Source organism: Hyaena hyaena, unplaced genomic scaffold, assembly GCF_003009895.1.
Source record: "Hyaena hyaena isolate Hyena2069 unplaced genomic scaffold, ASM300989v1 scaffold_871, whole genome shotgun sequence".
Lineage (NCBI taxonomy): Eukaryota > Metazoa > Chordata > Mammalia > Carnivora > Hyaenidae > Hyaena > Hyaena hyaena.
Window position 1 is genome coordinate 272379 of NW_024081500.1, and position 57633 is coordinate 330011.

The 57633-nt window shown below is 47.0% G+C and overlaps 2 protein-coding genes across 2 annotated transcripts; both read right to left on the reverse strand.

Moving 5' to 3' along the window:
* Positions 1–5327: 5327 nt before the first annotated feature.
* Positions 5328–41806, reverse strand: PPP2R1A (protein phosphatase 2 scaffold subunit Aalpha). The gene is made up of 15 exons (XM_039220165.1): positions 41645–41806; positions 28958–29048; positions 26247–26347; positions 21780–22012; positions 20264–20411; positions 20003–20158; positions 17672–17786; positions 17493–17563; positions 17110–17244; positions 10725–10898; positions 10392–10452; positions 9601–9755; positions 8483–8625; positions 5949–6040; positions 5328–5793 (listed from the first exon to the last, which is right to left on the reverse strand). The coding sequence occupies exons 1-15, from the start codon at positions 41720–41722 to the stop codon at positions 5777–5779; spliced, it is 1770 nt and encodes a 589-aa protein (XP_039076096.1). The 5' UTR covers positions 41723–41806; the 3' UTR covers positions 5328–5776.
* An 8199-nt stretch (positions 41807–50005) lies between these two features.
* Positions 50006–51735, reverse strand: LOC120222350 (vomeronasal type-1 receptor 4-like). Its single transcript, XM_039220151.1, has 3 exons — positions 51625–51735; positions 51115–51121; positions 50006–50913 (listed from the first exon to the last, which is right to left on the reverse strand). The coding sequence occupies exons 1-3, from the start codon at positions 51733–51735 to the stop codon at positions 50006–50008; spliced, it is 1026 nt and encodes a 341-aa protein (XP_039076082.1).
* Positions 51736–57633: the final 5898 nt, after the last annotated feature.

The window sequence follows — 57633 nt, forward strand, 5'->3', positions numbered from 1 at the left end:
CTATTCAATATAGTACTGGAAGTCCTAACCAGAATAAATCTGCAAGAAAAAGAAGGCATCCAAATTGGAAAGGACAAAGTGAAATTATCTCTGTTTGCAGATGATATGATCTTCTATGTAGAAAAGCCTAAAATTTCCAGAATAAAACTGGTAGAACAAATGAATTCAGCAAAGTAGCAAAATAAAAAGTCAACAGAAAAATCCAATGAATTTCTGTATATAACAATAAACAATCTGAAAAGGAAATTACAAAAACAGTTTCATTTATAATAGCATAAAAAAGACTAAAATAAGGAATTAACCAGAGGTAAAAGATTTCTACAATGAAAACTATTAAACATTTTGAAAGAAAGACCTAAACAAATGGAAATGCATCCCATGTTCATGGATTGGAAGACTTAACTATTGTTAAAATATCACTATGACCCAAAGCAATCTACAGATTCAATGAAATCCCTCTCAAAACCCCACTGATTTTTTTTTTTTTTTTTTTGCAGAAATAGAAAAACCCATCCTAAACTTCATATAGAATCTCAAGGGACTCCTAATAACCAAAACAATCTTGAAAAAAAACAAAGTTAGGACTCACTTTCTTGATTTGAAAATGTTACTGTAATCAAAATACTGTGATGCTGGCATTTATGGTTAAATGATTTTTGAAAGAGTGCCAAGACCATTCAACAAACGTATTAAGAAAACTGAATACCCACAGGCAAAAAAAAAAAAAAAAGTTGGATCCCTAGTTAACACCATATACAAAAATTAACTCAACATGAAACAAATGCGTAAATGTAAAAGCTAAAACTGTAAAACTGTTAGAAGAGAACATAGGTCATAGGTCAAAACCTTCATATTAGATTTGGCAGTGATTTATTAGATATGACACAAAAGCTACAAGTAAAACAATCCTACAATATGCAGCCTTTTGTGTCTGGCTGCTTTCACATGACATGTTTCCAAAATTCATCCATGTTATAGCATGTATCAATACTTCATTGATACATGGCTGAGTCATATCCATTATACGGACACACTACATTTGTCATCAGTTGATGGACATTTGGGTGGTTTCCACATTTGGGCTATTGTCAAGAAAGCTGTCATCAATATTAGTGTACAAGTTCTTATAGGGACATACATTTTCAATTCTCTTGGGTATATACCTAGGAGTGGAATGGGTGGGCAAAATGATAACTCAGTGGGACTGACACATGGTTTTCCAAAGTGACTGTATGATTTTACATTCTCATCAGCAGTATATGAGGATTCCAGTATCTCATCCTTACCAACACCAATCTGCCAACACATAGATATACGAGCTGTTTTGTATATCTAGCTTGCATCCTGCAATCTTACTGAGCTTGCTTATTGAACCTTTTTTTAGTGGATTCCTTAGGATTTCCTATACAAAGGCATGTCATCTGCAAATACAGTCCTACTTCTTCCTTCCCAATCTGCATGCCTTTTAAAATTTTTCTTGCCTAATTATCCTGAGCTGTTATCACAATGTTAAAAAGAAGTGGCAAGAGCGGATATTTTTGTCTTGTTCATCTTATGTGGTAAGATGAACCCAGTCTTTCACCATTACATTAGTTGTGGTTTTTGTAGATACCTTTTGTCAGGTTAAGGAAGTTTCCTTCAATTTCGTTTGCGGAGTGTTTTTATTATGAAAGCATCTTGCTTTTTCAGCATCGATGGAGATGATCACGTGGTTTTTGCCTTTTATTGATTTTTCTGATGCTAAACTAACCTTGCATGCCTGGGATAAACTTCATTTGGTCATGGTGCATAATTCTGTGTATTGCTGGATTTGGGTTGCTAGTATTTAGCTGAGATTTTTTGCATCTATGTTCATGAGAGATATTGGTCTGTAGTTTTCTTCTGGTGTCTTTGTCTGATTTTAGTATCAAGGTAATGCTGGCCACAGAATGGGTTGGGAAGTATTCTCTCCTACTTTTGGGAAGTTTGTGAAAAATTGGTATTAACGTTTTAAATGTTTTGGTAGAATTTTACTGAAGCCATCTGGGCCTGGACTTTTGTGGGCACTCTTTTGATTACTAATCAAATGCATTCCATATAAACATAGATATTTCTGCTGTGATGTATATTCCACATAAGAGGAATAAAAACTCTAAAATTAGGTTTTCCTACTATAGTAGTTCAAGTGAGATCAGGTTTTGCCCCCAGTGTCTAATTAAAAAGCCTACCATGGATTTCTATATTTTGCATCATGGTTAAGAGACCAGGACCCATATTTCCTACAGTGCCAGCCATGTTCTGCTTCCTCTCATCTAGCTTGTAGGGCCAGCTTCCCTCCTTCGGGGCTAGGTCCTGAAAGGATCTTAAGGTACTAGAGGAAATTAAGGCACTTTTTCTTCTGAGAGATATTTGTGGAGTTCTGATCTGTAAAGTCCATCAGAGCCTACATCAGAGACTCAAAACACTTGGTTTGTTTCATCATCTGAAAACCACTGCTGCACAGTGAAGGACTAAAGGCAGTGGATGGAGTAGGGATTTCCTGGAGACAGGAGGGCCAATGACGAGCCACGTGTTGAGGCTTTATGTTTTGATTAGATATGAGGACAGGATGGGACAGGGCCTTCCTTCCAGTTGCATCTTGTGTAACTTCCTGTGGGTTTGAAAAGCAGAAGTGGCCTCAAGTCTACCTCCTCAATCTGCCTGCTCTCGTCAGCCCCAGCCCCAGCTGAGGCCCTGCCCTTGCCCCCTAGGACCATCATCTGAGCCTCCTCTCTGGCCCCCTGGCCTGTTTGACCCCAAAAGGATTGCCCCTAAGTCTTACTGGATCTTGTCCCTCAGGGTCACAATCAATCCCTTCACTCTTTAAGATATGCTCCCACATACTTTCCATGCTCACCTATGCCACTCCCCACTTCTTTTCCTTCTCTCCATACTAAATTACTTCTGTTTCCTGAGGAATGAGGAGGGAAAGCTTTCCAGGTAGAGGTTCATGTTAGCAAAAGGTTGGCAATGTTGAAGCACGTGTGGGTTTGCAGGAACCAAGGTGGTTTCCCAGGGAGGAGCAGGTGGTCTCAGAAGGCTTGAATCCTGGTTGCCAAGATGACTGCATCCTTCCCTTTACTCTCTGATCCAAGTGTCACCCAGTTCCAATCTGTCCCCTTGGGAAGCTTTGTTTCCCTTTTTACCTATAACCTCCCCAACTGCATGGTACCTGCTCCAGCTCAAAACTCTTCTCTTGCTTAGATCATATCCTCCCAGGTCTCCCCCTTCAATTCTAATGCTGTCAGTCCTTTACCAAAACCCCTGTGGCTGCTTTCAGCCTCCAGGATAGTTTAAATCTTCAGCTTGCTCCAAATGCTCTATACACTCTGTAATCAGCCTCATCTTATGCTGCTGACCCCTCCACCTGCCTGTAGCAGCACTAAGATGGAACTCAAAGTTTCTCTCTGGACCATGTGTCAAAGACTATTACACTGGCAGCCCCTAGTGAACCACAGCCTCCAGGGTCCCTCCCACATGGACTCTAGGCTTCGTGTATGACTTGTGTTGGTTCATGATGCAAGCAGAGGTTTGAAAGAAAGTAAACTAGGACTTTTTCTCTTGGAAACTGTTTTGGAACCAGAAGCCATCAGATAAAGATGTCCAGCCACCCTGGAGAGGTCATGGTAAGAGATGCTGTACCAGGCTTCGAATGAGGTGGTGCTCCCACACATGGGAGTGACAAACTCATCTTGAACATTCCAACCCCAGCAGATACCGTATGGAGGAAGCTTCCAAATGACCTGAGCCCAGACTGCAGAATTATGAGGAATACATTTTCTTTGTTTTAAATCACTAAGTTTTTGGGGTGGATTGTTATGCAGTAAAATATAAATGAAACACCATGCAGCATCCATCTCAATGTTCTTACAATTAGTGGTAGACTGCCTACTGAGCTTGAACGTTCATCATGCTGAAAGTGACTGCACTGCCCCACCTCCCACCTCATCAATTCTTTACTTAGTCCTTCAAATATTTATACCCTAGGAAACGTACATTTCTTTTGGGTGCAGGGTGGGGCCCAAATTTAAACCTCTGCCCCTTCCCTTATGAAACTAATGTTAAGTCAAAAACGGGAGGAACAGGGTTTCCTCCACCCTTATCCCCCAGGACTCAGCTGGGCCTAACAGTAGGGACTCAATAACAGAGGTAAGCTGGTGAAATCACTTTGCCACCCAATGCCAATTTCCCGTCCACCCTGCTGAGCAAAATTTCCCTAAGTATCACATCCTCTGTGAAACCTTACACGTACCACCATCCACTAAGTCTCCTGCTCCTCTCTCCAGGGCTCTTTGGCCCCTGCATCAGTTAGAATTCGGGTGACCTGTAAGTGATGAAACCCCAAATGAACAGTCACTCCAAAAGTTTAACTCCCCCAGGTAACCAATACTGGTGTGGGTTTTCACAGCTTCAGGGACCCAGGCTCCTCTTATCTTGTTCTGCTACCTTGCTGGGCTGACGCTCCTAAGGTCACTTCCTGGCCCGAGATGGCTGCTCCCACGCCAGCCATCTGGTCTATGGTCTAGAGTGCAGGAAGGAGGAAAAGCAGTGGGAGCAGATCTCCTTCTGGGAACACTTGTTAGAAGCTGCACACACCACTTCTGTTCACGTTACTGGCCAGAATTTAGTCACAATGCCACACCGAATGTCAAGAGACCTGGGAAAATGCCTTGAATCCAGGCAGACATGTGCCCAGCTACAAATCAGTGTCTCTACTGGTGAAGAAATGGGGAGCTGTGGGACAACGGGCTCCGTCCTGACAGTCTCCCTCCCATTCTGTTACAACTCTGGGACTTCCTCAGGGGCAGGGCCTAGCCCACAGGGGCTCTCAGCTAGTATATAGCTTCTCACGTGCCATGTGTGGTTACCTACTTTACATGTATGAACTTATTTAGTCTTCACACCCACTTTACACATATGAACTTATTTAGTCTTCACACTGCAATCTAGATTCTACCGTTATCCCCATTTTACAAAGTACGAAACTGAGCTTGGAGAAACTGGGTAACCTACTCAAGGTCACACGGCCATTTCTAAAAGAACCAGGATCTGGACCCAGGCAGTCTGGCTCCAAGGCACCTGCTGTGAACCACCACATACTTGGCTGATGTCTGAAACTAAGCTGGACCCAGACCTCTGCTGGCCAGAGGCACCTCATGGACCCTCTCTACCCTGCAGGCCAGCTAAACTCCTGGTGGCTCCTCAGAAATCCTAAGCCCAATAATTAGGTCTTCCCCAGAGAGAGCAGTAGAGACCATGGCCTTGGTGTGGTGCCCCCTCCTCCATGCTAGTGACTAAAACCAGAGGACCAGCTATTTCTAGACCTTTATTTCTCTGTGAAAAGGGAAAAAAGGAATAAAATAAAAACGGCACAGTTGACACAAAAAAAACCCCACTGGGGGAGATGGGGAGAAGGGGAGAGGAAGGGAGAAAGGTGGAGAAGATGGGGTAGGGGGTCCCCATTACAGCAGCAGGAGCCAGTGACCTGGGATGCTCACATCTCTGCGGGTGGAAGTGGCCCCTTCCTCCCAGGGTCACTGCCCTGTCCCACCTTGTGCTCCCCAAGCCTCTTGGGAGGTGGACAGCGAGAGAAGTCGGATTCCCAGGCTGGGGAGAGGAAGAACCGTGCTGAGGGAAGGGGCCTGGGGTCAGACCATGCACAGGGAGTGACAGCCAAAGGCCCCCCACTGTCTACCCGAGGGAGGGACTTTGGGGGGAGGGTGGACACCAGAGGCCGGCGTTGGCTCCTCTTCCAGCATCAGGCGAGAGATAGAACTGGGGGAACAGGAACAGGTGGGAGTCAGAACCACAGCTAGCCCTCTGCCCACAACTCCTCCTGCATCGCCCCCTCCCAGGAGCTGCTGTTCTCAAGTCTAGGCCCGTCCTTGTAACACCACCCTCCTGCTGGGGTCTCCGAGTTCACGCCTTACCAGTCAGAGCCTCCTGGGCGAAGTACTTGACATCCACATCCTGGTCCTGGGTCAGCTTTTCTAGGATGGGCTTGACTTCACTCTGCAGTGTGCTGAAAGGAGAAAGGGTAAGGCGAGGGATGGGGTGAGCCAACTAGGCTGGGGGCACGAGGCAGGCAAAGGGTTCTGGGCAACAAGGGGTTGCAGATACAGAGATTGCACCTGTGGCCAGAGATGAAATGACTTTGCAGGCTGGAAGTCTAACAAACTAGGACAGAGGTCTTGGGGGTCCAGAATAGGCAAAGGGAGGTCAGTCTGGGAAAGGAGGGCAGAGAATCAAAGAACCCACAGGTCTCGGAAGCTCAGCATACGGATGTCTTTATTTAACGTATTTACTGAGGCCTACTATGCATTAGGTGAGCAGAGTGGTAAATCCAACACCTGATCCCTGCCCATGCAGAGCTTGGGCAAAGAGAAAGACACAGACCAAACTGACAATAATTAACAGAGACAAGTCAAGTGCTGAAGGAAAAGTACCTGGTCAAGGGGGGAGGTATCTACTCTCCAGTAAGGGCCCCTGGGAAACCTACCTGCACTGAAAGTCAAGTGTTTGGGGAAATGAAGACATGTCCCCTTCCAGTTAACAGACTCTTCCTTTGACCCATACAACTACCATTCTCTATTTTCTAGATCTGTTTTGCCTGGTTTTGAACTTGACAGAAGTTGAATCACAAACTGTTTCCCTGGGTCTGGCTTCTCACTCAACAGGGTGTTGGTGAGAATCATGTGTGTTAAGTAAACCATGAGTCTTCATTGCTGAATACAGTCTCACATAGTATGAACAAACCACAATTTATCCACTGTACTGCTGATGGACATTTGGGGTGTTTCCATCCCATGGCTAATATGAATAAAGCTACCATAAACGTTCTTTTGCTACAAATAAGCTCTTATTTCTCCAGGACTGAACATGCTGTGTCAGCTCACAGTGTACATACACTCAGCTTCCCTAGATTCTACCAGTTTTCAGAGTGACTGTTCCCACATGCCACTCAAAACCTCACGTGCTGTGTATGAGAGTTCTAGCCATTCCAAACATCGAATGGCCCCGAATTTTTTTCAGGTTAAGCCATTCTGTGGTGTATTTTCATTTGCAATTTCCTGATGGCTGATGATGTTGAGCATCCTGTCATCAATTATTGGCTACATGGAGATCTTCTTTCAGAAGTGGCTGTTCCAGTTGGTTTTTGCCCCTATCTTTCTTGGGGTTTGTCTTACTGATTAGTAGGAAAGCTAATGGATGAGTCCATCTTTAGTCAGAAGTAGGTATTACTCCCAATCCTCCCAATCAGTGGCTTGCCATTTTACTCTCATAATGTGTTTTGTTTTTTTTCATGAGAGAGAGAGAGAGGGTGCATGCAGTGGGGGAGGGATAAAGGGAGGAGGAGAGACTTTCAGGTAGGTTCCACATCCAGTGCAGAGCCCGACATGGGGCTCAATCTCACGACCCTGAGATGATGACCTGAGCCAAAATCAACAGTCGGACGCTTAACCAACTGAGCCATCTAGGCACCCCTCATAACGTTCTCTTTTGATAAAGTTCTTTTCACTCAAGGTGAACTCATCAACCTTTTCCCCTGGTGAGCTATTTAACAAATCTGAGCAATTTAATAAATCTATGTTGAGTCTTAAAGATGTTATGTGTTTTCTTCTAAAATCTTTTTTTGATTTTTCTGATTATGGTCTATATTATCTCTAATTCGCTTACACACCGAAATGGGAATCCCCCTCCCCCCACGCATATCCAACTGACTGGGCTGTTGATGAAAATACCTACATTTCAGTCCTGAACTGCAGTAGCACCTACTGTTATATACACACAGGTGTGTTTCTGTGCCCTCAATTCTGGATCACTGGGCTATATTATTGTGCCAACACCTCACTTTTTAATTACTATGGCACCATAAATCTTGGTATCTGCTATCAGAAGTCTTCCAACTTTTCCTTTTTTAGGACCACTTTTGCTACTCCAGATCTTTTCGTTTCTGTTAATTACAGAATCAACTTGTCAATTTTTCGATAAAGAACATGCTAAGATTGACTGAGATTATATTGAACCTATATATCAATTTGGGGAACCATCTCATCCATGAATATTAAGTGAATCTTTTTCAAAGAAATGTTTTATAGTTTTCACTAAAGATGTTTTACATCTTTCATTAAATTTATTCCATATTTGACGGGTTTGATGCAATAATATAATACACATACACACACATTCAAAAATAACTAAAATTTGCTAATTTCATTTTCTCCTGTGTTGCTACCAGTATATACAGAACTGCCACCCTATCGCCCCCCTCCTACTATGAGGCAGGCCATGGGAATTCTCATTCCACAATTGAGGAAACTAAGACCTTGGGAAGATGAAGAGACTGGCCAGGCTCACACAGCAAGAGTCAAGCTGGTCTCAACCCCGGCTCCATCTTCAAAGGTCAAAGATTAAGATGCCTAGAATCAGCTCACCAGTGTGTGAAGGAAGGTCCAGGCCTCACCTGTTGTCCAGGATAGGGCCTATCTTCTGTAGGGACTTGGCCACATTGAAGCGGACGTTGGCGACAGGATCCCCAGCCATACGCAGAACTGTAGGCAGCATGTGCTTGGTGGTGATGTCCTGCCCACAGACCTCAGACAGTACCTGGGGGCAGTGAATGACAAAGAGAAGATTATACAAAGTTCATGGCTAACTCCCATTTCCTCCTTCCTCTGACCAGGCCACCTCTGTGGTCATCAGGCCTGAGGGTGATGCTGAGCAGTGTGGGGGACTCTGGGTCCAGGCTCACTCACCCTAGGGACAGCTTCTTCTCCTGAGGCTGCCATCTCTACTAACGCCCTCCTAACACCTTAATACCACTGTCTCCCTATCTTGGAAACCCCCAGCTCAGACTGTCCTGGTCCCACCTCCCCATCCTCAGACTTCCCTTTATCTTCTGGGGATGGGCCTTGATTTCCTCATCCCGGGATGCCTTTCTTAGTGTGGTTTCCAAAGTGAGATGTGGGAAGAAATCATCAGAACACTCAGTTATATTTAAATGTTGTTAAATTCTGCCTTTTAATTTCTAGTTATGTGTATGGTTTACTTAAATGAATAGAAAGGAGCCTTTGGTCGCTATAACACAACTGGTCTAAGCTCTGTGCGTGTATGGCCAGATTAATCTTTACAACCTCCTGAGTAAGGTACTGTGATTACCAGGATGAGTGCTTTATTGGTAAGAAAACTAGAACACTGAGCAGTTAGGAAATGTCCCAAGGCCTATGACTAATCTATGGCAGAACTAGAATTAAAGAGTAGGTCTAACTCTAGAGCCTGCACACATAACCAATGTATCATATGTAAATATACACATATACTTTAGGGAGAACAAATATGCTCAGAAAAGTTTGGCAGTCACTGTTCAGCAGGCTGAACCTCCCTAGTCCCGGGTTTCCCACCACGCAGGTCCCCACCTCTGGCCTGTAGTTCCCTAGGGACCCATCCCTGTCCCCCTACCCAAACTCCACCACGTCCCTACTCTCGAGCCAGATGTCTTCCTAAGGACCTCAGCCACCCCTCCTCTCCCAGGTACTCTCAGTTCCCTGGGGGACAGGCCAGCGGGCAGCTGGGGGTGCTCACATTGATGCAGAAGAGCGTAGTCATGCGGTGCAGGTAGTTGGGGTCCCCAGACATGGCTAAGACCTTGGGGATGATGGTGGCATGGGCCCACTCCTTCCCAAACTTCTCCACCAGCTTCTTCAGGTTGCTGGTGGCCGCCTCACGGATGGCATAGACTGCAAAAGGGTAGGGATTCAGAAGGTGAAGGGCTGAGCAGGCAGGGAGTAGTCTCTCGCTACTGCTGACTGGCCAGCCCTAGGTACCAGGCTACAGGTGAAGCCAAGTCTGTGCTACTTCCTAAAGGCAGGGCTTCTTTCCGTGCAGTATTTTGTCAACAGCTCCAAGACAGAGCTTCCACTACTGGCCTCCTTTTACAGATGGGCAAGCTGATTTGCCTAAGCAAATGATTTAGTCACTACTACTTGGAATGGCACTGAAACAAACAAATGCTGATTTTAATTTTTCACCTCAGTGCAAACAATGAGCAGTTCTCACAATGGCCCTGAACGACTGAGAAGCCACCTATTTCACAGAGGAGTGTGCTTGAGCTTCCACAGTCAGGGGCAGGATTCCAGCCCTGGTCACCTGGCCGGCAGCCCTGGCTCTCTCTCCACTGTACCAGGTCAGGCCGCCCCTGCGTGATCTGTTTCCCCTCCCACCCTGAACTTCTTCAGGATTCTAAAAAGGGAGCTGGTCCACATAAGCGGCCGATGGCCGGGGGCAGTGACTCCACACCCCTGCAAGCCCCAGTCAATGCCTGTCCATCCTTCCTGGAGCGCCAGCACCCTCCCTGGCCTGCCGGAGGGACTCACCATGATCCACAAGCCACGCCATGCACAAGGAGTTAAGCTTCTCATCAAAAAACTCTACCCCCTGCAGGAGAAAAAGAGAGAAGGAATCGAAGGAGATTGGGGAGTTTCCAGTGACACACAGGGATACACACCCACCCAAACACATCGGATACTCCTCAGCCTCCCCCGGAGGGCTCTCTTCCCTTCTCTTTTCTAACTGAAGTCCATTCACCTTTACAGCCCCGTTTCCCGTGCCCTTCCTCCTACTCCTCAGAGCAGGGGCCCTTGGTGACACTGTGATAGCCCTGGACATGCAGGACACGACAAGGCCTGACCCTAGGCCACCTCACTCACCAGCTGTCCGGCCAGCAGGGGCATATACTCGATGATGGCCAGCCGCACCCGCCACTTGGCATCTTCAGCCAGCTCCACGATGGCGGGCAGCAGGGACTGGGACAGCTGCCGGATGCCGATGACCTCGTTCACGCAGTCCAGGTTGGAGATGATGTTCAGCCTCACCTCCGGGCACTGAGGGGGAGGGCAGGGGTCTAAGAGGATGCACCTGGCCCAGAAGAGGGCTCAGAGAGCTGCACCGCGTCAACTCCCTAGAAGCCACACCACCTCCTGAGGGCCTGCTACTGCCCTGCCCCACTCCTCCTGAGCAAGCATATTATGCGAGCAGCTTTTTACATCTCACCAGAGAGCACAAGACATGTTTAGCTGTTCTGAAGAACTGGCAGGAACTGCAAAAATATGGTGCTCTGGAAAGAACATCCACAGTAACACTCCCATTCTGCTGCGTGCCAGCTGCGAGCCTGGCAACAAGGGACAGGGCCTCTCTGGATAGTAATCTGTGACAAGGAAACATACATCTAGCCTCGAGGGTGGTTGAGGCCATTAAAGTGCCTGCTGGTGTCTGATCCACAAGAAGCTTGATGTGTGGGAGCTCATTAGTATCACTTCTATGACTTCCATTCTCCCCGCCTGTCTCTGAGCTCTGAAAGGAGTGTGTCTCATTCTCCCTTATGTCTCCAGGACCTGGCAGAGTCTCTGGCCCATAGCAGGTTCTCAATATACTTCTGCTGACAGAACGTACAAAGGAATAAGGAAATATTTTCAACTGCCAGTTGACTGCCAATATTATAAGCACTGACCTACTGTATGTGCACACACATATTAGGAGATATGATGAGTCTGCACATACATAGTAAGGCAGTGCTCATAATACACACACACATAAACCCAAACACATGTACTCCACCTGTGTCCATAAAGCATGAGAACAACTTAAAAGAAAAGGGACATAAACACAGTTCTTTTTAATCAGAACAGAAGCAAAAATGAACTACTGAGACTTCATCAAGATAAAAGCCTGCACAACAAAGGAAACAATCAACAAAACTAAAAGGCTGTCTGTGGAATGAGAGAAGATATTTGCAAATGATATATCAGATAAAGGGTTAGGATCCAAAATCTATTAAGAACCTATCAAGCCGGGGGCATCTGGGTGGCTCAGTCAGTTAAGCATCTTGAGCCTCGCGTCGGGCTCTGTGCTTACAGCTCTGAGCCTAGAGCCTGCTTTGGATTCTATGTGTCTCTCTCTCTGTCCCTTCCCTGCTCACTCGCTCTCTCTCTCTCTCTCAAAAATAAACATTAAAAAAAAAAAAAAAGAACTTATCAAGCCCAAAACCAAAGAATAAATATTTCAGTGAAGAAATGGGCAGAAGACATGAAGAGACATCCAGATGAGTAATAGACACATGAACAAATGCTCAACATCACTCATCAGCAGGGAAATACAAATTAAAACCATGATGAGCTACCACCTCACACCTGTCGGAATGACTAAAATTAACAACATAAGAAACAAGAGGTGTTGGCAAGGATGCAGAGAAAGGGGAACCCTCTTGCATTGTTGGTGGGAATGCAAACTGGTGCAGCCACTGTGGAGAACAGTACGGAGGTTCCTGAAAAAGTTACAAACAGAACTACCCTAGATGCAGCGATTGCACTACTAGGTATTTATCCAAAGTACACAAAAATACAGATTCAAAGGGGTGTATGCACCCCGATGTTTATAGCAGCATTGTCAACAATAGCTAAGGTATGGAAAGAGCCTAAATGTCCATTGCCTGATGAAAGGATAAAAAAGATGTGGTATATAAAATATAAAATGGAATACTGCCCATGAAAAGAATGAAGTCTGGCCATTTGCAATGATGTGGATGGAGCTAGAGTGTATTATGCTAAGTGAAATCTGTCAGTCAAGAGAAAGACGAATACCATACAATTTCACTTATATGTGGAATTTAAGAAACAAAACAGATGAACATATGGGAAGGGAAAAAAAGAGAGAGGGAAGCAAACCACGAAAGACTCAAACCCCAAGGGTTGATGGAGGGAGGTCGGTGGGGGGATGGGCTACATGGGTGATGGGTACTAAGGAGGGTACTGTGATGAGCACCAGATGTTGCACGTAATGAATCATGGCATTCTACTCCTGAAACCAATATCGCGCTATACGTTTATATAAAAATTTGAAAAGGAAAAAATGTTTTCAAATTTAAAAACAAAAAACAAAAAACAGAAGCCCTACTAGAACCTTGTCCCAAATCACATGTTCCCAGATGGCAGACATCACAAGTAGTTCTCTGTAACCAGGACCAAGTAAGAAACGAATCAATGAACCAAGTAAACAAGTATGCAATGCAATAATGGGTTAACCTAGCAGATCCAGGTTGATCCAGATCAAATTAGGCACGTTCCCAACAAAGGTTGGGTCTCTGACCAAAGGTTGGGCCAGCTCTTGGGAGAAGACCTCTAAGTCCCTGGAATATCCTGCCCGATGACAGCATCTTTGTGGTCACCTGTCTGGGCCATGCCAGACAGAGGAGGCTAACATGATTGTCAGGGAGGGCCATGGGCCATGAGGTACCAACTTGACCTCTAGAGGGGCTGGAGACAGTAACTGAGGTCAGCCATGTAGGCGGCTCCATTCCATGGCTATGTGACCAATCCCTCAGTAAAATCACTGGAAACCAAGGCTCAGGGAGCTTCCTTGGCTGGCAATACACAGTGGGCGCGGTCACACATCACTTGTGGGAGATTTAAAAGCCATCTGTAAGACAGCACGGGAGAGGATGCCTGGGGTCCTGTGCACCTGTTCCCTAGCTGACTTCAATCGATCCACTCACTGTGATCAACAGCAACCACAAGTGTGACAGCTCTTCTGGGCGGAGGGCTGTTCTAGCACATCACTGACCCTGAGCACAGAGGTGGAGGTGGAGACGCAGATGCAGCGAAGGGGAGTATGGCCACTACGGTGCGGACACGGCTTGGCCGGCACCTCCCAAGTAGAATCCCCACAGGCCCCGCCTCTGAAGACATCTTTTCTTTATCAAACACCGTAAGGTGTCATTTAGGAACAGAAGACAGCCAGTTTCCGGCTGGCTAGTCCAATGGCTAAAGAACTCTCAGAACCAACACCATTTCTCTCCCTACACAATATTAATTCACTTCTTTCCAGAGCCAAGGATGCTGAAGAAGGGAAGAACTAGCCCAGTGCTGACCACCCTGATGGTGTCCTTTTCCTGTGACAGCTATTTAAAAGCCTGAACTGCCATAGAGACTGTACCTGTTCTTTCTTTTCCTAAGAAAGCTTCCTGGAGTGGGAGCTGCCCTGTCTGCCATCCTAGCCCCAGTCTAGGAAAGCAAGTTAGTGTAGACGTGCATATGTCTACACTAGGAAAGTAATGAAGTAATGAAGATGACTGAGTTGAATAGGCGGACCAAGATGTAGTCAGAGTCAGGGCTGGGAAGGGTCGGGGAAAGGAGAGGAGAGAGCCTGTGTACTTCCGTACTTGGTATGAAGGAATCTGTAACACCCAACAGAGAGGGAAATTTCTTCTTTGAATAAATTGAAAATTAACTGGATTGAGGGCTCATGTGAATAAAAGACATTTGAAATGCATAGAAAACCACCGTGATGGCCTTCCTGTACTGTGTGGAGACCCATGAGAGGAGTCTGGCCTCAGTTCTCAAATACTGAAAATACTGAAAAATTAGGGGAGTTAGCACTTATCCAGGGACGTGAACGGGAATGTCCAGACAGAGACTGGGCCTCCTTCCTTTCCCCAGAGGTTAGACGTACACAGTTCTACAGATGGAAAATATGGTGTGCGCCCACTTGGGAGTCTCACCTCTAGAGACAGGAAGGAATGAGCACCCAACACAGCACACCATCTGACTGGATATGGGTTCTGCAGCAGCAAAGGAGCCAAACTAAGCCTCCTCCGTCAACGGGCTTACGTCTCCTGGCTGTCACGGCCTCCCTGGTGTGGAGCACCTGCCATCTCAGAAAACCCAGAGGAAGAACTCTGGATCACAGCTCAGGAGCAACCCTCGCTGGGGCCTTTCACAGAGAAGGCTCTCCCACAGACCACCCACACACCATCCTCGAGGATGGCAGAAAACTATTTCCTTCTTAAGACTATCTTGGTCATAAAAACACACAAAAAACAAACAAATAAGGCATATAAATGAACCAAAAAACCAAGAGAGTGTGTGCAGTGGAGGGTTAATAACTCAGCAGGCCTGGACTGTCCAAACCCTGCACTTTCCAGCTCGTAGGAGGTCACCTCTGAGCCCCTGCTACATAAGCCACAGTGTCCTGAACACAAAAGAGAAGAGAAGATATAAATACAATGGCTTAAGCCATTTAAAAGACTTCTACTTAGGCACAGCCAGAAAAGGCCCTTTTTATTTAGATAAGTTTATAAATCTTATTAAATATGAAAAGTAAAGTTTATAAATCTAAAATTGAAATTCCAAATTCCAGATACAAGCCAGATGAATATCGCACACCAAGAAAACCATGATGGGTTGGGGCACCTGGGTGCTTAAGTCAGTTAAGCGTCTGACTCTGTCTCAGCTCAGGCCACAATCCCAGTTTGTGGGTTTGAGGCCCATGTCGGTTTCTGTGCTAACAGTGCAGAGTCTGCTTGGGATTTTCATTCATTCTACCTCTATCTCTCTCTACCTCTACCTCTCTCTCTCTCTCTCAAAAATAAATAAATATTAAAAAAAAAAAAAAAAAAAGAAAGAAAAAGAAAAGAAAAAAACCACAATGGGTCTTGTCTTCTTTGCAAGAGAAGCCGCCCTGGGGCACACCGCTGCTGCAGGAGCATGACCACCAGCAGCACTTGCTGACAGGGAAGCCGGCACAGAAATGGGCCCTCGCTGTGGCACGGCCGTGGAACATTCCTCAAGCCGAATGTGGAGCTCCCTTTATACCAGAAAACAAAATGCTCAAGATCCTGGTGAGGTGTTAAAAGGACACAGAGCCAACTCGAGGGACTCTCGCCAGCCAAGCTGTCCCCATTTGAGAATCAGAAGCGAATACAAATTATATTTGTAACAAGCTACACCTACAAAAAGCTTATGAAAGAAAAAATGTGTGTGTAGCACTTCACTTAGGTCATAACATTTAGTTCATTATAAAATGAATTCTGGTTTGAACTGTAACAAATGACACAAGTAAACAATCAAAAGTAAGATGACTAAGCTTTTCTTTAGCGGGTGTACAGTCTTCAACAGAAGATTTGCTGAATTTGTAATTTGTACAAATTTGATTTGTAATTCTGCAACTGAGAGATTATCCCATCATAGCAGAATTTCATAATTTGATATCCTAGGGGAGTGGCAGGGGACTGTGTGCAGGGGCGGGGGGGAGGGGGAGAGGGCAGGGAGGGTGGGAAGAGAGGGAGACGGAGGCCTTTGGCAGCGTGGAAATCACGAAGCAGTAAGGGTCTCACCATCTCCCTGGTCACCAGCATGACAGGAACCAGGAGCCTGCAAACCACCCCTGCTCCTCACGGAAGTTCCCCATCTCTGCAGCCACACCTCCTCTCTTACCAGTCTGGTCTCCCTGCACTCTTCTGGCTTCCACGCTGAGATCTTTCTCTGACAGGAGCCGTCGGGTTCCTTTCTGACACCCACATTTGTTGCTGCCCATAGTTCAAGTCCAAACTCCTTCCCTGAATATCACCCCACGACCTGTCCAAGCCCCGCCTGGCACTCTCATCCTCTGGCCTCCAGGCCAAATGAATGGGAAGTCACAGTCACAGTCACATGACTGGCTCTGGCCAATGGGGAGTGTGGGGCGTGGAACAGACTGGTGGGTGCCCTCTTACAAGGACACTTCTTGTCTAACACCTTCTGCCTTCATGCTGGCTGGGGATGGTGAAAATCGGAGCAGCTGCCTCAGACCCAGAGAGTGTGGAGGTCAGCAGGGCTAACCCCCTGTGTAGGCCCCACCTAACTCTGAACTGTTGTAAGAAAATTATCTTACGAAAGCCACTGCATTTTGGGGTCTTAATGCATCTTTGCCTAAATCCTAAAAGACATGAACTTATCAATAGCACCTATGTGATCATGGGATCAAGGGATTGCCAACCTGTCTCTCTCCACTGTCAGTGGTCTCTGAAAGTCTCTGAAGAATCTTAGTCTCTTTTGGTGTCCTTGATCCCCAGAGAAAGAACTAGCACAGAGCAAGGGCATGCAAAACATTGCTTAGTAAGTGAATGAGTGAACACACACTCCATCGTGCCCACCAATATCCAACTCATTCGGGATCTGGGTGTCTGCTGAGATTCTAGGAGATTCCTGGCCAATCTGGGAAAGCAGCTGAACCGCCTGTCACCTCTGCCAACAGAGCCCAGAGCCTCCCCAGCACCCATACCTCATCCTTTAGCTGCGCCAGGAAGAGGGGCAAGAGGTGCTCAATGGTGTTATCTTTGCCCAGGATGGGGGAGAGGCCCATGATGACGGAGGCCAAAGCTGACTTCACGTGTTGGTTGGCATCTGACACCAGCTCCTGGAGAGGGGGGACACAGAAAGGGGAGCCACAGGATCAGGACAACCCCTGCAGCATCAAGTGGCCAAGCAGACTCCCACCTCCTAAGAGTCCTGAGCCATGGCTTGCTTTTGCCCTTCTCCCTCACGGAGCAGGGACAGTTCAGGGCATAAAGGTACCAACAAGGCAGTTTCTTACCTGTCCCGCCTGCTTAGAGTTCCATGTTCCCAGCCCCCCACCCAATCCCAAGGCTCTTGGGACTTCATTACCTTGATGCAGGGCAGTATCTGTGTCATGATCACATTCTCCCGACAGTCGGCTGAGAGATTTTCACAGAATTCTGTGGGAAGGGAAGGGAGGCAGAAGAAGGTGAAACCTGATGTCCTGGTTCTGCCTCAAAGCCCTCAGACACCCACCCTCTTGCTGTGTTCTGGTCGCCAGCACCAACCTTTGACCTTGTGGGAGGCTGCGGCCCTCACCTCGGCCTCACAGTCTTTCATCAGGTTCTGGAAGGCGGGGACCAGGTCTGTCTTGGTGATCTCAGGCCCCACTGCTTTCTGGAGCTGCAGACAGAAAGCAGGGGCTGTGAGATGACTGGGCAGGTACTCTGGGCAACTAAGACCAGAATCAAAGTTCAAAGACACCAGAACTGATGGTAAGAGTGAGGCCCTTAGAGAGGCGCCTGGGTGGCTTAGTCGGTTAAGCGTCCGACTTTCGCTTAGGTCATGATCTCGCGGTTCGTGGGTTCGAGCCCCGCGTAGGGCTCTGTGCTGACAGCCAGCTCAGAGCCTGGAGCCTGTTTCAGTCTGTGACTTCCTCTCTCTCTGACCCTCCCCTGCTCACGCTGTCTCTCTCTCTCTCCTAGAAATAAAATAAAAAATATTAAAAAAAAAAAAAATCTTATAGTTTAAAAAAAAAAAAAAAAAGTGAGGCCCTTAGAATCACTGCTGAGATCTAATCCCAGCACCACAGGGTGACCCTGGACAAGTCTCCAAGCCTCTCTGAGCCCATTTCCTTAAAAGCAAAATGAGGACCATGAGACTACCTACCACGTAGTATTGTGGTCTGCATTAAGAATGACAACACAGGGCGCCTGAGGGCTCAGTTAGTTAAGCATCCAACTTCGGCTCAGGTCATGATCTCAGTGTTCGTGGGTTCAAGCCCCGCTTCAGGCTTTGTGCTGACAGCTCAGACCTGGGGCCTGCTTTAGATTCTCTCTCCCCCTCTCTCCCTCTCTCAAAAATAAATAAACATTAAAAAGAATTTTTTTAATAAAAAAAATTAAAAAAGAGTGACAACACGTCTCTGCTCCTCAAGCTGTTGGGGAGGGATTTTCTTATCCAAAAACATTCTAGTCATGTAATGGCTCTTACTTTTTAATTTATATTCATCTGTATTTTTCAAATTAGTTACCAGAACATGAATTATTTTTCTAATGAAAATAAATGCATATGGATTGAGGGGGAAGAGGCCTGCTAGGCCCTGCCTGTCCCCTGGCTCTTGAAGCCCTAGTAGGAAGCAGGACAGCTCATGACCAAGACAGGGACAAGCACAAACTCTGAAGGGCCTAATGCTACCTGGGACCACTGCTGCCTCTTCTCCACATATCAGGTATTTGCTGAGGGTCTCCTCTGCGCCAAGCACTGCGCCAACAGCCTGAAATCCCTGCCTTCGCTGAGAAACCCAGTGTGATCCAGTTCATGCTGTCCACAAGCCAAGGACAGGACACCTATCTTTATCGATGGTGCTGAGCCTCCAGGTGCAGCCACGTTGTGTTAACATTTTCACAGGGAACATGCTGGAACACAGTTCCTATCCCAGCTCCCACCCACCCATCTTCTAGAACCAGCTGCAGCACCACTTTCTCTTTTCAGTGCCCCATGTGTGTCTGTTGGCCTTGGCACCGACCACTTCCCTCTACTGCAGTGGACCTTCCCCTTTACACTGCCTGGCCTGTGGAGGCCGGGTACATACTGAATTCACCGGATCCCCAGCATCCAGAAAAGAGCTGGTGCCCAACAAACATGATGGTAGGAAAAGCAAACTTGGTTCTCCATGGAAAGAACACTGTCAGAGTCAGAGACATCGGATCTTGTCCCTGTTCTGCCTGCCTAGTGGTGTCATTCTGACCAAAGGTTTGAGCCATGCTACAGGATGAACTGTCCTAACCCCTCATTATCTCAAGAAGTTGACTGCATTTAAGACAAGGTGGTCCTAATCCAAAATGACCGGAATCCTTATAAGTGGAGGTTGTTAGGACACAGGCATGCACGGCGAGGAGACCATGCGAAGACACACAAAAGGACCATCTACAAGCCAAGGAAAGGAGTCTTGGAAGAACCACCCCAGCAGACACCTTGGTTTCAAACTTCCAATCCCCAGGACCAGTGAGGAAATAAGATACCACCCAGTCTGTGGTCCTTTGTTATGGCAGCCCCCAAAACAAATATAGGCTATGCCTTCTCTTTTGTAAAAGGAGGGAATTTGATTAGGTCAAGAGCACACAGGTACTACCTTCTCTGCTCCTGTGGCTCTCCACAGAACCTGAACTTGGCTCCAGAATCCTTCCCAACACAGCACTTCACGTTGCCAATATTACTCAACCCAGGTTGACCATGTGAAGGGAGACCCAGCCGGATAATCAGAGATCTTAACTGCTCAAATACCCGATGACTCCACTGGATTTAACTAAAACCCCAGCTCCTATATGTGGCCCTGCTTCTTCCCCTCTGAGGGTCTCAGTTTCCCCATCTGTGAGACATCAACAGTCTTCACCCACCTCTGTGAACTTGTCAGCCACCATGTACCGGACACGCCAGGACTTGTCCTCGGCAGCCTGGCGCAGGGTGGGCATCACCAGGGCCTCCAGATCCTCCTGGGGCAGGAGCTGGGCAATGTTCACACACGCCTCCACTGCCAGCAGCCGCACCGAGTCCTGGGAAGAGGATCGCAACAGGGAGAGGGCAGCAGAGGCCCGTCAGCTCTGGGATTCCCTTGTAGACACAGGGTCCGGAGAGGGAGGAGGCTGGGGAGCACCCACCTGCTCGTCAGAGGCCAGGTTGGAGAACATGGGGATGATTTCACTCTTGACGTTGTCCAGCTCCAGCACCTTGGCGAACTCCCCCAGCTTGGAGGCTGCGGCCCGCCGCACCATGGGGGTGTCATCTGAGCATAGGTTCCGGAAGTATCTGGGGGTTGGAAATGGGGTTCAGGAGTAGGAATCCCTAGGATCCCACAGCAGCATACAGCGAAAGCAGCAACTGGCTTTGCCTGTATGGCCCTGGGCAAGTAAGGACCCCTCTCTCTTTGGGGCACCTGGGTGGCTCAGTTGGTTAAATGCCTGGCTTCGGCTCAGGTCATGATCTGGCAGTTTGTGGGTTCAGGCCCCGCGTTGGGTTCTGTGCTGACAGCTGGCCTGGAGCCTGTTTCAGATTCTGTGTCTCCCTCTCTCTCTGACCCTCCCCTATTCATGCTGTCTTGTCTATCTCTCTCTCTCTCAGAAATAAATAAAACATAAAAAAATTTTTAAAAAAGTGAGGAGGCCCTCTCCAAATGTTCCAGGCCTATCAAATGGAGCTGATGGCGATACCTCCCACCACAAAGGGTCATCATGAGGTTTAAATGAGATAATATCTGTGAAAGTAGAGCAGCCAGTCTGCACATAGTAAGTTCTAGTGAATGGAAGGTGATTATATCATTATGACCACATAAAGTTGTTGAGCTAAGAAGCTGGTCGGGGGCCCCTCAAAAGTTTACTTTTCAGGAGTGAATGTTCCAATCAGGGATGTGGGGGAAGCACATGCATGCATGCACACCCACACACACTTCTAAGCACTTGTGGGGCGTTGTAAATCAGTATGCTGTCATATGAGACTCAGGGACTGGGCTTGCTCAAGGAAAGAAACACATACTAATGGGAAATTTTAATCCAATTAGAAATATTTTCATTCATGGGGCATCTGGATGGCTCAGTTGGTTAAGCGTCCGACTTCAGCTCAGATCATGATCACATGGTTCGTGGGTTTGAGCCCCGCGTCAGGTTCTGTACCGACAGCTCAGAGCCTGAAGTCTGCTTCGGTTCTGTGTCTCCCTCTCTCTCTGATCCTCTCCTGCTCAAGCTGTGTACCTCTCTCAAAAATAAAACATTAAAAAAATATATATATTTTCATTCACTGTTCTGGGAGAAGAGTCTTACGTACAAGGAATTCTCTGGGGTATCAAGACTAAGGGAGTAGGGCGGAGGAGGTGGCCAAACTGAGCCAGCATGTATGTGAGGGCTCTGGACCCGGGGCAGGCAAAGATGGCATCACACAGCATGGGTGGAGTGCTTTTATGAGCCAGATTCCATTCTAAGCACTTTGTACACGGTAATTCTTGTAAATCCTCACACACCCAATGGGAGGAAGGAGCTCTCGTTTCTCCATTTCCTTAATGAGCACAGGGCTGTGTCTGGACCAGGCCTGGGGACACCAAGGGTGTCCTGCTCTCAGGGGTGGAGGGGAAGCGGGGGCTGAGCTGACAGAAGGGGTCCATGCTGAGGGGAGGCTGGGACTCACTGTCGAAGTTCTGCCTTGACAGCGCTGGACACACGGGGGTAGCAGACAGAGAAGAGGCCACAAGCTGAGGTGCGGGAGGTGAACCAGTCGCCGCCCGCCAGCCGCTTCACCAGCGGCACAAAGTGGGCCTCGAGGTCAGAGGGCGAGTGTTCGTGTGAGATGGCCCGCAAGGACTCCACTGCCTTGTCCCGCACCACCGTCTCCTCCACCGTGGCCAGCGACTCCAGGGGCGGCTGTGGCACAGAGCACAAGGTCACCGCAGGGTCCCTCCCCACCGCCCCAGACTCATGCCCCACCCCATGTGGCTAGGTCATCTCCAAGAAACCTTCCATGACTGGGGCACCTGGGTGGTTCAGTCCGTTTAGCGTCTGACTTTGGCTCAGGTCACTACCTCGCAGTTTGTGGGTTTGAGCCCCTCATCAGGCTCTGTGCTGACAGCTCAGAGCTGTCTCTCTCTCTCTCAATAATAAATAAATGTTTAAAAAAAAAAAAAAAAGATGTAGAAACCTTCCATGACCTCTCCATCCAGGCCTTCACCCAGCAGACCTTCCTGAAAAGGCTCTTGAGGCGCTTTGGCGAAGGCCACGAACCTCACATTTATACCCCTAACTTTCTGAACAGATGGCTGTACTTGTTATTAGCTCCTCAAAGTGCATGAATAATCACAGATGTGGACTGGAACATCTACGTGCTGCATTTCCTAAGCAGGGCCACTGTGTAGCACAACTTAGGGTGGGGGGAGGGGACAATGATGGCCCTAACTCACTGAATCCTATGAAGCAGGTCCCATGACTGTCTTCATTTTACAGAAGAGGAAAGTGAGGCAGACATGTTAAATGACTTGCCCATGCTAGTGCTAGCCACAAGTCAGGACCCAAACCAGGCCACCAGGCTCCTGACCTTGCAAAGACAGAAAGCAGAAGGCACGGCTGTGGTTTCTGACAGGTGAGTGCCCCACGAGTTCCCTCATTGGGGAACCGGGGTCTCAGGATCGTGAGGCCTGGAAGGGTCGCGGTTCTTTAGGGACATCTGACTGGCTCATTGCTATGTCCCCAGAGGCCCACAGAAGTCCTCAGATAGGGCAGAAACTCGGCAATTACTGACCAGATGAAGGGAGACTTAAGTGACTCTAGTCTGTGCAAATAAAGGTGAGGAGAGTCTGCAGTTTGGAGTCCAGCGTGGCCAGACATGTGTAGAAGGAAGGAAGAAATCATAAAAAGAAATGTCTCCGGGGCCCAGGCAGGCAACAGAATGAAACAAGGAGCAAAGGTGATGGGTAGTGGCAGGGAAGCGCGAGAGCACACGCAGCCTGGGGACAGCGGTGGCTTCCCTGCTCCATCGACTGGCTCCACAGGAAAACACAGCTAGTAAAACCAAGCCTACTGTTCTCCAAAAGCAGCTGGAAGGGCCAGGCGTTTATATGTTAAACATCTCATTTAACACATGCTACACTATGGGTGAGTCTTGAAGACCTTCTGCCGAGCGAAACAGGGCAGTCAGAAAGGACCAGGATTCCTTTACATGCAGACCCTCGAGTCACCAGATCCAGAGAGACAGAAAGTAGGAAGGTGGGTCTCAGGGACAGGGGGAGAAGGGACATGGGGAGGTGCTAGTTAATGGGGACAATTTAGGTTTCGGAAGAGGACGGATGGTGGTGATGGCTACACCACAAGGTGAGTATACTTCATGCCACAAAACTGTACACTTAAAAATGTCTAAATTTGTAAATTTCATGTATATTCTACCACAAAAACAAAGATTTAAAAATCTCATTTACAAAGTTATGCAATGATTCAGAAGAAAAATGTAATGCTGCACTAGCCCAAGGGTGCCGGTATGTGGCCTGTCATAAAGCCATGCTATCACAGGGTTTCTGGTTTTAGACCGGCTCACGGAGTGAGGCTGGAGGTGGGGTCACTGGGCTGCTGCAGGGGCTGGGCTCCTCTTATCCGGCTTTTCCTGCTCCCCCAGCTGGCACCTGGGAGGTCCTCAATCGGTATTTGCTGGGTGACTCTGAGTAGAACCTACCTGTTCCACTCAGAGAAAAACCTGTCACTAAGGCCAAGTGGTTCTTATGTCAGGGAAGGGTCTCTGCCCCAGTGGGTTGCCCAAGTGGTTGTCACAGTGAGGTCAGGACCACCCACAACAGGATCACCCAGGAGGCCTTGCCCAGCCCAGACCATAAGAATATCAGACCCTTGGGGTATCAGACCCAGGAAGGTGCAGGGTTAGGAAACTCAAGCGATGCTTTCCCATGATGAGCTGTACCGTGGGGCCTCTCTACGAAGCAGAGGTGGAGTTCTCAAATCCAGAGAACATGCAGGGGAGGGGAGAGGTGTGAATCTCCTAAAATCACTGTACTTTTATTAGAGGGTCTAGACTTTTCATCAGATTTTCAAAGAGATCCATGAATCCAAAAGGGCTAAGAGTTGATGATACAGAGTCAATCCTCGTGCTGTAGCTAGATGGGTCCCGATGAAACTAATTCCATTTCACCTCTGCAGAGAACAAGGGCTGGGATTGGCTCGGACACACTTCTGGGGTGGGAGTCCCCAGGGCCCATAGTAGGTACTCATGTTTATGGAATGAACAAATTGCACAACAGCCATTTTCCATTGCTCTTTAATTGTCAAAATCCAGACTCACTGCCACCTCCTCTGGGAGGACTTCCTGTACAGCTCCCCCATCCCATCTAAACAGGTTAGGTGCCTCCTTTGGCTCCAAGCTCCCCCAGCTTCCCTCTGGTGCAGCTCCAATCAGCCTGTGGAGCAACTGAGAGACGTTGGAGGGTAGGAGAGAGGAGTGGCAGTGGTGAAGAGGCAGGGACCTAGGTTCAAATCCTGACTGTGTCTTCCCAGCTCAGGCAATCTACCTAACCAGACCTGGCACCTCTCAGTGTCCTCATCTGCGAACCGGGGCTAGCACTGGCGTGCATCTCCTAGGATCTCTAGGGGACACGACGAGTGACTGTGCAGAAGGCACCTGCAGGCACCGAGCAGCACTCGGGGGTTCTGAGCGCTCCCCAGCCCAGGGCCCTGAGGACAGGTCTACCACACATGTGAACACCAGGAACATCAGTCCCAGAGGACAGGTGACTCTCCCCCAAAAGAAGTACAGAATTACCCTGACCCCCAGGATTCTAGCCCTATCCCCACGTGAGAGTCCCACGGCATCTGAAGGCCCTGGGCCCCTTGCTGAAGCTATGGGGGGTGTGCTTTCTGCTCCGGAGTCCTTGGACATGCTGCTGAAGGCTAGACATTCTCTCCTCAGAAAAACAGCCAGGGTTTGCAGAAAGTTCCATGGAATTCAATGGACTCCTTTTAGGCTGGTCCCCAGACCTCCTCATGCTCCTCGTGTTAAGCAACCCTAATCTATGTAAAATGTATGAAAGTATCTCATTTCATACACAATTTACTGTGTGTGTGTACACATAAATTATACATGGACACACAGAAGAAAGCTAACAGACGAGAGTTTAAGGAACTTTATCAAATTTTTTCAGTCGTACCGCTGCTCTGAAGAAAAACTACTGCAACTGCTCAAACCCCAAACCCCCCAGTTTTAAGAAGTGCCATTATTGCATACACCACTAAAAGGAAAGAAAGGCTAATGAAAAACTTAAGACATCGTTAAGCGCAGATGCCCAATTGTGAAACTGTGTCTTTACAAACCATGACAAACAGAACTAGTGAGGGTGGAGTGGAGGTGGGGGCAGCAGTGGCCCAGAGCTCTGAGGGGCGGTGGGAACCAAAGGACTGGAAACCCCCCGAGGCTCCTCCCTCCCAGGTCGCAGGACCAGAGTCCTCCCTTCTCTTCTCACAACAGCAGTTACTATCAGTATCTAACCCCCCCGTGTCCCCAGCCATCACCAAGCATGGGGGTGCTCAGGCAGGCGCCTGGAATCCCAGCTCTGCCACTTAGCACCTGTGAGGCCTTGGCCAAGATGCTTAACCTCTCGGCACGCCATGGCTCACCTACAAAAAGGGTACTTTCCCTACCCCAAAGGAAGGACGTGGGTTCAGGACATACCTCATAACGACACTGACACCTGATGGTACTTACATATGCCAAGAGCTTAAATCAATTATAAAGACAAGTTTTAGTGACTCCCATTTGATGGATAAAGAAAGTATAACACAAAGAGGTTAACTCACTCTTACAAGTCACACAGCAAATAAGTGATAGGACTCAGATGGTCTCCAAGCCCCTCTACGTATAGGGCCACGCAGGGCCTGGCACTGGTTAGGCAAGGGCCCAGCTAACAGAAAGGAAAACAAGTGCATTTTGGGTACTTCTGATTTAAATGCCATTACTGACTTACTGCATTCAATAGAATGTGCAAGCCCTGCCTGTTCCTAAAAGGTGACCCGCAGCCTCTCCTGCACCCTTCCCACCCTGCTGCTGCCAGGGCCACGGGTCTGATCCCCAAGGGGAGGGCAAGGGGACCTCCCTGCTTCCCAGACTCACCAGCAGGCAGTGCACATACTCGGGGCCTCCCACCAGAGTGGTGAAGGTGCCCAGCTGTTCCGCCAGGGCCAAGAGGACCTCATCCTCATCGTAGATGGTGTCTGTGGAACAAAGACAGACTCCATTACGGTCCCACCCCAAGTCTGACCCCAGCGCCTCAGTGACCCAAGCTGGGAAGAAACTGGCTTCGTTCTGCTTCCTCAACAGCACTCAGTTTCCCTGCCCACTGTCTGGGCTGGTACGGAGACTGGGGTGCAGGAATGGGTCAGAGGACAGAGCACCAAAGTCCCGCTTCTGGCCTTCACGAGGTGAGGGACACTGGGGAAGCGAGACCACTCTGCCAGCCCATTACTGCACCTGTAAGATGGGGCTAGTCCACCTCTCAGCATGAATCACTGAGGAGCAAACAAGACCAGGCAAGCAGAGCACAGAACCCAATACCTGGGGGCTTCTTGCTTCCGTCCAGCTTGTACCTCAGCACTGCCCTCTCTGCCAAGAACTCATCTTTCCCCTGAGCCTGAGAAATTCTTCTCCATCCTTCGAGACTCAGTTCAGCTACAATTTCTTGGAAAGTTTCCTGACCAGACCCGGCACGTCCCTTATCCACACTCCCCCTAACCCCAAGCCACCTTTATCAGAGCCCTCATCCTAGCGGTCTAGGACTGGCTCCTCTCTGTACCCCAGTTCCTAACAGAGACAAGCACCGCAGGGGCTTAGCCCAGCTTTGCCGGAAGGACAGATGATCGTGTGAAGACAGAGCTGCTGTGTCTTCATGCTCAACCCAAAGACCTTTCTCCTCAACTGCTGACCTCTGTGGCAGAAGCGGTCTCTGGCAAGAGCTGCTCACCTCTGTGACAGAAGACGCTAACGTCCCTGGCATCTATGCTGGCATTTCAACTTCCTCAGATTAAGCCAAGCTTACAGCAACCCAGCCAGACATCTTGAGGCCCCCTTGCGGCTGACATGTCAAGTGACCGTGCTCGGGCCAACGGGGCGTGAGACAAGTGGTCGGTTCCACTCCGGGTCACTTCCTCACCAACCCCCCACTCCCCCCACCTCCCCCACCCCCCCGCTGTTGCCACCATCCTCCTCTTGTACTGGCTTCTCTGCTCTACCACTGGCTGCTGGTGGGGTGGGGGTGTTAATTCACCTCACCTCTGAGCCTGTCTTCTCAGCCCCACACCCCAGCAGAGCTGTTTGAGACCCAAGTGAAGGGGTGCTTTCTGTGAGGAGCTCAGCATGGGGCCTGGCTGGAGTTAGGACTTCTGTAAACACAGGTCAGCATGGCTCCAGGCCCACCAGGCACTTGGTCCTTCCCAGCCTCAGTTTCCCAGGCCCTATCTGTGCACAGGTAACCTCACCCTCTCCATTTTCTCTATCTCCTTGTGCATTTCCACGGCCTCAACTCATGTTTAACTCAGTCTGCAGTACAGACTCCTCAGCCAAGTCATGTTCCTGAAAGATCTGTAGGAACTGCCAACACCTCATATTTCCACCGTCCCCAGCTGCACAGAACTGCTTTCCCAGCCTTCCTGCTCACCTGGCCTCAAAGGCATAGGGCCGCCTCCTCCCACCTCTCTGACACCGACCTGCCAACCCCCCACCTCAGGGTCACTCTGACATCACTACCTCTTGCTGGGTGACTGCAACTGCTTCCTAACTGGTTTTTCTGCTCCTGCCCTGGCTTCCAAACTGCTTAGCCTCCTCCCAGAATCCTGAGTGATCCTTCAAATCATGACACTCCCCTACCTCAATCTCCCAGTGGTTTCTGAGATGTGAATTAAAATCTAGACTCCACGTATCGTGCTCCCATACGATGCGGCCCCTGTCCTTCTCCAGATGCACATCCTCCCTCCAATCCTGTGCCCCTCCCACGACTGCCACACATGAGCACGCGCCGGCCTCTCCCCATGCCTGGAACATTCTTCCCCCGGAGCCCGACAGGGCACCGCAGAAGACCTGCCCCAACCGCCACCAGAGCATCCTTCCCCTTTCTCCCACTTTGTGTCTCTCCCCGGTCTCCATCACTACCTGTCCCCTGACTGGAACAGAAGCTCCGAAGACAGAAACTTCGATCTGTTCTTCACCTCACAGCACATACTGGTGCACGTTAGACATTCATGAAATAAATACGCCTTTAAATGGCCTACTTACAAGTACTTTTTAACTACACTACGTTAGCTTAAATGTACCCAGATCTTTTTTAAACAGAAAATACTCCTCTCCTGAACCTGAAGAAATGTCATGGCCACGAATAAAGGCAGAGATCAAGCCAGTCCTCCGTCTCAGGGAACCTGCATCCACACACTTGCCCCAGTCTGTGGACGTGAACTAAACCAATCCTCCCAGGAGGGACTGCGAGCACTGCTGGGCGTACGCACACAGGGAAGTGGCAGCATTCATTACTGTTACTCACGCCCACACCAACGCTACAGCACACGCATGCTCATCCCCACCTCCCACAGCAAAATTGTAAGGAACAGTTAGGTTAAGTAACTCACCTAATGTCACCAGCTGCTGACTGTTAGCAGTGCGAACCTGGCTCTGTCTGCCTCCAGACCCCTTTCCCCAGCCCTGCCCCCAGCCCACAAGGCCCAGCACAGGGCAGACCCTCACAAACAATGTGTTAACTGCCCGATGAGGCCTCGCTGGCAGAAAACACCCCTGAGAGCCCCCACTCCGCCCGGGGCCCCAGGAGTCCACCTCCTTACCTGTCAGGAAGGGCAGGAGCTCGCTGCGGGTCCTTTCCACCCCAAGGGCCAGAGCGATGGTGGACAGTTTCTTGATGCTGTTGAGGCGAAGCTAATGAGAGAAAAGAACAGCAGGGTCTGAGAATGCTAGCAAGCCCCGACTTACGGGTGTGGGGCAGCCTCTGGAAGCCTCACTAATGTGTGGAAGGATGGGGGACACCGACCAAGTGACTGAGTCAGTACAGTGGTAGCAGCAGCCTCAGAAAAAGCATCCAATGAGTCTTACGGAGCCGATGCCCATTCTGTGGTACTCCCCAAGACCACTCTCTAAAACTGTTCACTGCCTGCCCGCACCCCCGGTCCTCCTCCTCTGCTTTCACCCCTCCTGCACTCAGCACCTGACAGGCTCCAACAGGGGCGGCCACGTTCCAGCACCTTTACGCTGTGCCAGGTCCTAGGCCAGGCGCTCACATGGCAAGCTGGGGGCAGAGCTGTGGTAAGCCCCATTCTATACAGGTGGAAACAGCTTAGGGAGCAAAAGCCCCTGCTACAGGTCACACGGCTCAGATGGTGTGGTGCAGGGACCAAAACCCAGGAGCACCAGGTAGCAGTGATGATCACAGAACAAACAATATTATAACAACACTGCTACATAAACAGTAGCCGTAGTATTAATACCACTAGTGTAACAGGTTGAATAGTGGCCCCCAAAAGCCATGCTCCCATCCTAGCCCCTGGTATTCATGAATGTGAATGAATGTGAAAACAGGGACCCTGAAGATGAGATGTAATGAAGTCAGCCTCTCAAGATCACCTCAAATTCAGGGAGGAGCCCTTGTGAAATAGAAAATATGTTTACTGGTCTCTGCTCCTGGTTCCTGCACACAGTTCCTAAAACCCTTGCAATTTCCTAAGTGATAAAAACACTAAGAGCATCTTCCATTCCAACATTTGGTTTCTGACCCGGATTCCTGACACAGAGCTCCTAAATCCCTTGGAATTTCCTGAGTGACAGGAATATCTTTTGTTCTAATGAAGCGAATCTTGGTGGGCTCCTGGATGGGGGCTGGTCACCAGGAAGACCAAGCTATAGTCACAGCCTGGAACTTTCGGCCCTACCCCCCATTACTAGGGAAGGGGCTGGAAATGCGAGCTAATGATCAATCATGCCTGCATGAAGCTTCCATAAAAATCCTGAAAGTACAGGGTTTGGGGCGCCTCCAGGCTGGTGAACACATCCACATTCCAGGAGGGTGGCGCACCCCAAATGCAGGGGAGCAGAAGCTCCTGTGCTCAGGACCCTTCTAGACCTCACCCTATAGGTAGCTCTTCGTGTGGCCGTTCATCTGAATCCTTTATATATTTTATCAGATAATAAATTCATGTATCTAAGTGTTTCCCTGAGTTCTGTGAGCTGTTCTGGCAAATCATCAAATGCAAGGACAGGGTCATGGGAACCTCCAATTTGCAGCCAAGTCTGACAGAAGCTGTGGGTGACATGGAGACCTATTACTTACAACAGGCATCTGAGGTGGGGAGAGGTCTTGGGGACAGAGCCCTTAACCTGTGGGGTCTGCGCTGATGCCAGTGTCAGAACTGAAACGCACTGTGGGACACCCAGCTAGTGTCGCCGAGAACTGCTTGGCGTGAGGAAAACCTCACAAGTGGTGTCAGAAGTACCGAGTGTGGCCGTGCCGGGGGAGTGAAGGAGACACATGGGAGAGCGAGTTTGCTCTACATGTGTCCCAGTGAGACTGTGTCCCAGTGAGACAGAAAAGGAGACACAGAAACACATGGAGAGAAGATCATATGAAGATGGAGGACGAGACTTGTGGTGAGGGGTCCACAAGCAATGGAGCGTCACGAATTGTCAGCTGCCACCCAAACCTAGGAGTGGGGCATGGACTGAACCTTCTTCAGAGCCTCCAGAAGGAGCCAACGGTACTGATGCCTTACTTCAACCGTCTGGCCTCCAGAACCATGAGGATGATTTCTGTTGCATCAAGCCACCAAGCATGTGGTGACTTGTGGCTCCAGGACTCTAACGCATCTGGCTCACACAGGACAGGCTTCACACGGAGCACCTCCCAGGGAGGTCAGCATCCAACACCCCCTTTCCCTTCCGCGGAGCCCGGCTCAGAGAGACAGGCACATGTGGACATAAGCACTGGGACAAAGGGACCTGGCGCCTTGGGCCAGGAATGGAGACCCCTCCTGGTCCTCCAGCTCCACAAGGGCAGTGGCGGAACGCAGGGAGGTCATGCATGGGAGTAGAAGGAAACACCCTCATGAATGAGTAAGCCATTGCCAGGCACCCAGAGGGCATCCTCTTCCTGGAAGGAGAGGCCGAGCAAGAAGGGATGGGGCTCCCTCGGCTGGTTCTTTTCCCAAAGAGGTCTGCCTGCCAGTGCCTGCGATCCTACATCGGTCCCCTGGTCCAGGGGTTCAAAAGTCTTTTTTTTTTTTTTTAATTTTTATTTATTTCTAGGAGAGAGAGAAAGAGAGAAAGCGTGAGCAGGGGAGGGTCAGAGAGAGAGGGAGACACAGACTCCGAAACAGGCTCCAGGCTCTGAGCTGGCAGTCAGCACAGAGCCCGATGCGGGGCTTGAACCCACGAACCGCGAGATCATGACCTAAGCGAAAGTCGGACGCTTAACTGACTAAGCCACCCAGGCGCCCCTCAAAAGTCTCTTTCAAAAGTCTCTCTGAGATCACGGACACTGGTGGGACTCTGAGGACATGTTGTGGTGCCCCTCCTCCTCCTCTCAGAAAAATGCACTCGCAACTTCTCATACAACACCACTGGGTTTTTGGGTTTAACGTGGTCCAAATGCTCACTCCTCTGGCAGCAATTAACCTCAAGATTAAGTATTATGAGGTCTGCATCTTGTTTTTAGCCAAAAAATAAAACACATATGTAGACAGACCAATAGAAACATAAAATCAAAATATGGTGAACACTAACAGTTAATGAAAATGGGTAGTAAATATAAACCTTTTCTGTAAATTGCCGGCAAGTGAATATTTTGAGCATTTTCGGCCACACAGTCTCCGTCCTAACTACTCAACTGTGCACTGGCACAAAAGCAGACACAGAACCAGACGATATGCCAACGAATGGGCCAGGCTGAGTTCCCATAAGACTGCAATTGCAAAGCAGGCCATGGGCTTAGTGTGGCCTACGAGTTGTAGTTTACTGGCCCTGGTACTAGCCTTTAAATGTTCTGTATGTTTGAAGTTTTCCTTAATAAAATATCAGGGGGAATATTGACTCAGTTGCTGGTTTCTTTCCTCCTTGTTGCCTCCAAGTTGGATCTCTGGGTTCTTTTCTCAGCTGGGCTATGGGGAAACATACAGGGGGGCCAGGCCTACACCAGGTGAGCGGCGGCCCTGAGGAAACGGAGATGCTAGCAGGGAACGATCACTCGCATAATGTCAGCAACAAGAGCTGCTTATGTTTATTGATCACTTAATATGCTTGGTAGCCTTCAAGTACTTGATGTGGAGAATTCACACATCCCAAAAACTGGGCTCTGAGGCAGGTATTGTTACTGGAATCTCTCTTTTAAGGGTATGGATGCTGATGCACAGAGAAGCTGTCATTTGCCAGAAAACAGTGGAGCCCAGACTGGAAGCCAGGAACCCTGACTCTTAATCTCAGCATCACTGTAGTTTAGGAAAGATGCCCAAGGGGTGGGCTCATGAGAATCAGGGCATCTCTGCCATGGGGGAAAGCCCCCTTCCCTCCTGCTGTCCTTGGACTTTCTGGTTTTGGTGTCACTGAGGACATCATATTGCTTTCTTCAGCACAGATGGCACCATGAAAGGCGGCACAGGGTGGTGCTCTGGAGCCACAGGGCCTGGGTTCAAGGCTACGCAGCTTTACGTTATTAACTATGGGATCTTGGGCCACTCTCTGCACCTTTCTGAGCCTCAATTTCCTCACCTGTGAAATGGGGATTACAACATCACCTATCCTCAGAAGGTTACTGTGAGTCCCAAGTGACATATCCTGGGAACACCCTAGGACCAGCAAAGACAATAATGGCAGCTGTGTCGACTTCACCCTGCTGCAGCACCATATTTTGTTCAGGTGTCAAGAAGGGCACACGTGGGTAAGTATCCACTGAGGCCTCTCTTCCTTTATGTTAGAGCGATAGAAAAATAACAGCAAGTATTTCCGTGGTATATACTGTGTGCCAGGCTAGGTGCTTTAATGTCTCAACTCACTGGATCCTCTCACAACCTCAGGAGGTAAACACAGGACCACTCATCACATGGCAGAGAAAACAAAGGCACAGGGATGTTCAGTAACCTCACGCAGCTCACAGGTGGCAGAGCCAGGATTGGAACCCCAGCCACCTGGCTCTTTGCCAGTACCATCAATTTGTATTTCTGTGTTTGTCATTTGGGGTTGGGGGGGGAGGGGGCGGAGCAGGTCTAATAACAACCACAGCTCTGAAACAGAGGAGAGCACAGACAACCCTAGAAGTATGTGCAACAGCTGAAGTGAGATATGAACACTCACGACTTCCACGGGCTTTGCTGACTGTGTGTACTCTGCTATCGTAACACTACAGTTCATAATGGAAGGAAGTTCGACTGGAGTTCTAGGGTACTGAAAATAAAGATGTCACTTTTCCCATCTGAATCAGATGGGAATCGTGTGCTGGAAATCAAGACAGGCCCCAGGTTAAGAGCCCCCGCTCTGGGCTACACTGCCATTCATAAGCCCTGGGTTGCAGCTGTGCACACAACCCCCTCAAAAGACATTTCTGAACTGTGCCTGCATCCAACATGACTAGGGATTAATGCCCAGCCAGTGAAATCCAAGTGGGAATGGCATGTGCAGTTTCTAGAAAGTACCCTTAATAGGATCTGGGGTCACGCTCTTCTTCCCTCCATCCTGAATGGCATGAGGCTCTGATGGCTGAGGCTTTAGCAGCCATTGGGATCCTGAGGTCACCTGGAGATGGGGAAGGCAGGATGGAGGACACACAAGAGAGTACAGTGTGTAAGAGCCGGAGACCCTGACACCACAGAGTGCCACACCAGCTTGGGGTGCCATCAGACAGGAGTCAGAAATAAACGTCAAGCCCCTAAACCTCCTTTTGAATCTTCCTATTATTTACAGCCAAACTGAATCCCAAAGAACTGACCACATGACCTAGTTCTAGACAAAGAGACGTAAGGACAAGTTGGCCAAGGAGAGTCCAAAAAAGATGTTCCTCCTTGGGAAATCAGGGAGAAGGACAAAACAAAACAAACCAAACACAACAACCCTCTCTGTCCTGGGTCAGCCCCTGCTTTCAGTGTGGTCCTGGGAAGACGTAATGACGGCAGATGTTGCAGCAATCTGTGACCACACAAGGCAGGTCAAAAAAACCAGCATACTCTGACCCAATTCTGTGATATCCTTGAGCTGCTGAACTTGTTATACAAGGAGAAAATGAACCCTTACTTGCAGAAACAACTGCTGGGCTCTCTGTGACGTTCCTGATGGAGTAGCTATTGACATCAATGAGAAGTAAGAAAAGAAAAAGAAATAAAAGAAATCCTTCCTGTGATCATGTCACCGCACTAGAAGAGTGCCCTGTGCACTGTCCCCACAGCTGGTCCCTGGGCTGGGGCCACCTGTATCCCCAGCAGCACGCAGCCCAGTACCCAGAAACACGATGTATAAAATCTCCCTTCCTGCCACCACATCCACCTGTAAAAGCACTACTTGGCTTTTTAAGGCCCATGTTCCCAATCGATCCACAAAGCTTCCCTGACATGCACATGCACAGTGCGGCCCCACGGCGCTTCCCTGACCCAAGCGTGTATGGTGTGAGTCACACACAGTCCATCTTCACTTCACAATGAAGGGCGAAACCCAAAAGCCTTACTATGGCCTATGAGGCCCAAACACAATCTCGACCCCCCCCCATCTCCTCGCCCACCCCCCTCCTGACCCCCGGAAATCCTGTCACAATGGTTTCCTTGACAATAAACCAACACAACACACCAACGCCACCCCAACTCTCCCCCAGCTCTTTGCATTTGCTGATGTGCTGTTTCCTCAGCCAGAGACACAGTCCCTCCAGACACCCCAGAACTCTGCTAGATCCTCACATCCTCACACATGACCCCCCAGGGAAAACAGCAGGCCATCATTCTCCATGTATGAACTCTCATCGCTCTTGACACAGACTTCTCTGTTCAGCTTGTCCTTCCCCACCCTGTCTCCTCCACCCTGGGCCCCAAGAACCTGGACAACACCTGGCATGGAGTTAGAGCCCAAGAAATATTTGCTGGGTTAAAATTTTTCTTAATAAAGGAAATACAAATGTTAGTACAAGCAGCGATAACAAGGATCTTGGAGGGATGTGCTCCAAACTAGAGCTGTCTGCAACAGCTGGTGGCTGGCAATGGGGCAGTGGGGTCTGCAATGCAACGTGTGCACTTTAGCAAGGAGCTCAGCCTGGGGAAGTGCTCAGTAAGTGACAGAAGTCTGTCCACCTCCTCTCATGTCCTAGAGTCTATATATCTTGCCTCCTTATTCCATAAAGGATCACGTTCCTAAAGGAACACAATGTGTGTGGGTGTGAAAAACTAAGCATCTACCTGGCAATCATTTAGCACTGCTAAAATGAAAAGGAGCATCACAACCTCTATTTCTGTATCATGTAAATTTGTTTTTGTAACAAAAGAGCTTGTACTCTGGCTTTCCCCATTAGCTAAGGGACCCCAGGCCAGTCTGGGCGCTGGGAGCTTCGGTTTCCTCACTAGAGAGTGGGAATTACAACAGTGCCTACCTCACAGGATTTCTGGGATGATCAAATGAGACAAACCTAGAGACGGAGTCTGGCAGGTAGCAAGCACCTAAGTATTATTGTTATTCTTATCACATCTCTTGTGTATTTGGCATTTCATGGGGGACGTGGGAGAGAAAAATGGTAAGATCTCCCCCCTAAGAAACTGCAGCACTAGAGTGAACACTTCCTGCAGCAGCTGGCCTGGAACAATGATTATTTATGGACATGCTTGTTCCCCTGGTTTGGAAGGTGACTGGTCTCTGGGACAAGGGTCAGGACTGTTACCAACGGTGATTCCTGAACCTAGCACAGGGCTGGGCACACTAAAAAGCATAAATATAAACTATTCCATTTACAGAGTACTTCCTATATGCTAGGCACACAGCCAGGTACTCTATACATGCTCTCTCGTACTATACTAATAGCAACACAAGAGGCAGACGCTAGCCCTGCATTCAGTATACAGACGGACAAGTAAGGTACAGAGAGGGGCACAGAGGTCGCCCTGTGAACTGTGGCAGAACCTGGAACTCACACCCAGTTCTGCACTACCATCCTACACAACTTCTCTTTGTTCAGTTTAAGCTCTCAGAGAGCAACCTCTAAGGTCTGGGGGACTGGTGACTCCCCCATGCATTCCACAAAAAGAAGTCGCAGCTTATAAGGCCGTGTTCCTAAGACATGGACATGAGGCACACCGCTGCAAGGTCTCTGACAGTGGCTGGTGACTGCAAGGTCTACACGGTAAGCTCACTAACCCACACAACCCAGCCTGTTTGTCTTCTATCCTCATTTCAGTTAAACAGACAATCAAGCCCAGAAGCACTGAGTAACTTGTAAAGTGGATTTCGAATCCTGGTCAGCTGAGTGGCTCAGTTGAGTGGTAAGGAGTGCTGCCCCAAAACCCAGTGCCCCTAGCTAATTACCAGGTTGTGGGACACCGACTGAGTATCCTTATTTATTAAATGTAAAGATTCATAGTTAAATTCACAGCTGATTTAAACAGCCGATTGTCAAGGCACTTCTGAAGCAAAAGAGATCTGGTTATGAACTGAGGTTTAGGGGATACTAAGCAATCACTGATGCAGATGATGGTACTGTGGTTATAAAAATATCCACTGTTTTAGAGGTGGTTAACAAAGTATGTGGGAGCAAATGTCTGAAGCCTGGGACTGACTTTTAAAATACTTAAAATCAGGGGCACTTGGGTGGCTCAGTCAGTTAAGCGTCTGACTTCGGCTCAGGTCATGATCTCTCGGTTCGTGGGTTCAAGCCCCACCTCGGGCTCTGTCCTGACAGCTTGAAGCCTGGAGCGGGCTTTGGATTCTGTCTCTCCCTCTTTCTCTGCCTCTCCCCAACTTGTGCTCTGTGTCTCTCTCTCAAAAATAAATATTAATAAGAAAAAGCTTAAAATACTTAAAACAAATAACTTCCTACCCCTACCAAAACCTGAGGGAGGGTGAGGAACAGGGAAAAAATGTTGCTATTTGATATTTAACCACTAAAGAAAACTTCTAAAGCAGATCAGATGACTTTTGTGAAGATTCAAGTAACACACACGCAGTACTCAGCATGCTACTGGGCACACGTCAGGAGTTCTAGACCTCAGCACTACTGAATCGAGCTGGATGTCTTTGAGGCGGGAGATGATCTGTGCCTCACGGGATGCTCGGCAGCATCCCTGGCCTCCCTGCACCAGATGCAAGACGCACTTCTCCCACTGGTCGTGACACCCAAAATATCTTGACATTTGTCTCCTGGGGAAACGAAGTTACCCCAAGTCGAGAACAACTGTTCTAATCATGAAAAGAATAGTTTTTTAAAATACCCAAAGCACCTCACCTTGACAGACAAAGCCCTCATAATCTCAGCACCACCATGACTACTACTGGCCAACACTTACCAAACACTTGGAATTTGTCAAACACTTAGAAATGTCTAAGCATTTTCCATGTGCTACACTAATGAATCCTCACAACACCCTTATGAACTCCTAAATGACAAAATCATTCCCATTTTATAGATGAGAAGACTGAGGGGGAGTTTAACAGAGATCCAGTCTCTCAGCCAGGGGACCATGCTGTAGGTAATATGGTGTCCCAAGCACCCGTGGATACTGCAACCCGGCCTCTGCCTCTCAAGAACTGGGTAGGCCTAACGTAAGGGACTCGTCTGCACATCACTTTCCTGAGTATAAACAATAAGCTACCACGACCACTGACCGAGGTCATCACTTACCGTGTGCCTACTAAACAGCCACGTAACTTGCCAGGTCCACCACATCTTCGCACCCTCTACAGCAGATGCTGCTTCCTCATCATTATCCCCATTCTACAGATGAGGAATCCAGGCCCAATGAGGACAAGGAATAGGTCCAAGGATACAGGAAGGCAAAGTGGCAAAGCCGGGATTCAAAGCTCAGACATCCTTAACTCCCCCTTCACCACCCACATTACATCCTATCCACCAGCAAACCCCAACAGCCCTCCTCAAGAGACGTGGAATCTAACCTCTTCTCCCTAGTACGTGCCGACACCAGTCCTGGCTGCTCTGCGAAGGCACCCCGGCAGGTCTATCTGCTCCTGCCCAGCCCCTAATAAACAGCCACAAGGATCCTTTAGAATTAAGTCCAAACACGTCATTCCTCCACGCAAAGTCTTGCAACAGCTCCTGAATCTCACCCGGGCCCTTGCTCTGGTCCATAGGCTTTCACTTGATCTCTTTCGTGACTAGTCCTCACCTCTCACCACTTGGCCATTCAGTCTGCTTTAGCCACAATGGCCTGCCTGCTGTTCTCTAAACACAATGAGCCAGCTCCCACCTCAGGGCCTCTGTACCAACCTTTCAGACTGTCCTCCCTGCCCCCAATTCATTCAAGTCTTGCTCATGATCACTTCCTCAGAGAACCCTCCCTAACTAAATACCCTACCTAAAAAGCAGTCCTTGGGGCGCCTGGGTGGCTTAGTCGGTTAAGCGTCCGACTTTCGCTTAGGTCATGATCTCGCGGTTCGTGGGTTCGAGCCCCGCATCGGGCTCTGTGCTGACTGCCAGCTCAGAGCCTGGAGCTTGTTTCAGTCTGTGACTCCCTCTCTCTCTGACCCTCCCCTGCTCACACTGTCTCTCTCTCTCTCTCCTAGAAATAAATAAAACATTAAAAAAAAAAAATTAAAAAATAAATAAATAAATAAATAAAAAGCAGTCCTGGGCTTGCTCTATTCCCTGGTCCTTGCCTTATTTTTCTAATAAACAATTACTGCCATTGACATCACATTCTTATCCACTGTCTGCCTCCTCTACTAGAATGTAAATCCTATGAAGGCAGCGGTTTTGCTCTTTTACTCCCTGCTGTATCCCAGCCTTCAAAGTTTATTTATTTATTTTTGAGAGAGGAAAAGAGAGAAAGGAGGGGGAGGGACAATTAAGGCAGGGAGGGGCTTTAGGGGGCCAGACAGTCTCTAACTACTCAATTCTACCCTGCTGCTGTGTCACAAAAGCAGCCATGGACAGTAAGTAAACGAATGGGTCGGTGTTTTCAATAAAACTTTATTCATAATCAATAGACAAAGGGTCACCCCTGGTCATTTGCCAATCCCTGTGATGATCAAGGATAGAAGCAGAAAACGTCCACCTTCAGCCCAGAAGGCTGACCTACAGCCTGCCTAGTTTCGATAAAGAGCAAATATGTGCTGGTTGGTACATTCTTAAAGGGTCTCATGACTGCCTGTACATCTCACCCATAGTTAACATCGAGCTAAAGGACAAGCACTAGAAAAACCTTCTGAAAGTTTTACGAATAGAAATTCAAAGAAAACATTCATGATCGAATACTCCCTGCACATCCCCTCGCCCTTGAACACTAAGCATATATAACCACTGGCTTCATACAGCAAAAGTGCAGCTCTCCCTGCCCAAAGGTCCTGTCCGCATACTACTTAAACAAATAAATTTACTAAGCTGCGCCATAAAGTATCTCAAGAATTCTTCTCTGTCATGCCCAATGATCCAGGAACACCTGGTTTAAGTGATTGCTCATAAGAGCCTTGTGAGTCATGGCCCCTTTCATCTTCATCTCCCAACACCAACGGCTCATTCTCTTGGCTCCAGCTACACTGGCCTTCCTGCAGTTCCCCAAACACGTACTACACATTCCTGCCTCAGGACCTGTGCACTTGCTTCCTTTAGCTGAATGCTATTCCCCAGACATCCATGGGGCCTGCTCCTCACTTCTCTGCTCAAATGTTCCTTCTCAATAAGGCCTTCCCTGGCCATTCTATCTGAACCTGTAACACTCTCCTGTCCTCCCCATCCCTGCTCATTTTTCTCCAAAGCACTTTTGCCATCTTAATAGTACACATTTTACTTAACTGTCTTTATTTAATCTGCTTCCCCCTACAGCAACATAAAACTCCATGAGGCAGGTAGTTTTTGTTCATCTTGTCCCTTGCTGTGTCCCTGTGCCTAGTACAATGCCCTACCCAGAGGAGAGGCTCAAGAAATACTGACTGATTCACTATCACAATACCCTGTTGTTTCCTTCCCACGTGTCACACGTGTTAATAATGTATTTAGCTGTTCCACATCTGCCTCTGGTATAACAACTGATGTCACCATTATATCCTCAGCACCATAGGTGATACATGGCAGGTGTTTACTGAACAAATGAATTCACACAACAGCCCTATGAACTAGGTAATGACCTCCATTTGAGAGAAGAGGAAACCAAGGCTTAAGGAGATTAACCAACTTGCCCATGTTAATTAATTAGCAAGAAGTGGAAAGGCCAGGAGTACAACAGCAACCAGTCCGACTCCAGAACCAGAGCAATCTACCTCGAGATCACTCAGAGGCTGGGTCCAGTGCAATCCGCTCAATTTTAGACATAAACTGTGGCTCCTGTAACGGGAGGACGAGACCTCTTCAATTACTACTCCCAATAATTGTAGCTAACGTTTATTGGGCCCTTATGACAACTAGGCACCGTTCTATTTTACTTGTAGTATTAACTCCTTCAGTCCATCACAACCACTCAGGGAGGCCTGAACTATTATTAGCCCACGTTTCAGGGGACGCGGGCCCAGAGCAGTGAAGTAACGTGCGCAAGGTCACACGGCGGGTGGGAGGTGGAGCTGGGATGGCAAACTGTGGAGTCCGTAGTCTTCTCGACCCTTCTCCAGCCCGGCCGGGCCGCCATCCCACTCACCAGAAATGTGGTAGCCCGTGTAGTAAACTGCCCACCCGCAGTTCGGCAGGATCCCAAAAGCGAGGCGGGGGGTGGGGTGGGGGGTGGATTTCTACCTCGAAATCCGCTCTTAAATTTAGCTAGTTGCCCCCCTGGGAGCGGAGTTTTCGCCGCCCCTCCCCTTCGGGAATCTACACCAAAACTGAAGAGGGAGGGAGGGCAGAAATTGGAAAGGCAGCCGTCATCAATCTGGCCCCATTTGGAGAGTTTACCCCACAGCGCTAAGGCCCAGCCGCGGAATCTCACATGAAGGGGAAAACCTACCCGGGTCCCGACCCGCCAGGCGCCCCTCCCCCACTCGAACAAGCCGCGCGCCCTCCCCATCCCCAAGAGGCCACTCAAGGGCTGCTGCCAATCACCGAGCCTTTCCCTCTGCCCCACCCAGTGGCCCGACGCCCTCCCCGGTCAAGGCTTCCAGGGACCCCGGCAGCCGCGCGCACTCAGCAGGCCCGGGACCCTCCAAGCTGGCCTGCCTCCCGCCCTCCGGTGGCCCGACACCCAATCCCGGGCGCCGTAGCATCCAGTCCTGGGACCAGAAGACGTGAGAGCTGAACGCTGATTGGCCGCGGCCCCTACCGCCACTCCCAGCGATCATTGAGCCTTCTCCTCAAGGGCCGTCCGTGCCCCCATTACCCCTTCCCGTGTTCCCCAAGTTCCCCGTGGCCTCCGGACCTGAACATCCTCGTTGCGGAGCTCGTCTATCAGCACCGCGATGGGATAGAGCGAGTCGTCGCCGTCGGCCGCCGCCATCTTGGCTCCGTCCCGTTCCTGTCAGACCGCGGCCGGCGCCGTGCTGAATCCCGGGCTGGGAGGGGCAGGGATGGAAAGCGGACGAAAGACGAGCGTGGGGGCGCCCGAGCCACTTTACAGGGGCTGGCCCACGGTCATTGGCCGCGCTGCGCCGGGCCAGTCCGCATTTCGTTGGTCCGGGCAAATAAAGTCCCGCCCACTGCCCATCTGCCATTGGTCGAAGGGACGAGATGAGGCTGCCTAAGTAGAAGTGAGAGGGGAAGGAAACGGAAGTACGCGGTATCTTAGCGACCAAGGTTGTTCCCGCCTACGTCGCCGCTAACAACGGGCCAGACGAGCAGTTGGTTCTAACCAATGAAGGGCGGAATCGAAGCAGCAAAACCTGCCTTCTGGCGAGTCCGGCACAAAGCTTCCGCGCAGGCGTTGCTAGGATTGTATGAAGTCATGCAGGGAGCAAGACAGCCTGCAGGTTTTGGCTTGTGAGCCAGTGGCTCTGGTGGCTGATGAGTCTATTCCCAGCAACTTTGTTGGGAAGAGCAGGGGTGAGCCTTTGGTTTTATGCTTCATTTTGCGGAGACCCAAAGAAGGGTGGCGACTTGCCTTACTTTCTGAATGAAACTGAAGTCCCGTGTAGTTCTGGTTCCTAAGCGGTGTTTAGGCATGTCTTCCACTCCCCATTTTGTGCTTCAGCGGTCCTGGAAAATTAGAGCCCTCTCCAGACATTATGCTTTTTCACCTCAAACAGCATTTGCCCAAACCATCTCTTCTACTTGGAAAGCAGTTCCTTTTTTAATGCTCAGATCTCTGCATAAATGTCTCCCCTTCCCTGCCTCTCTTCAGGCTTGGTCATCCAGTCCCCTGAAACACATACCACCATCACCCCACCCAAACCCATCCTCAGTGTCTCTCAGTCTCTCTCTCACCAGCCTCTGTCTCAGAATTTCCATCCCTGGGCTGGTACTGAGACTATGTGCTGGAGTCTGCCTCCTCTCGCAGAGTGGGAGCAACTAATCTCTGTTTAAGCTTCACTCAACACAGTCCCCCCCTCCCCCCATTTTAGGACCACCTTAATACAGAGAGTTGGAGGATAGGTAAGGGAAGGCCTGGGATGCTTCCCCCTCACCCCTTCACTGCCCCCTTGAGAGGCAGAGCTGAGTTAGGACTCCTGGACACATCTGAAGAGCCCAAGCTTCCTTTCCAAACACCCCTACCCACTCCAGTTAGGCAAGTGTTCCTCATACACGGAGACAGTGGTAGCATTATATATTTCAATCCTTGCCCTGCATGTGCGCAGGATCGTCCCGCCACTCCAACAACTCACTGAGACCTTGGGCCTTCATAGGTAAGGCTGCAGTTTAAATATCATACAATTTTGGGGCTCCTGGATGGCTCAGTCGGTTAGGCGACCGACTTCGGCTCAGGTCATGATCTCACGGTTTGTGGGTTCAAGCCCTGCGTCTGGCTCTGTGCTGACAGCCAGCTCAGAGCCTGGAGCCTGTTTCAGATTCTGTATCTCCCTCTCTCTCTGACCCTGCCCTGCTCACGCTGTGTCTCTCTCTCTCATAAATAAATAAAACATTAAAAATTTTAAATAAATAAATATCATACAATTTTATTTCTTAAATATACCTCACTAAGGCTAGGGTGTGAGGTCACAAGGGTGCCATATACTGACGCGTCTCAGAGTCAGAAACAGTCTCAATCAGCAACTTGATTCTGGGCAGTCTCTGTAAAGAACAGGCTTCACCATGTACATCTGAATGAGTGACCCAGACAAGTAATTTGAAAAATGCAATTGGTTTCCACAGTTGACAGCCCAAGAAGGTAGGGCGGTCCTTAATCTGCCATCCATAGTTTTCCAAGTAACACATTCAACAGCTAGACCCCTGGCAGCAGCCCAGGAATCTGACATTTAACCAGTGAAGGAAACCACTGCCTCTGATTTCAGATTTGCAGAGCCAGCACCGAGACTAACCTGACCCAGTTCCAGAGGACACCATTTGGGTTCAGACTACCTAAACTATCAGTGAACAGGGACATGCTTTTAGGGGACCCTCAGACGATTGAGAGTTCCTAGCGCCAGTGGCTTTCACAAAAGCATGGAGCTAAAAGTGTCTTCTGAAGGGACAGGTACCACTTTTTCTGGTCAAGCTGACTTGTTGCTAGAAAGAGTTTGCCTTCATTCTTGAATATGCACTCTCCATGGGAAATGGGAATTTTGGAGCCCTTTCTACCCTGTTACAAGTGAGTCCATGCTGGCACATTCCAAAATTGGAATATCAAGGCATACAGTCAAAATGCATCTAAGGGTCAGTGTTGAGGAGAGCTCATTAATAAGCGAATCAGTCTTTCAAAAAAATCTGTATTTATTTAATTTAGTTTTTAATCACTGCTATTTTTTCTTTTTTTTTCTTTCATAGTTTATTGTCAAGTTGATTTCCATATAACACCCAGTGCTCATCCCCACAAGTGCCCTCCTCCTTGCCTATCACCCCCCTTCCCCTCTCTCCCACCCCCACCAGCCCTCAGTTTGTTCTCAGTATTCAAGAGCCTCATGGTTTGCCTCCCTCCCTCTCCTCAACTATTTTTCCACTTCTCCTACCCCATGGTTCTCTGTTAAGTTTCTCTTGATCCACTTATAAGTGAAAACATATGGTATCTGTCTTTCTCTGCCTGACTTATTTCACTCAGCATAACACCCTCAAGTTCCATCCACGTTGCTACACATGGCCAGACTTCATTCTTTCTCATTGCCATGGAGTATTCCATTGTATAGATAAACCACATCTTCTTAATCCATTCGTCTGTTGATGGACACTTAGGCTCTTTCCATATTTTAGCTATTGTTGAGAGTGCTGCTATGAACATCAGGGTACATGTGTCCCTATGCATCAGTGCTCTTGTATCTCTCGGGTAAATTCCTAGCAGTGTTATTGCTGGGTCATAGGGGAGTACTATTGTTAATTTTTTGAGGAAGCTCCACACTGTTTTCCAGAGGGGCTGCACCAGCTTACATTCCCACCAACAGTGTAGGAGGGTTTCTCCACATCCTCGCCAGCATCTAGAGTCTCCTGATGTGTTCATTTTAGCCACTCTGACTGGTGTGACGTGGTATCTCAGTGTGGTTTTGATTTGTATTTCCCTGATGAGGAGGGACGCTGAGCATCGTTTCATGTGTCTGTTGGCCATCTGGATGTCCTCTTTGGAGAAGTGTCTGTTCATGTCTTCTGCCCATTTCTTCACTGGATTATTTGTTTTTCGGGTGTGGAGTTTGGTGAACTCCTTATAGATTTTGGATACTAGCCCTTCATCTGATATGTCATTTGCAACGATCTTTTCCCATCCCATCAGTTGCCTATTAGTTTTATTGATTGTTTCCTTTGCCGTAATCACTACTATTTTAAAAGAGCACACCTGTGAGTTGTGTCACAGAAGCCCCAAATTCACACCCCATGGGGAGCTTCTAGGTGGAGGCCGCCTCCCTTTGCCAAAGGCTACAAATGACAGACTCACTTGCAGAGATGTGTGCCATCTTACATACACCAGTAAGGTCCAGTAAGGGCTGGACCTCCTTTTAGGTGATGGGAAGGCGAAGAAACAAGGGTTTTTTCCTTCACCGCATCAGGCATTGAGCACTGTAAACCTGCCCGTAGAGTTCTAATGTATTTACATTGGAAAACAGGACTCTGAATTTGATCAGGTGGTATCACACACCCCTACTGGCAGAGAGGTGATAGCACGTGAGACAGGGCAATTGAGACTGAGGCCTCTAACTTGCAAACAGACAGTATACCATGAAAACCTGGTATATCAGAGGTTGACCTAAATCCTTAGCCCTTAAACACACACACTGGGGGCAAATGAAAGGCTGTGTGTCCCAGTAACACTTCTCTACCTGTACCTCACCCTGACTGGGATAATCCCCCCTGGAACTTCTGGGATGGGGAAGCACAAGCCTGTAACACAGCAATTCCTGTTACATTCTAACAGTAGAAACAACAACGGGTTGTTTTACTTGTTCCAAACGGTCCTGCTATGGTCTGTTTGTGTCCTCTCAAAATTCATATATTGAAACCTAACCCCCAAGGTGATGGCATTTGGAGGTGGAGCCTTTGAGACATGATTGGGAGGCTCTGCCCTCATGAATGGGATGGGTGCCCTTTACAAAGATACCTGAGAGCTCCCTCATCCCTTCCACCCTGCGAAGATAGGACACAAGAAGGCCGCAACCCAGAGGAAGGCCCTTGCCAACCACACTGGCAGCCTGATTTCAGATTTTCAGCTTCCAAAACTGTGAGGTATGAATTCATTTATAAGGTACGCAGCCTGTGGAATTTTCTTATAGCAGTCCACACAGATTGAGAGAGGCCCAACTACCTCATCAACTTAGGTTTCCTCTGCTACTATGGCAACACACTAAGGCTGGTGGTTGTATGGCTCATTAGCTATCCTATCCATATTGCTAAGACTGTCAAGAAATGTAAAGGGTGTAAGATTTTTAGCCCATTTACACACCAGTAAGTTAGCCTGCCAGTTGCACGGATGCTGATAGAAGACATGAGATGCCAGGGACAGAGACAAAGGCAGTATTATTCATGCACAACAGGCAGCAAGAGCTTTGTGTTCACATCTCTTCCTTTTGCTTCCACAAGTCTCACAGGAGCCAGGCAAAGAGGTCCAGGCAGATGCTGCACACACATAGGTTCATGTCACAGCTGGAGAAAATTAAGCTCAGAAAACCCATCTTTTCAGTTGAATTAAAAATGCCCCTGCCCAACATTTGCCTCAGAGAAAAAGATTATCTCTAGTACATTGGCCAGGTAGTTAGTCTACCCTTTTACCCAAGAAAGACAGTATTGCCATCCTCAGAGGCTGTCACACAAAAATCTTTGCAAGTTAGTCCAGGACAGAAGCTGAAACAAGATATGGAAAAGAAAAAAAAAACAACAACAACAACGCTGAGAGGATCATGGAGAATTGTTTCCCAGTAGGGTTCATCTTTCCCTTTAAAATTTGGTGATGACTGATTGAGTAAAAGATCCATTAAAGATTTTTGATACCAAGACTGCTCTTGGTTGTATGGCACTGTGGGACAGTGAAAGACTGAAGGAACAGGAAGAGACACAGATTTACCAGGAGACTTCACAGGAAAGACAGATCCAAAGGAACAGTGGCGTCAACCTGCATGAGCAAGGAGAGGTGAGAGCAAATGAATAAAAGGAACAATATCACATATTCTCAGTGAATTGAAACTTGTTAGCTTATCAGAAGAAAATAGAATACATTACCCTAACATACAGCAAATCAATTCTGGATGGATTGCCAACCTAAATTTTAAAGTGATGTAAAGGTTTTAAAAAAGGAGAATAACCATCATCTTAGAGTAGGAAAGAATTTAATGAACAGAACAATAAACATTATCTATAAAGGAGAAAATTGTTATATTAACATTAAGACTTTCTCATCATCAAAGCACAACACACACCGGAAAGACCAGGAGAAACAGAGAGAGCATGAGGTAAAGAGACCAGCAAAGGAAACTTGTCCAGCAGATACATGGAATTACTACAAATCAATAAGAAAAAAAATGCAGCAAAAAAATGGTCAAAAGAAACTAACACATACTTTAAAAAGAGGATGCCCAATGTCTAATAAATATGTGAAAGGATGCTCAACTTCCATAGTAATCAAGGAAATTAAAAGAAAATCACTACTTGGTACCATCATACTCCAACCAGAAGTCAAAAAGAAAAATGAAAAAAATATTAGAACTGTTGACAAGGAAGTGCACAAACCAAAAATCTCTTACACCGTTGGAGGATGTGAAACTGCATTTTCCAAACCCATTAGGCACTATCTCCTAAAGCTACAGAACTATAAACCTGTCACCCACCAGTTCCACCATTACTTATATAGCCAAAAGAAATATGTATGTGTGCCCACATTTAGATAGCAGAGGTATTCCTAATAGTCACAAACTGGAAACCACCCATATGCTAATTAATGGTAGAATGATTAAATACATTGTTTACATACACACAACAGAACCCTATACAGCAATGCCAATGAATGATTAATAACAGCATGCAGCAATAAATTCACAAACAACTGAAGGAATGACAAAAGCGAATACAAAAGAGTTAATTCCCTATTACCTCCTTTATGTAAGATGCAAGATTGGCTAAAGTGACCTATGTTGTGCCATGCATGTCAGATGGCCCAGAGAAATAGGGAGTGGTAAGGAGCAAAAGTCTGACAATATTCTATTTATTGATCTAGGTACTGAGTACAGAAATGTGTTTACTTTGTGAAATTTCGTTAAGCAATACATTTATGACCAGTACATGTCTTTAAATCTTCAAATACTTATCAACCTCAAAAAAATAGGATATGGTAAATAGATTAGAGCTGTCCATATATTGTAAAGGTGGGGTTTAATAACATTAAATAAAATGACAATGTGATTAGCTTTTAAATGTATGCTGAAATTTCTAGGTAAAACTGAGAAATAGTGAGTATACAACTTCAAAGAAAGAAGTTGTTATAATGTAGAATTATAAATTAATTAAAGTTATATTTGGCAATCCATAGAAAAGAAATTAACATAGATTAAAGAAGAAAATATACCCCTTTGACATTCAAATATATCAATTATTATATTCAAGTTGAATGGATTATTTATACTTTAAAACTCAAGCAATTTTTACTATGTTCACTGGAGTTTTTCATAAGAGGTATGGCAAAGGCATTGAATTAAACTATAAAAATTAAAAATACATTTTATGGAATGTACAACTGGCAAGGCAATATACACATACTATAACATACATTTGGAATTTTGTCATAACTATAACTAGTACTATTTAAAATTGTTCTTAATGTACAATTTTCCGTATGTTAATTGATAGATAACAAACATAATTAAGTCTACATTTATATGTATAAAAACGCAGAGATACAGATACAAGTATAGATCCCTACACACAATAATTGAAGGTAGGCATGTATTTACATGTTCTTCTTCTTCGTGTTTTGTGATCTAAAAATGTGGCAAATATTTATGTGCCTCATGTGAGCTGCAAATACGGATTCCATTTGTGGTACAAGGTTGCATATATAATCTATAAAAATGGATATATCCATTGGGTCAAAATTTTTTTTCAAATTATTAAATTCTCAATAGTTAGCTTGAATGCTGAGAACAAACTGAGGGCTGGGGGGAAGAAAAGAAGGGCGGTGATGGGCATGGAGGAGGGCACTTGTTGGGATGAGCACTGGGTGTTGTATGTAAACTAACTTGACAATAAACTATTTAAAAAGTTCTGAATAGTTAATGTCAGCTTCAGAATATAAATATAGAGAAAGCTATATAAAAATCTCTCCGAAAATTTAAGAAAATTGAAATCAAGGAGCCACAAAATCCACATAAACAGAATGGATTCATGTCTCTCCCCTTCAAATAGATCTCCCTTCAGGGCTCCAAATTGAGTAGAAGTCTCCAACATAAACTAATAGCTTCACTTCAGAGACTCAAGTTTGCACCTCCCAACCTCTTTCTTGCCAACATGCCCAAATCACCTTCACAATGGAGGGAAAAATCTTTCTTCTCCAGATATCAATTCCATGGAATTCATGCCTTGTAAAAATGTCACATCACTGGATATTGGTTAAGAACCAGCTAAAATGTAATTCTATGCTGTCCACTATACACTCCAGTACAATCTGTCAATTTCTACCTGAAAATGTTTCCACAAGCTCATCTCCCATGCTCTCTTAACATCATACTTCACATGACTGAGCACTGCCTCTCTGGTATGACATGTCCACAATTATAACTGGCTCCCCAAAGCTTTACTCACTGGCTGAATTTTCCCTCCAGCACTATTCTCTTCAGTTTCAGTGATGACCAACCACATGCTAATCCATTTCCATGCTTCTTTTCCTGTAATCCCATGCCTACTTCACTTTTGGAAACTTTACTGTGACAAATTTAGGTTACACACTCAAAGTCTTCTCCATAATATCCAGATTGTTTCAAGACCTAGTGTTTATAAAGGCACAGATTCTGAACTCCTCCACGGCAGGCATTACTAAAACTTCAATCACATGAGTATTTATAAGATAATCATATTACCTAACAATTATTATAATTTTTTGTTAACATTGAAGAAAATGCTCAATATGTTCTGTTTACCAGTCTTGGGTTAGCTTTCCATAATTGTACTTGAGATTCTGAGGGGGATGAGTAAATTATCAACCAAATATTATGGAAATAGATTCAAATTACATATTTCTCATAAGATGAGGGGACTTTATATTCCTTAACCAGGGAAAGCAGATCATGGATATCCTGGGGTCACCACTCAAGAACAGAAAGGGCTGACAGTTGGAAAGCACAGAATGATTACTGAAGAGGTTATTGATCAAGAGGTACCACTTGAGATCATAAAAAAGAGACAAAACAATATGAAAAATAGAGAAGAGGGTGTTAAAGTAGACAAAGGTGCTCACTAAGAGAAGGATGGTTTTGGTGGCTGTGGACTCAGAGGATGATGTGGAGGACAGACTGGTCGGATGAATGTGCTGGACCCTCTGCTTGTGCCTGTACAGGATGAAAACCATGGAGCCACTGAACCAGATCATGAGGCCTAAAAATAACACATCAGGGAATGATAACAACGCTGCAAACAATGAGTCCTCAGCTTTATTATGACGAACAGCTGAACAGTATCCAAAACCTTTTTTGCTTGTGATGTTTTTGTAGTTCAAAGGGCTACTCATAAACATTAGATACATGATAGTCACCAGTATCTGCAAGACCCAGCACAGGACAAGTGAAGGGACAAGGCACTGGAGAGCTTTCCCTTTAAGTGCTGCCCACCGGGAGTTCTGGGGGCTGATCATGATGACACTCAAGAGGCAGGTCCCACCAATGGACACACCCCTGAACACTCCCCGAACATGGAGGGAAATTTTGCATCCAAAATCACTGAGGATATGACACCACCCAAAAGATGACAGTGTACGGTGTATTCCAAAAGAGACCATGACCAAAAGGTTGGCTACAATCAGGTCCCTGACGAACAAATCTGTAGGCCTTGGCCTACACTCAGTCAAAGAAAGGAGGACATAAAGGTAAAGAAGAGAGAAGTTCCCCAGGATTCCAAGCACAGTCTGGACTAAGAAGATCACTCCTTGGTTAAAATAAAATAATCAGGAGACTATAGATGCTGGTGAGGATGTGAAGAAATGGGCATCCTCCTACACTGTTGGTGGGAATGTAAACTGGTGCAGCCCCTCTGGAAAACAGTGTAGTGGTTCCTCAAAAAATTAACACTAGAACTCCCCTATGACCCAGGAATAGCACTGCTAGGGATTTGCCCAAAGGATACAGAAGTGCTAATGCGTTGGGGCACATGTAGCCCGATGTTCATATCAGGACTTTCAACAATAGCCAAACCATGGAAAGAGCCTAAATGTTCATCAACTAACAAATGGATCAAGAAGATGTGGTTTATCTATACAATGGAATACGCCATGGCAATGAGAAAGAATGAAATCTGGCCATGTGTAGCAACGTGGATGGAACTCAAGGGTGTTATGCTGAGTGAAATAAGTCAGGCAGAGAAGGACAGATACCATATGTTTTCACTCATATGTGAAACAGGAGAAACTTAACAGAGGATCATGGGGAAGGGGAAAAATAGTTGGGGAGAGGGAGCGAGGCAAACTATAAGAGACTCCTGAATACTGAGAACAAACTGAGTGCTGATGGGGGAGGGAGAGAGGGGAAGGGGGGGAGATGGACAAGGAGGAGGGCACTTGTTGGGATGAGCACCGGGTGTTATATGGAAACCAACTTGACAATAAACTACAAAAGAAAAAAAGAAAAAGAAGATCACTCCTACTGCCAGATTCTGGGTGGCCATCCTGTCAGTCCTCAGTGACTGATACTTGTCTTCTGGGCTCGCACATCCTGCATGGAAATAGGAGGCAGCGACCACAGGAATCATGTCAGCTGAAATCCGATATTCTCCACTTAACAACACTTCCTACATTCAAATAATTACTTAAAGTTCTTCACTCATTTAGGGCCTTCCAAGAGTTCCATGCACAACCATTACACAATATTTGCTACATGTGAATTAGTGTTATAATGACCACCCATGTATTAACTTCTTATTTCTTAAAAATACATGAAGCAGGCACTATTACATTCCTTATAAAGATGAGGACCACATAAGCCCGGAGAGTTTGAATTCATTCACAGATGAGGGACAGAATGGGGACTGAAACATGACTGGGTGGGGAACAAAATTAGTGCATTTAATCCATAATATGGGAAAATGGTAGTAAGCTGTGTTATTTTTTTATATTATATTATATTATATTATATTATATTATATTATATTATATTATATTTAGAGAGAGGGAGAGCAAGTGGAAGAGGGGCAGAAGAGAGGGAGAGAGAAAATCCCAACTCACAGCCCAACAAAGGGCTCAAACTCAGGAACTGTGAGCTCATGGCATCTGACCTGGAAATGAGTAGTCTATGGAAGGCTTTTCTCCCCTTTGCTCTTAAGTTCTCCACCATTTCTCATTATCTGGAGAAACCACATTTTGCAAATATGCATATTTATGGCATCCATAAACCCCTCTTTTATGGTTTCACTGTGTACAGTCAAACTGAATATGCTGAAGTCTTAGCGTCCAGGACCTCAGAATAGGGTCATTGCAGGTGGAATTCCTTAAGATGACATCATACCAGAGTAAGTAGTCACCTAAACCAACATGACTGGCATCCTTGTGTAAAAAGTGGAGATTTGGTAAGAAATGGGCAGAAGATATGAACAGACATTTCTCCAAAGTGGACATCCAGATGGCCAACAGACACATGAAACGATGCTCAGCATCCCTCCTCATCAGGGAAATATAAATCAAAACCACACTGAGATACCACCTCAAGCAAGTCAGAGTGGCTAAAATGAACAAATCAGAAAACTCTATATGCTGGCGAGGATGTGGTGAAACGGGCACCCTCCAACACTGTTGGTGGGAATGTAAACTGGTACAGCCCCTCTGGAAAACAGTGTGGAGGTTCCTCAAAAAACTGACAATAGAACTCTCCTATGACCCAGCAATAGCACTGCTAGGAATTTACCCAAGGGATATAGGAATGCGGATGCATAGGGGCACATGTACCCCAACATTCACAGCAGCACTCTCAACAATAGCCAAAACATGGAAAGAGCCTAAGTGTCCATCAACTGATGAATGGATCAGGAAGATGTGGTTTATGTATACAATGGAATACTCCATGGCAATGAGAAAGAATGAAATCTGGCCATGTGGAGCAACATGGATGGAACTTGAGGGTGTTATGCTGAGTGAAATAAGGACAGAGAAGAGAAGGACAGATACCATATGTTTGCACGTATAGGAGGATTAGGAGGAACTTAACGGAGGACCGTAAGGGAGAAGAGGGGAAACGGGGGGAGAGAGAGGGAGGCAAACAATGAGAGACTCTTGAATGTTGAGAACAAACTGAGGACTGATGGGGGTGGGAGAGGGGGAGGGGGATGATGGGCATGGAGGAGGGCACTTGTGGGGATGAGCACTGGGTGTTATATGGAAACCAACATGACAATAAACTATTTTTAAAAAGTGGAGATTTGGAAAAACAAATGTACACGGGGCGAACACCACATGAATTTATGCTGCCACATGTCAAGAAAGAAGCTGGCTAGTGGCCTGGAACAGACTCTCCCTCAGGACCTTCAAAGGGAACACGGCACTGAGAACACTTTGATCTTCGACTTTTAGCTTCCAGAACTACCAGAAAATAGAATTTCTGTTGTTTCAGCCACTCTGTTCAGGGTCCTTGTTCTGGCAACCCCGATAAACTGACACACCTTCCCTTACTACTGGCCTCCCCACAAGCAGAAGCACCTTTGAATCAGAAAAGGCTGCCTTTCTATGTCCTTCGTCATAGAAAGGATTCAAAGACAAAAAGCACTGGCCTGAGGGTCAAACCACGAGCTTCTCCTCCCATCTTCAGAGACATTGCCCTCCTAGAAACATCTCCATCCTGCTACAGCACTGGGGATGGGACTGCACCAATTTCCTCTGACAAAACCCAGGCACGGCAGACCACTGATACTTCCCCAAGGGCCAGAGCTTCGGCTTCACTCCCAGAAATGAGTCCTGAAGACATAGCAACACACAGAATGAAGGTGGGGGAGGTGTGAAGCACAAGTTATGGTTTTTCCCCACTGCTGATCCTAAGTGTGACATTAACAGAACAGTAATGGATGGTGAGTTTAGATAGAGTCTTCTGTAGGTTTACACTTACTCTCAGATTACGTTTTCTTCTTTACACTTTCTGTTAAATTGGGCAACATGATAAGTGAACATTTAATGAAAAGTTATGGCATGAGGGTCCGCAGATCGTGAGGTATTGCATCTTACAGTCATTGTAAAGGCAATTTCCCAAGTATGCACGCACTGTGAGATCATGCAAAAATGGTGGACGGCTCATCCCATCTCAAGAACCACTGAGACCATCCTCGTGCACAAAGCAACTGGACCAGGTACCAATACCCCATGATGTGTGGGAGAGCCAACATTTAACCCCTTTTTTTAAAATTACAAAATATCACTATTTCTTCCTAATACTCTAGGAACATTGCTTATATTTCCAAACATTACAGAGAATGGGATTTATTTTTGTTTTAAATTCCAGTTAGTTAACATATACTGTGATATCAGTTTCAGGTGTACCTAAAGTGTACTTTTTAATCCCCATCAGATCTATAACCCATGCCTCCCATCCAGCTCCTCTCTGGTAACCATCAATGTGTGCTCTATATTTAAAAGACAAACAGGGCACCTGGGTAACTCTGTTGGTTAAGTGTCTGACTTCCACTCAGGACACAACCTCACGGTTCATGGGTTTGAGAACCCTGTCAGGCTGTGTGCTGACAGCTCAGAGCCTGAAGGCTGCTTCAGATTCTATGTCTCTCTCTCTCTCTCTCTCTCTCTGCCCCTCCCCGGCTCATTTGTCTCTTTATCTCTCAAAAATAAAGAAACATTATTTTTTTAACTTAAAAAAGGGACCAGATATATTCAGTATCAAGAAGTTTTTCATTCACCTCTTTAAATGCACAAAGAGGGGTGGTGAGAAGAAATGACTCATTGATAATCATCATGGAATAAACTGAAGTGTTGGGGGGAATAGTGGAAATCTATTTCTATTGCATAAAGGTATCTCCTTCACAGACTAATGACCAAGAAATCTATTTGACTATAAAGTAAAGCCCATATAACAAGATTTATGTACACATTGAAGCAAAACAGAATATGTTAAAAGGTATGTATTTATTTTTATGTCATTTCTGATATAATATCAGATATACCCCAAGGCAAGAATGAAAGACAGAATACACATAATATGAAGAAAATCATTACAGCTGGTAATCGAAATTGCATCAGTTGTTGGGTATCAATACCTGATGTTATTGTTTATCAAAAAGCATGTTTCTGCATTTACAGGCAACCTTGGAGATACTGCACATTTGGTTCCAGACCACAGTGTCAAGCAGCTATCTCAAAAAGAATTCAGATAATGAATTTTTCACCTCCTCAGTTCTCATATCTCATTTTCTACCTATTGCAGTCTATTGAGTATACCATAGTATTGTATCTATATTATATGTAGAATAGCAATGTGCATATGATTAAAACACTTAATAGCAGGAAAATTCTAACCTTCTTCTGAGCTTTTAGTGAGTCACAAATTTTTGCTGGTGGAAGGTCTTGCCTCCATATGGTAGGCTACTGACTGGTCAACGTGGGTATTACTGAAGCTTAGAGTGGAGGTGGCAATTTCTTTATTTTATTTTATTACTTATTTATTTATTTATTTATTTACGAGGCCCCAGCGAGATGGAGCTGGCAATTTTTTAAAAAAAGACATCAATGGAGTTTGCTTCATTGACTGAGACTTTCTTTCACAATGATTTCTCTGTATCTTGCAATGCTCTCTCATAGCATTTTAGCCACAGAACTGCTTTCAATCTTGATGAGGTCCCAAGAGTTTATTTTTGCTCTTGATTCCCTTGCTTTGGGGGATGTGTCAAGTAAGAGGTTCCTGCGGTGGAGGTCAAGGAGGTTGTTTCCTGCTTTCTCCTCTAGGGTTTTGATGGTTTCCTATCTCACGTTCAGGTCCTTTATCCATTTTGAGTTTATTTTTGTGTATGGTGTGAGAAATTGGTCTAGTTTCAATCTTCTGCATGTTGCTGTCCAGTTCTCCCAACACCATCTGTTAAAGAGGCTGTCTTTTTTCCACTGGATATTCTTTCCTGCTTTGTCAAAGGTTAGTTGGCTGTACATTTTTGGGTCCACTTTTGAGTTCTCAATTCTGTTCCATTGGTCAATGTGTCTGTTTTTGTGCCAATACCATACTGTCTTGATGATGACAGCTTTGTAGTAGAGGCTAAAGTCTGGGATGGTCATGCCTCCCGTTTTGGTTTTACTTTTCAGTATTACTTTGGCTATTTGGGGTCATTTGTGGTTCCATACAAATTTTAGGATAGTTTGCTCTAGCTTTGAGAAGTATGCTGGTGCAATTTTGATTGGAATTGCATTGAATGTGTAGATTGCTTTGGGTAGTAATGACATTTTAACTAAATTTATTCTTCCAATACATGAGCATGGAATGTTTTTCCATTTCTTTGTGTCTTCTTCAATTTCCTTCATAAGTACCCCAATGTTCATAGCAGCACTCTCAACAATAGCCAAAACATGGAAAGAGCCTAAGTGTCCATCAACGGACAAATGGATCAAGAAGATGTGGTTTATCTATACCATGGAATACTACATGGCAAGGAGAAAAAATGAAATCTGGCCTTGCGTAGCAACATGGATGGACCTTGAGGGTGTTATGCTGAGCGAAATAAGTCAGGCAGAGAAGGACAAATATCATATGTTTGCACATATAGGAGGATTAGGAGGAACTTAATGGAGGACCATGGGGGAGAAGAAGGGGGGAAATAGTGGGGGAAAGGGGGAGAGGCCAACCATAAGAGACTCTTGAATGCTGACAAAAACTGAGGACTGATGGAGGGGGGGGGGGGGGGGGGGATGGGCACAGAGAGGGGCACTTGTGGGGATGAGCACTGGGTGTTATATGGAAACCAACTTGACAATAAACTATTTGTAAAAAATTAATAATAATAAAATTAAAAAAAAAAAAAGAACTGCCTTTAGAACTAGAGCCAATCCTCTACAACCCTCATGCTGCTTTACTAACTAGGACTATGTACTCTTCTAAATCTTTTGGTGTCATTACTACAATCCTCACAGCATCTTCATCCAGAATTAATTCTATTTCAGGAAAACATTTTCTTTGTTCCTGCAGAATGAACAACTCCTCCCCCTCTCAAGTTTGATCATGAGAGGGGCGCCTGGGTGTCTCAAGTCAGTTAAGTGGCTGACTTGGGCTCAGGTCATGATCTCGTAGTTCCTGAGTTCAAGCCCTGCATTGGGCTCTCAGATGATAACTCAGAGCCTGGAGCCTGCTTCAGATTCTGTGTCTCCCTCTCTCTCTGTCCCTCCCTGCACACAGTCTGTCTCTGCCTCAAAAATGAATAAACACTAAAAAAATCATGTAAGGAAAGTTTGATTACAAGATTCCATCAACAACCCATCATCGAAGTCTCAACATCTAACTGAGGATCTCTTACTTCTTCCACAATATCTGCAGTCCATGATCATTCATGACATTTGCTGTCTCACATGGGCATGTTTCATGGTACCCCAAAACAATTGCAAAAGTGACATCGAAGATTACTAAACATAAATAACTATGAGAAGAAATGACAGAGGAAAAGTCTGAACTATTGTGACAATTC

Coding starts and splice junctions, on each gene's coding strand:
- LOC120222350 (XM_039220151.1), bottom strand. CDS start 51,735: ATGATTCCTGTGGTCGCTGCCTCCTATTTCCATGCAGGATGTGCGAGC.
- PPP2R1A (XM_039220165.1), bottom strand. CDS start 41,722: ATGGCGGCGGCCGACGGCGACGACTCGCTCTATCCCATCGCGGTGCTG. Junction 20,159..20,263: donor ACCTGGCCTCTGACGAGCAG/GTGGGTGCTCCC, acceptor TCCTCTTCCCAG/GACTCGGTGCGGCTGCTGGC. Junction 9,756..10,391: donor GGCGTGGCTTGTGGATCATG/GTGAGTCCCTCC, acceptor ACCCTTTTGCAG/TCTATGCCATCCGTGAGGCG.